This window comes from Scyliorhinus torazame, chromosome 17 (assembly GCF_047496885.1).
Source record: "Scyliorhinus torazame isolate Kashiwa2021f chromosome 17, sScyTor2.1, whole genome shotgun sequence".
Classification (NCBI taxonomy): domain Eukaryota; kingdom Metazoa; phylum Chordata; class Chondrichthyes; order Carcharhiniformes; family Scyliorhinidae; genus Scyliorhinus; species Scyliorhinus torazame.
Genome location: NC_092723.1, coordinates 2355893 through 2426842, shown reverse-complemented (window position 1 = coordinate 2426842; position 70950 = coordinate 2355893).

Genomic DNA, 70950 nt, shown 5'->3' with positions numbered 1-70950 from the left:
TCCGCTCTCTCTCTTTCTCACGTTCTTATATCTCCCGATCCGCTCTCTCCCTTTGTCACGTTCTTATATCTCCCGACTCCGCTCGCCCCCATTCTCACGTTCTTATATCTCCCGACTCCGCTCTCTCTCTTTCTCACGTTCTTTCTCTCCCGCTCCGCTCTCTCTCTTTCTCACTTTCTTATATCTCCCGACTCTGCTCTCTCTCTTTCTCACGTTCTTTCTCTCCCGACTCTGCTCTCTCTCTTTCTGACGTTCTTATATCTGCCGCTCCGCTCTCTCTCTTTCTCACGTTCTTATATCTCCCGCTCTGCTCTCTCTCTTTCTCACGTTCTTTCTCTCCCGACTCTGCTCTCTCTCTTTCTGACGTTCTTTTATCTCCCGCTCCGCTCTCTCTCTTTCTCACGTTCATATATCTCCCGACTCTGCTCTCTCTCTTTCTTATGTTCTTATATCTCCCGACTCCGCTCTCTCCCTTTCTCATGTTCTTATATCTCCCGCTGCGCTCTCTCTTTTTCTCACGTTCTTATATCTCCCGCTCCGCTCTCTCTCTTTCTCACGTTCTTATATCTCCCGACTCCGCTCTCTCTCTTTCTCACGTTCTTATATCTCCCGCTCCGCTCTGTCTCTTTCTCACGTTCTTATAACTCCCGCTCCGCTCTCTATCTTTCTCACGTTCTTATATCTCCCGCTCCGCTCTCTGTCTTTCTCACGTTCTTATATCTCCCGGTTCCGCTCTCTCTCTTTCTCACATTCTTATATCTCCCGCTCCGCTCTCTCTCTTTCCGACATTCTTATATCTCCCGACTCCGCTCTCTCTCTTTCTCATGTTCTTCTATCTCCCGCTCCGCTCTCTCTCTTTCTCACGTTCTTTCTCTCCCGACTCTGCTCTCTCTCTTTCTGACCTTCTTATATCTCCCGCTCCGCTCTCTCTCTTTCTCACGTTCATAAATCTCCCGACTCTGCTCTCTCTCTTTCTTATGTTCTTATATCTCCTGCTCCGCTCTCTCTCTTTCTCACGTTCTTATATCTCCCGCTCCGCTCTCTCTCTTTCTTACGTTCTTATATCTCCCGCTCTGCTCTCTCTCTTTCTCACATTCTTATATCTCCTGCTCCGCTCTCTCTCTTACACACGTTCTTATATCTCCCGCTCTGCTCTCTCTCTTTCTCACATTCTTATATCTCCCGACTCTGCTCTCTCACTTCCTCACGTTCTTATATTTGCCGCTCCGCTCTCTCTCTTTCTCACGTACTTATATCTTCCGCTCCGCTCTCTCTCTTTCTCACGTTCTTATATCTCCCGTTCCGCTCTCTCTCTTTCTCACATTCTTATATCTCCCGACTCCGCTCTCTCCCTTTCTCATGTTCTTGTATCTCCCGCTGCGCTCTCTCTTTTTCTCACGTTCTTATATCTCCCGATCCGCTCTCTCCCTTTCTCAAGTTCTTATATCTTCCGCTCCGCTCTCTCTCTTTCTCACGTTCTTATATCTCCCGACTCCGCTCTCTCTCTTTCTCACGTTCTTATATCTCCCGCTCCGCTCTCTCTCTTTCCGACGTTCTTATATCTCCCGCTCCGCTCTCTCTCTTTCTCACGTTCTTATATCTCCCGCTCTGCTCTCTCTCTTTCTCACGTTCTTATATCTCCCGATCCGCTCTCTCCCTTTGTCACGTTCTTATATCTCCCGACTCCGCTCTCCCCCATTCTCACGTTCTTATATCTCCCGACTCCGCTCTCTCTCTCTCTCACGTTCTTTCTCTCCCGCTCCGCTCTCTCTCTTTCTCACTTTCTTATATCTCCCGACTCTGCTCTCTCTCTTTCTCACGTTCTTTCTCTCCCGACTCTGCTCTCTCTCTTTCTGACGTTCTTATATCTGCCGCTCCGCTCTCTCTCTTTCTCACGTTCTTATATCTCCCGCTCTGCTCTCTCTCTTTCTCACGTTCTTTCTCTCCCGACTCTGCTCTCTCTCTTTCTGACGTTCTTTTATCTCCCGCTCCGCTCTCCCTCTTTCTCACGTTCATATATCTCCCGACTCTGCTCTCTCTCTTTCTTATGTTCTTATATCTCCCGCTCCGCTCTCTCTCTTTCTCACGTTCTTATAACTCCTGCTCCGCTCTCTATCTTTCTCACGTTCTTATATCTCCCGCTCCGCTCTCTGTCTTTCTCACGTTCTTATATCTCCCGGTTCCGCTCTCTCTCTTTCACACGTTCTTATATCTCCCGCTCTGCTCTCTCTCTTTCTCCCATTCTTATATCTCCCGACTCTGCTCTCTCTCTTCCTCACGTTCTTATTTCTCCCGATCCGCTCTCTCCCTTTCTCAAGTTCTTATATCTACCGCTCCGCTCTCTCTCTTTCTCACGTTCTTATATCTCCCGACTCCGCTCTCTCTCTTTCTCACGTTCTTATATCTCCCGCTCCGCTCTCTCTCTTTCCGACGTTCTTATATCTCCCGCTCGGCTCTCTCTCTTTCTCACTTTCTTATATCTCCCGCTCCGCTCTCTCTCTTTCTCACGTTCTTATATCTCCCGATCCGCTCTCTCCCTTTGTCACGTTCTTATATCTCCCGACTCCGCTCTCCCCCATTCTCACGTTCTTATATCTCCCGACTCCGCTCTCTCTCTTTCTCACGTTCTTTCTCTCCCGCTCCGCTCTCTCTCTTTCTCACTTTCTTATATCTCCCGACTCTGCTTTCTCTCTTTCTCACGTTCTTTCTCTCCCGACACTGCTCTCTCTCTTTCTGACGTTCTTATATCTGCCGCTCCGCTCTCTCTCTTTCTCACGTTCTTTCTCTCCCGACTCTGCTCTCTCTCTTTCTGACCTTCTTATATCTCCCGCTCCGCTCTCTCTCTTTCTCACGTTCATAAATCTCCCGACTCTGCTCTCTCTCTTTCTTATGTTTTTATATCTCCCGCTCCGCTCTCTCTCTTTCTCACGTTCTTATAACTCCCGCTCCGCTCTCTATCTTTCTTACGTTCTTATATCTCCCGCTCCGCTCTCTGTCTTTCTCACGTTCTTACATCTCCCGCTTCGCTCTCTCTCTTTCTCACATTCTTATATCTCCCAACTCTGCTTTCTCTCTTTCTGACGTTCTTATATCTCCAGCTCCGCTCTCTCTCTTTCTCACGTTCTTATATCTCCCGCTCTGCTCGCTCTCTTTCTCACGTTCTTATATCTCCCACTCCGCTCTCTCTCTTTCTCACGTTCCTTTTTCTCCCGCTCCGCTCTCTCCCTTTCTGACGTTCTTATGTCTCCCGCTCCGCTCTCTCCTTTCTCATGTTCTTATATCTCCCGCTCCGCTCTCTCCCTTTCTCACATTCTTATATCTCCCGACTCCGCTCTCTCCCTTTCTGTCGTTCTTAAATCTCCCGCTCCGCTCTCTCTCTTTCTCACGTTCCTTTTTCTCCCGCTCTGCTCTCTCTCTTTCTCACTTTCTTATATCTCCCGCACGACTCTCTCTATTTCTCACATTCTTATATCTCCCGCTCCGCTCTCTTTCTTTCTCAGGTTCTTATATCTCCTGACACCGCTCTCTCGCTTTCTCACGTTCTTATATCTCCCGCTCCGCTCTCTGTCATCCTCACGTTCTTATATCTCCTGGCTCCGCTCTCTCGCTTTCTCACGTTCTTATATCTCCCGCTCCGCTCTCTCTCTTACTCAGGTTCTTATATCTCCTGACACCGCTCTCTCTCTTTCTCACGTTCTTATATCTCCCGCTCCGCTCTCTGTCTTCCTCACGTTCTTATATCTCCTGGCTCCGCTCTCTCGCTTTCTCACGTTCTTATATCTCCCGCTCCGCTCTCTCCTTTCTCAGGTTCTTATATCTCCCGCTCTGCTCTCTCTCTTTCTCACGTTCTTATATCTCCCGCTCCACTCTCTCTCTTTCTCACGTTCTTATATCTCCCTCTCCGCGCTCTCTCTTTCTCACGTTCTTCTATCTCCCGGCTCTGCTCTCTCTCTTTCTCACGTTCTTACATCTCCCTCTCCGCTCTCTCTCTTTCTCACGTTCTTATATCTCCCGGCTCTGCTCTCTTTCTGTCTCACATTCTTATATCTCCCGCTCCGCTCTCTGTCTTCCTCACTTCCTTATATCTCCTGGCTCCGCTCTCTCTCTTTCTCACTTTCTTATAACTCCCGCTCCGCTCTCTCTCTTTCCGACGTTCTTATATCTCCCGACTCAGCTCTCTCTCGTTCTCACTTGCTTATATCTCCCACTCTGCTCTCTCTCTTTCTCACGTTCCTATATCTCCCACTCCGCTCTCTCTCTTTCTCACGTTCTTATATCTCCCGCTCCTCTCTCTCTCTTTCCGACGTTCTTATATCTCCCGCTCCGCTCTCTCTCTTTCTCACGTTCTTATATCTCCCGGCTCAGCTCTCTTTCGTTCTTAGGTTCTTATGTCTCCCAACTCCGCTCTCTCTCTTTCTCACGTTCTTATATCTCCCGATTCCGCTCTCTCGCTTTCTCACGTTCTTATATCTCCCGCTCCGCTCTATCTCTTTCTCATGTTCTTACATCTCTCGACTCCGCTCTCTCTCTTTCTCACGTTCTTATATCCACCGGCTCCGCTCTCTCTCTTTCTCACGTTCTTATATCTCCCGGCTCCGTTCTCTCTCTTTCTCAAGTTATTATATCTCCCGACTCCGCTCTCTCCCTTTCTCATGTTCTTGTATCTCCCGCTGCGCTCTCTCTTTTTCTCACGTTCTTATATCTCCCGATCCGCTCTCTCCCTTTCTCAAGTTCTTATATCTTCCGCTCCGCTCTCTCTCTTTCTCACGTTCTTATATCTCCCGACTCCGCTCTCTCTCTTTCTCACGTTCTTATATCTCCCGCTCCGCTCTCTCTCTTTCCGACGTTCTTATATCTCCCGCTCCGCTCTCTCGCTTTCTCACGTTCTTATATCTCCCGCTCCGCTCTCTCTCTTTCTCACGTTCTTATATCTCCCGATCCGCTCTCTCCCTTTGTCACGTTCTTATATCCCCCGACTCCGCTCTCTCCCATTCTCACGTTCTTATATCTCCCGACTCCGCTCTCTCTCTTTCTCACGTTCTTTCTCTCCCGACTCTGCTCTCTCTCTTTCTGACGTTCTTATATCTGCCGCTCCGCTCTCTCTCTTTCTCACGTTCTTATATCTCCCGCTCTGCTCTCTCTCTTTCTCACGTTCTTTCTCTCCCGACTCTGCTCTCTCTCTTTCTGACGTTCTTTTATCTCCCGCTCCGCTCTCTCTCTTTCTCACGTTCATATATCTCCCGACTCTGCTCTCTCTCTTTCTCACGTTCTTATATCTCCCGCTCCGCTCTCTCTCTTTCTCACGTTCTTATATCTCCCGCTCCACTCTCTCCTTTCTCATGTTCTTATATCTCCCGCTCTGCTCTCTCTCTTTCTCATGTTCTTATATCTCCTGGCTCCGCTCTCTCTCTTTCTCACTTTCTTATATCTCCCGCTCCGCTCTCTCTCTTTCTCACGTTGTTATATCTCCCGCTCCGCTCTCTCTCTTTCTCACGTTCTTATATCTCCCGCTCCGCTCTCTCTCTTTCTCACGTTCTTATATCTCCCCCTCCGCTCTCTCTCTTTCTCACGTTCTGCAATCTCCCGCACCGGTCTCTCCCTTTCTCACGTTCATATATCTCCCGACTCTGCTCTCTCTCTTTCTTATGTTCTTATATCTCCCGACTCCGCTCTCTCCCTTTCTGTCGTTCTTAAATCTCCCGCTCCGCTCTCTCCTGTCTCATGTTCTTATATCCCCCGCTCTGCTCTCTCTCTTTCTCACGTTCTTATATCTCCCGCACCGCTCTCTCTATTTCTCACATTCTTATATCTCCCGCTCCGCTCTCTTTCTTTCTCAGGTTCTTATATCTCCTGACACCGCTCTCTCGCTTTCTCACGTTCTTATATCTCCCGCTCCGCTCTCTGTCTTCCTCACGTTCTTATATCTCTAGAGAGTGAGAGCTCTCAGAGTGACACCACTCAAAGTGACAGCTCTCAGAGTAACAGCTCTCAGTATGACAGCTCTCAGAGTGACAGCTCTCAGAGTAACAGCTCTCAGAGTCACAGCTCTCAGAGTGACAGAACTCAGAGTGACAGCACTCAGAGTGACAGCACTCAGAGTGACAGCTCTCAGAGTGACAGCTCTCAGAGTGACAGCTCTCAGAATGACAGAACTCAGAGTGACAGCACTCAGAGTGACAGCCCTCAGAGTGACAGCTCTCATAGTGACAGCTCTCAGAGGGACAGCTCTCTGAGTGACAGCTCTCAGAGTGACAGCACTCAGAGTGACAGCACTCAGAGTGACAGCTCTCAGAGTAACAGCTCTCAGAGTCACAGCTCTCATAGTGACAGAACTCAGAGTGACAGCACTCAGAGTGACAGCACTCATAGTGACAGCTCTCAGAGTGACAGCTCTCAGAGTAACAGCTCTCAGAGTGACAGAACTCAGAGTGACAGCTCTCAGAGTGACAGCTCTCGGAGTGACAGCTCTCAGAGTGACAGCACTCAGAGTGACAGCACTCAGAGTGACAGCTCTCAGAGTGACAGCTCTCGGAGTGACAGCTCTCAGAGTGACAGCTCTCAGAGTAACAGCTCTCAGAGTAACAGCTCTCAGAGTCACAGCACTCAGAGTGACAGCACTCAGAGTGACAGCACTCAGAGTGACAGCTCTCAGAGTGACAGCACTCAGAGTGACAGCTCTCAGAGTGACAGCTCTCGGAGTGACAGCACTCAGAGTGACAGCTCTCAGAGTAACAGCTCTCAGAGTCACAGCTCTCAGAGTGACAGAACTCAGAGTGACAGCACTCAGAGTGACAGCACTCATAGTGACAGCTCACAGAGTGACAGAACTCAGAGTCACAGCTCTCAGAGTGACACCGCTCAGAGTGACAGCTCACAGAGTGACAGGACTCAGAGTCACAGCTCTCAGAGTCACAGCTCTCAGAGTGAAAGCTCTCAGAGTGACAGCTCTCGGAGTGGCTGCACCCAGGGTGACAGCTCTCATAGTGACAGCTCTCAGAGTGACAGCTCTCATAGTGACAGCTCTCAGAGTGACAGCACTCAGAGTGGCACCACTCAGAGTGAAAGCTCTCAGAGTGACAACTCTCAGAGTGACTGCACCCAGAGTGACAGCTCTCAGCGTGACAGCACTCAGAGTGACAGCTCTCAGAGTGACAGCTCTCAGAGTGACAGCACTCAGAGTGACAGCTCTCAGAGTGACAGCACTCAGAGTGACAGCTCTCAGAGTGACAGCAATCAGAGTGACAGCTCTCAGAGTGACAGCACTCAGAGTGACAGCTCCCATAGTGACAGCTCTCAGAGTGACAGCACTCAGAGTGGCACCACTCAGAGTGAAAGCTCTCAGAGTGACAACTCTCAGAGTGACTGCACCCAGAGTGTCAGCTCTCAGAGTGACTGTTCTCAGAGTGACAGCACTCAGAGTGACAGCTCTCAGAGTGACAGCTCTCAGAGTGACAGCTCTCAGAGTGACAGCTCCCAGAGTGACAGCTCTCAGAGTGACAGCTCTCAGAGTGAAAGCTCTCAGAGTCACAGCTCTCAGACTGACAGCTCTCAGAGTGACAGCACTCAGAGTGACAGCTCTCAGAGTGACAGCTCTCAGAGTGACAGCACTCAGAGTGACAGCTCTCAGAGTGACAGCACTCAGAGTGACAGCTCTCAGAGTGACAGCACTCAGAGTGACAGCTCTCAGAGTGACAGCACTCAGAGTGGCACCACTCAGAGTGAAAGCTCTCAGAGTGACAACTCTCAGAGTGACTGCACCCAGAGTGACAGCTCTCAGAGTGACAGCACTCAGAGTGACAGCTCTCAGAGTGACAGCTCTCAGAGTGACAGCACTCAGAGTGACAGCTCTCAGAGTGACAGCACTCAGAGTGACAGCTCTCAGAGTGACAGCACTCAGAGTGACAGCTCCCATAGTGACAACTCTCAGAGTGACAGCTCTCAGAGTGACAGCACTCAGAGTGACAGCTCTCAGAGTGACAGCACTCAGAGTGACAGCTCCCATAGTGACAGCTCTCAGAGTGACAGCTCTCAGAGTGACAGCTCTCAGAGTGACAGCACTCAGAGTGACAGCTCTCAGAGTGACAGCACTCAGAGTGACAGCTCTCAGAGTGACAGCACTCAGAGTGACAGCTCCCATAGTGACAGCTCTCAGAGTGGCACCACTCAGAGTGAAAGCTCTCAGAGTGACAACTCTCAGAGTGACTGCACCCAGAGTGACAGCTCTCAGAGTGACTGTTCTCAGAGTGACAGCACTCAGAGTGACAGCTCTCAGAGTGACAGCTCTCAGAGTGACAGCTCTCAGAGTGACAGCTCCCAGAGTGACAGCTCTCAGAGTGACAGCTCTCAGAGTGAAAGCTCTCAGAGTGACAGCTCTCAGACTGACAGCTCTCAGAGTGACAGCACTCAGAGTGACAGCTCTCAGAGTGACAGCTCTCAGAGTGACAGCACTCAGAGTGACAGCTCTCAGAGTGACAGCACTCCGAGTGACAGCTCTCAGAGTGACAACTCCCAGAGTGACAGCTCTCAGAGTGACTGCACTCAGAGTGACAGCTCTCAGAGAGACAGCACTCAGAGTGACAGCTCTCAGAGTGACAGCTCCCAGAGTGACAGCTCTCAGAGTGACAGCACTCAGAGCGGCACCACTCAGAGTGAAAGCTCTCAGAGTGACAACTCTCAGAGTGACTGTTCTCAGAGTGACAGCTCTCAGAGTGACAGCTCTCAGAGTGACAGCTCTCAGAGTGACAGCACTCAGAGTGACAGCGCTCAGAGTGACAGCTCTCAGAGTGACAGCACTCAGACTGACAGCACTCAGAGTGACAGCTCTCAGAGTGACAGCTCTCAGAGTGACAGCTCTCAGAGTGACAGCTCTCAGAGTGGCACCTCTCAGAGTGACAGCTCTCGGAGTGACAGCTCTCAGAGTGACAGCTCTCAGAGTGACAGCACTCAGAGTGACAGCTCTCAGAGTGAGAGCTCTCAGAGTGAAAGCTCTCAGAGTCACAGCTCTCAGACTGACAGCTCTCAGAGTGACAGAACTCAGAGTGACAGCACTCATAGTGAAAGCTCTCAGAGTGACTGCACCCAGGGTGACAGCTCTGAGAGTGACTGCACCCAGAGTGACAGCTCATCTGAGTGACTGTTCTCAGAGTGACAGCACTCAGAGTGACAGCACTCAGAGTGACTGCACCCAGAGTGACAACTCTCAGAGTGACAGCTCTCAGAGTGACAGCTCTCTGAGTGACAGCTCTCAGAGTGACTGCACCCAGAGTGACAGCTCATCTGAGTGACTGTTCTCAGAGTGACACCACTCAGAGTGACAGCACTCAGAGTGACTGCACCCAGAGTGACAACTCTCAGAGTGACAGCACTCAGAGTGACAGCACTCAGAGTGACAGCTCTCAGAGTGACACCGCTCAGAGTGACAGCTCACAGACTGACAGAACTCAGAGTCACTGCTCTCAGAGTCACAGCTCTCAGAGTGAAAGCTCTCAGAGTGACAGCTCTCAGAGTGGCTGCACCCAGGGTGACAGCTCTGAGAGTGACAGCTCTCAGAGTGACAGCACTCAGAGTGACAGCTCTCATAGTGACAGCTCTCAGAGTGACAGCTCTCAGAGTGACTGCACCCAGAGTGGCACCACTCAGAGTGAAAGCTCTCAGAGTGACAACTCTCAGAGTGACTGCACCCAGAGTGACAGCTCTCAGAGTGACTGTTCTCAGAGTGACAGCTCTCAGAGTGACAGCTCTCAGAGTGACAGCACTCAGAGTGACAGCTCTCAGAGTGACAGTACTCAGAGTGACAGCTCTCAGAGTGACAGCACTCAGAGTGACAGCTCTCAGAGTGACAGCACTCAGAGTGACAGCTCTCATAGTGACAGCTCTCAGAGTGACAGCTCTCAGAGTGACAGCACTCAGAGTGACAGCTCTCATAGTGACAGCTCTCAGAGTGACAGCTCTCAGAGTGAAAGCTCTCAGAGTGACAACTCTCAGAGTGACTGCACCCAGAGTGACAGCACTCAGAGTGACAGCTCTCATAGTGACAGCTCTCAGAGTGACTGTTCTCAGAGTGACAGCTCTCAGAGTGACAGCTCTCAGAGTGACAGCTCTCAGAGTGACAGCACTCAGAGTGACAGCTCTCAGAGTGACAGCTCTCAGAGTGACAGCACTCAGACTGACAGCACTCAGAGTGACAGCTCTCAGAGTGACAGCTCTCAGAGTGACAGCTCTCAGAGTGACAGCTCTCAGAGTGGCACCTCTCAGAGTGACAGCTCTCGGAGTGACAGCTCTCAGAGTGACAGCTCTCAGAGTGACAGCACTCAGAGTGACAGCTCTCAGAGTGAGAGCTCTCAGAGTGAAAGCTCTCAGAGTCACAGCTCTCAGACTGACAGCTCTCAGAGTGACAGAACTCAGAGTGACAGCACTCATAGTGAAAGCTCTCAGAGTGACTGCACCCAGGGTGACAGCTCTGAGAGTGACTGCACCCAGAGTGACAGCTCATCTGAGTGACTGTTCTCAGAGTGACAGCACTCAGAGTGACAGCACTCAGAGTGACTGCACCCAGAGTGACAACTCTCAGAGTGACAGCTCTCAGAGTGACAGCTCTCTGAGTGACAGCTCTCAGAGTGACTGCACCCAGAGTGACAGCTCATCTGAGTGACTGTTCTCAGAGTGACACCACTCAGAGTGACAGCACTCAGAGTGACTGCACCCAGAGTGACAACTCTCAGAGTGACAGCACTCAGAGTGACAGCACTCAGAGTGACAGCTCTCAGAGTGACACCGCTCAGAGTGACAGCTCACAGACTGACAGAACTCAGAGTCACTGCTCTCAGAGTCACAGCTCTCAGAGTGAAAGCTCTCAGAGTGACAGCTCTCAGAGTGGCTGCACCCAGGGTGACAGCTCTGAGAGTGACAGCTCTCAGAGTGACAGCACTCAGAGTGACAGCTCTCATCGTGACAGCTCTCAGAGTGACAGCTCTCAGAGTGACTGCACCCAGAGTGGCACCACTCAGAGTGAAAGCTCTCAGAGTGACAACTCTCAGAGTGACTGCACCCAGAGTGACAGCTCTCAGAGTGACTGTTCTCAGAGTGACAGCTCTCAGAGTGACAGCTCTCAGAGTGACAGCACTCAGAGTGACAGCTCTCAGAGTGACAGTACTCAGAGTGACAGCTCTCAGAGTGACAGCACTCAGAGTGACAGCTCTCAGAGTGACAGCACTCAGAGTGACAGCTCTCATAGTGACAGCTCTCAGAGTGACAGCTCTCAGAGTGACAGCACTCAGAGTGACAGCTCTCATAGTGACAGCTCTCAGAGTGACAGCTCTCAGAGTGAAAGCTCTCAGAGTGACAACTCTCAGAGTGACTGCACCCAGAGTGACAGCACTCAGAGTGACAGCTCTCATAGTGACAGCTCTCAGAGTGACAGCTCTCAGAGTGACAGCACTCAGAGTGACAGCACTCAGAATGACAGCTCTCAGAGTGACAGCTCTCAGAGTGACAGCACTCAGAGTGACAGCTCTCAGAGTGACAGCACTCAGAGTGACAGCTCTCAGAGTGACAGCACTCAGAGTGACAGCTCTCAGAGTGACAGCACTCAGAGTGACAGCTCTCATAGTGACAGCTCTCAGAGTGACAGCTCTCAGAGTGACAGCACTCAGAGTGACAGCTCTCATAGTGACAGCTCTCAGAGTGACAGCACTCAGAGTGGCACCACTCAGAGTGAAAGCTCTCAGAGTGACAACTCTCAGAGTGACTGCACCCAGAGTGACAGCTCTCAGAGTGACTGTTCTCAGAGTGACAGCACTCAGACTGACAGCTCTCAGAGTGACAGCTCTCAGAGTGACAGCTCTCAGAGTGACAGCTCTCAGAGTGACAGCACTCAGAGTGACAGCTCTCAGAGTGAAAGCTCTCAGAGTCACAGCTCTCAGACTGACAGCTCTCAGAGTGACAGAACTCAGAGTGACAGCACTCATAGTGACAGCTCTCAGAGTGACAGCTCTCAGAGTGACAGCACTCAGAGTGACAGCTCTCAGAGTGACAGCACTCAGAGTGACAGCTCTCAGAGTGACAGCACTCAGAGTGACAGCTCTCAGAGTGACAGCACTCAGAGTGACAGCTCTCATAGTGACAGCTCTCAGAGTGACAGCACTCAGAGTGGCACCACTCAGAGTGAAAGCTCTCAGAGTGACAACTCTCAGAGTGACTGTTCTCAGAGTGACAGCACTCAGAGTGACAGCGCTCAGACTGACAGCTCTCAGAGTGACAGCTCTCAGAGTTACAGCTCTCAGAGTGACAGCACTCAGAGTGACAGCTCTCAGAGTTACAGCTCTCGGAGTGACAGCTCTCAGAGTGACAGCTCTCAGAGTGACAGCACTCAGAGTGACAGCTCTCAGAGTGACAGCTCTCAGAGTGAAAGCTCTCAGAGTCACAGCTCTCAGACTGACAGCTCTCAGAGTGACAGAACTCAGAGTGACAGCACTCATAGTGAAAGCTCTCAGAGTGACTGCACCCAGGGTGACAGCTCTGAGAGTGACAGCACTCAGAGTCACAGCTCTCAGAGTGAAAGCTCTCAGAGTGACTGCACCCAGGGTGACAGCTCTGAGAGTGACAGCACTCAGAGTGACTGCACCCAGAGTGACAGCTCATCTGAGTGACTGTTCTCAGAGTGACACCACACAGAGTGACAGCACTCAGAGTGACTGCACCCAGAGTGACAACTCTCAGAGTGACAGCTCTCAGAGTGACAGCTCCCAGAGTGACAGCTCTCAGAGTGACAGCTCTCTGAGTGACAGCTCTCAGAGTGACAGCTCTCAGAGTGACAGCTCTCAGAGTGACAGCACTCAGAGTGACAGCTCTCATAGTGACAGCTCTCAGAGTGACAGCTCTCAGAGTGACTGCACCCAGAGTGGCACCACTCAGAGTGAAAGCTCTCAGAGTGACAACTCTCAGAGTGACTGCACCCAGAGTGACAGCTCTCAGAGTGACTGTTCTCAGAGTGACAGCTCTCAGAGTGACAGCTCTCAGAGTGACAGCACTCAGAGTGACAGCTCTCAGAGTGACAGCTCCCAGAGTGACAGCTCTCAGAGTGACAGCTCTCTGAGTGACAGCTCTCAGAGTGACTGCACCCAGAGTGACAGATCATCTGAGTGACTGTTCTCAGAGTGACACCACTCAGAGTGACAGCACTCAGAGTGACTGCACCCAGAGTGACAACTCTCAGAGTGACACCGCTCAGAGTGACAGCTCACAGACTGACAGAACTCAGAGTCACTGCTCTCAGAGTCACAGCTCTCAGAGTGAAAGCTCTCAGAGTGACAGCTCTCAGAGTGGCTGCACCCAGGGTGACAGCACTCATAGTGACAGCTCACAGAGTGACAGAACTCAGAGTCACTGCTCTCAGAGTCACAGCTCTCAGAGTGAAAGCTCTCAGAGTGACAGCTCTGAGAGTGGCTGCACCCAGGGTGACAGCTCTGAGAGTGACAGCTCTCAGAGTGACAGCACTCAGAGTGACAGCTCTCATAGTGACAGCTCTCAGAGTGACAGCTCTCAGAGTGACTGCACCCAGAGTGGCACCACTCAGAGTGAAAGCTCTCAGAGTGACAACTCTCAGAGTGACTGCACCCAGAGTGACAGCTCTCAGAGTGACTGTTCTCAGAGTGACAGCTCTCAGAGTGACAGCTCTCAGAGTGACAGCACTCAGAGTGACAGCTCTCAGAGTGACAGTACTCAGAGTGACAGCTCTCAGAGTGACAGCACTCAGAGTGACAGCTCTCAGAGTGACAGCACTCAGAGTGACAGCTCTCATAGTGACAGCTCTCAGAGTGACAGCTCTCAGAGTGACAGCACTCAGAGTGACAGCTCTCATAGTGACAGCTCTCAGAGTGACAGCACTCAGAGTGGCACCACTCAGAGTGAAAGCTCTCAGAGTGACAACTCTCAGAGTGACTGCACCCAGAGTGACAGCACTCAGAGTGACAGCTCTCATAGTGACAGCTCTCAGAGTGACAGCTCTCAGAGTGACAGCACTCAGAGTGACAGCACTCAGAATGACAGCTCTCAGAGTGACAGCTCTCAGAGTGACAGCACTCAGAGTGACAGCTCTCAGAGTGACAGCACTCAGAGTGACAGCTCTCAGAGTGACAGCACTCAGAGTGACAGCTCTCAGAGTGACAGCACTCAGAGTGACAGCTCTCATAGTGACAGCTCTCAGAGTGACAGCTCTCAGAGTGACAGCATTCAGAGTGACAGCTCTCATAGTGACAGCTCTCAGAGTGACAGCACTCAGAGTGGCACCACTCAGAGTGAAAGCTCTCAGAGTGACAACTCTCAGAGTGACTGCACCCAGAGTGACAGCTCTCAGAGTGACTGTTCTCAGAGTGACAGCACTCAGACTGACAGCTCTCAGAGTGACAGCTCTCAGAGTGACAGCTCTCAGAGTGACAGCTCTCAGAGTGACAGCACTCAGAGTGACAGCTCTCAGAGTGAAAGCTCTCAGAGTCACAGCTCTCAGACTGACAGCTCTCAGAGTGACAGAACTCAGAGTGACAGCACTCATAGTGACAGCTCTCAGAGTGACAGCTCTCAGAGTGACAGCACTCAGAGTGACAGCTCTCAGAGTGACAGCACTCAGCGTGACAGCTCTCAGAGTGACAGCACTCAGAGTGACAGCTCTCAGAGTGACAGCACTCAGAGTGACAGCTCTCATAGTGACAGCTCTCAGAGTGACAGCACTCAGAGTGGCACCACTCAGAGTGAAAGCTCTCAGAGTGACAACTCTCAGAGTGACTGTTCTCAGAGTGACAGCACTCAGAGTGACAGCGCTCAGACTGACAGCTCTCAGAGTGACAGCTCTCAGAGTGACAGCTCTCAGAGTGACAGCACTCAGAGTGACAGCTCTCAGAGTTACAGCTCTCGGCGTGACAGCTCTCAGAGTGACAGCTCTCAGAGTGACAGCACTCAGAGTGACAGCTCTCAGAGTGACAGCTCTCAGAGTGAAAGCTCTCAGAGTCACAGCTCTCAGACTGACAGCTCTCAGAGTGACAGAACTCAGAGTGACAGCACTCATAGTGAAAGCTCTCAGAGTGACTGCACCCAGGGTGACAGCTCTGAGAGTGACAGCACTCAGAGTCACAGCTCTCAGAGTGAAAGCTCTCAGAGTGACTGCACCCAGGGTGACAGCTCTGAGAGTGACAGCACTCAGAGTGACTGCACCCAGAGTGACAGCTCATCTGAGTGACTGTTCTCAGAGTGACACCACACAGAGTGACAGCACTCAGAGTGACTGCACCCAGAGTGACAACTCTCAGAGTGACAGCTCTCAGAGTGACAGCTCCCAGAGTGACAGCTCTCAGAGTGACAGCTCTCTGAGTGACAGCTCTCAGAGTGACAGCTCTCAGAGTGACAGCTCCCAGAGTGACAGCTCTCAGAGTGACAGCTCTCTGAGTGACAGCTCTCAGAGTGACTGCACCCAGAGTGACAGATCATCTGAGTGACTGTTCTCAGAGTGACACCACTCAGAGTGACAGCACTCAGAGTGACTGCACCCAGAGTGACAACTCTCAGAGTGACAGCACTCAGAGTGACAGCTCTCAGAGTGACAGCTCTCGGAGTGACAGCACTCAGAGTGACAGCTCTCAGAGTAACAGCTCTCAGAGTCACAGCTCTCAGAGTGACAGCACTCAGAGTGGCACCACTCAGAGTGAAAGCTCTCAGAGTGACAACTCTCAGAGTGACTGTTCTCAGAGTGACAGCACTCAGAGTGACAGCGCTCAGACTGACAGCTCTCAGAGTGACAGCTCTCAGAGTGACAGCTCTCAGAGTGACAGCACTCAGAGTGACAGCTCTCAGAGTTACAGCTCTCGGCGTGACAGCTCTCAGAGTGACAGCTCTCAGAGTGACAGCACTCAGAGTGACAGCTCTCAGAGTGACAGCTCTCAGAGTGAAAGCTCTCAGAGTCACAGCTCTCAGACTGACAGCTCTCAGAGTGACAGAACTCAGAGTGACAGCACTCATAGTGAAAGCTCTCAGAGTGACTGCACCCAGGGTGACAGCTCTGAGAGTGACAGCACTCAGAGTCACAGCTCTCAGAGTGAAAGCTCTCAGAGTGACTGCACCCAGGGTGACAGCTCTGAGAGTGACAGCACTCAGAGTGACTGCACCCAGAGTGACAGCTCATCTGAGTGACTGTTCTCAGAGTGACACCACACAGAGTGACAGCACTCAGAGTGACTGCACCCAGAGTGACAACTCTCAGAGTGACAGCTCTCAGAGTGACAGCTCCCAGAGTGACAGCTCTCAGAGTGACAGCTCTCTGAGTGACAGCTCTCAGAGTGACAGCTCTCAGAGTGACAGCTCCCAGAGTGACAGCTCTCAGAGTGACAGCTCTCTGAGTGACAGCTCTCAGAGTGACTGCACCCAGAGTGACAGATCATCTGAGTGACTGTTCTCAGAGTGACACCACTCAGAGTGACAGCACTCAGAGTGACTGCACCCAGAGTGACAACTCTCAGAGTGACAGCACTCAGAGTGACAGCTCTCAGAGTGACAGCTCTCGGAGTGACAGCACTCAGAGTGACAGCTCTCAGAGTAACAGCTCTCAGAGTCACAGCTCTCAGAGTGACAGAACTCAGAGTGACAGCACTCAGAGTGACAGCACTCATAGTGACAGCTCTCAGAGTGACAGAACTCAGAGTCACAGCTGTCAGAGTGACAGCACTCAGAGTGACAGCTCTCAGAGTGACAGCTCTCAGAGTGACTGCACCCAGAGTGACAGATCATCTGAGTGACTGTTCTCAGAGTGACACCACTCAGAGTGACAGCACTCAGAGTGACTGCACCCAGAGTGACAACTCTCAGAGTGACAGCACTCAGAGTGACAGCTCTCAGAGTGACAGCTCTCGGAGTGACAGCACTCAGAGTGACAGCTCTCAGAGTAACAGCTCTCAGAGTCACAGCTCTCAGAGTGACAGAACTCAGAGTGACAGCACTCAGAGTGACAGCACTCATAGTGACAGCTCTCAGAGTGACAGAACTCAGAGTCACAGCTGTCAGAGTGACAGCACTCAGAGTGACAGCTCACAGAGTGACAGAACTCAGAGTCACTGCTCTCAGAGTCACAGCTCTCAGAGTGAAAGCTCTCAGAGTGACAGCTCTCAGAGTGGCTGCACCCAGGGTGACAGCTCTGAGAGTGACAGCTCTCAGAGTGACAGCACTCAGAGTGACAGCTCTCATAGTGACAGCTCTCAGAGTGACAGCTCTCAGAGTGACTGCACCCAGAGTGGCACCACTCAGAGTGAAAGCTCTCAGAGTGACAACTCTCAGAGTGACTGCAGCCAGAGTGACAGCTCTCAGAGTGACTGTTCTCAGAGTGACAGCTCTCAGAGTGACAGCTCTCAGAGTGACAGCACTCAGAGTGACAGCTCTCAGAGTGACAGCACTCAGAGTGACAGCTCTCAGAGTGACAGCACTCAGAGTGACAGCTCTCAGAGTGACAGCACTCAGAGTGACAGCTCTCATAGTGACAGCTCTCAGAGTGACAGCACTCAGAGTGGCACCACTCAGAGTGAAAGCTCTCAGAGTGACAACTCTCAGAGTGACTGCACCCAGAGTGACAGCTCTCAGAGTGACTGCACCCAGGGTGACAGCTCTGAGAGTGACTGCACCCAGAGTGACAGCTCATCTGAGTGACAGTTCTCAGAGTGACACCACTCAGAGTGACAGCACTCAGAGTGACTGCACCCAGAGTGACAACTCTCAGAGTGACAGCTCACAGAGTGACAGCACTCAGAGTGACAGCTCTCAGAGTGACAGCACTCAGAGTGACAGCTCTCATAGTGACAGCTCTCAGAGTGACAGCTCTCAGAGTGACAGCACTCAGAGTGACAGCTCTCATAGTGACAGCTCTCAGAGTGACAGCACTCAGAGTGGCACCACTCAGAGTGAAAGCTCTCAGAGTGACAACTCTCAGAGTGACTGCACCCAGAGTGACAGCTCTCAGAGTGACTGTTCTCAGAGTGACAGCACTCAGAGTGACAGCGCTCAGACTGACAGCTCTCAGAGTGACAGCTCTCAGAGTGACAGCTCTCAGAGTGACAGCTCTCAGAGAGACAGCTCTCAGAGTGACAGCTCTCAGAGTTACAGCTCTCAGAGTGACAACTCTCAGAGGGACAGCACTCAGAGTGACAGCTCTCAGACTGACAGCTCTCAGAGTGACAGAACTCAGAGTGACAGCACTCATAGTGACAGCTCACAGAGTGGCAGCACTCAGAGTGACAGAACTCAGAGTGACAGCTCTCAGAGTGACAGCTCTCAGAGTGACAGCTCTCAGAGTGAAAGCTCTCAGAGTCACAGCTCTCAGACTGACAGCTCTCAGAGTGACAGAACTCAGAGTGACAGCACTCATAGTGAAAGCTCTCAGAGTGACTGCACCCAGGGTGACAGCTCTGAGAGTGACAGCACTCAGAGTCACAGCTCTCAGAGTGAAAGCTCTCAGAGTGACTGCACCCAGGGTGACAGCTCTGAGAGTGACAGCACTCAGAGTGACTGCACCCAGAGTGACAGCTCATCTGAGTGACTGTTCTCAGAGTGACACCACACAGAGTGACAGCACTCAGAGTGACTGCACCCAGAGTGACAACTCTCAGAGTGACAGCTCTCAGAGTGACAGCTCCCAGAGTGACAGCTCTCAGAGTGACAGCTCTCTGAGTGACAGCTCTCAGAGTGACAGCTCTCAGAGTGACAGCTCCCAGAGTGACAGCTCTCAGAGTGACAGCTCTCTGAGTGACAGCTCTCAGAGTGACTGCACCCAGAGTGACAGATCATCTGAGTGACTGTTCTCAGAGTGACACCACTCAGAGTGACAGCACTCAGAGTGACTGCACCCAGAGTGACAACTCTCAGAGTGACAGCACTCAGAGTGACAGCTCTCAGAGTGACAGCTCTCGGAGTGACAGCACTCAGAGTGACAGCTCTCAGAGTGACAGAACTCAGAGTGACAGCACTCAGAGTGACAGAACTCAGAGTGACAGCACTCAGAGTGACAGCACTCATAGTGACAGCTCACAGAGTGACAGAACTCAGAGTCACTGCTCTCAGAGTCACAGCTCTCAGAGTGAAAGCTCTCAGAGTGACAGCTCTCAGAGTGGCTGCACCCAGGGTGACAGCTCTGAGAGTGACAGCTCTCAGAGTGACAGCACTCAGAGTGACAGCTCTCATAGTGACAGCTCTCAGAGTGACAGCTCTCAGAGTGACTGCACCCAGAGTGGCACCACTCAGAGTGAAAGCTCTCAGAGTGACAGCTCTCAGAGTGACAGCACTCAGAGTGACAGCTCTCAGAGTGACAGCACTCAGAGTGACAGCTCTCAGAGTGACAGCACTCAGAGTGACAGCACTCAGAGTGACAGCTCTCATAGTGACAGCTCTCAGAGTGACAGCACTCAGAGTGGCACCACTCAGAGTGAAAGCTCTCAGAGTGACAACTCTCAGAGTGACTGCACCCAGAGTGACAGCTCTCAGAGTGACTGTTCTCAGAGTGACAGCACTCAGAGTGACAGCGCTCAGACTGACAGCTCTCAGAGTGACAGCTCTCAGAGTGACAGCTCTCAGAGTGACAGCTCTCAGAGTGAAAGCTCTCAGAGTCACAGCTCTCAGACTGGCAGCTCTCAGAGTGACAGAACTCAGAGTCACAGCTCTCAGAGTGAAAGCTCTCAGAGTGACAGCTCTCAGAGTGACTGCACCCAGGGTGACAGCTCTGAGAGTGACAGCACTCAGAGTCACTGCACTCAGAGTGACAGCTCTCAGAGTGACTGCACCCAGAGTGACAGCTCATCTGAGTGACTGTTCTCAGAGTGACACCACTCAGAGTGACAGCACTCAGAGTGACTGCACCCAGAGTGACAACTCTCAGAGTGACAGCTCTCTGAGTGACAGCTCTCAGAGTGACAGCTCTCAGAGTGACAGCTCCCAGAGTGACAGCTCTCAGAGTGACAGCTCTCAGAGTGACAGCTCCCAGAGTGACAGCTCTCAGAGTGACAGCTCTCAGAGTGACAGCTCTCAGAGTGACAGCTCTCAGAGTAACAGCTCTCAGAGTCACAGCTCTCAGAGTGACAGAACTCAGTGACAGAACTCAGAGTGACAGCTCTCAGAGTGACACCACTCAGAGTGACTGCACCCAGAGTGACAGCTCTCAGAGTGACTGTTCTCAGAGTGACAGCTCTCAGAGTGACAGCTCTCAGAGTGACAGCACTCAGAGTGACAGCTCTCAGAGTGACAGTACTCAGAGTGACAGCTCTCAGAGTGACAGCACTCAGAGTGACAGCTCTCAGAGTGACAGCACTCAGAGTGACAGCTCTCATAGTGACAGCTCTCAGAGTGACAGCTCTCAGAGTGACAGCACTCAGAGTGACAGCTCTCATAGTGACAGCTCTCAGAGTGACAGCACTCAGAGTGGCACCACTCAGAGTGAAAGCTCTCAGAGTGACAACTCTCAGAGTGACTGCACCCAGAGTGACAGCACTCAGAGTGACAGCTCTCATAGTGACAGCTCTCAGAGTGACAGCTCTCAGAGTGACAGCACTCAGAGTGACAGCACTCAGAATGACAGCTCTCAGAGTGACAGCTCTCAGAGTGACAGCACTCAGAGTGACAGCTCTCAGAGTGACAGCACTCAGAGTGACAGCTCTCAGAGTGACAGCACTCAGAGTGACAGCTCTCAGAGTGACAGCACTCAGAGTGACAGCTCTCATAGTGACAGCTCTCAGAGTGACAGCTCTCAGAGTGACAGCACTCAGAGTGACAGCTCTCATAGTGACAGCTCTCAGAGTGACAGCACTCAGAGTGGCACCACTCAGAGTGAAAGCTCTCAGAGTGACAACTCTCAGAGTGACTGCACCCAGAGTGACAGCTCTCAGAGTGACTGTTCTCAGAGTGACAGCACTCAGACTGACAGCTCTCAGAGTGACAGCTCTCAGAGTGACAGCTCTCAGAGTGACAGCTCTCAGAGTGACAGCACTCAGAGTGACAGCTCTCAGAGTGAAAGCTCTCAGAGTCACAGCTCTCAGACTGACAGCTCTCAGAGTGACAGAACTCAGAGTGACAGCACTCATAGTGACAGCTCTCAGAGTGACAGCTCTCAGAGTGACAGCACTCAGAGTGACAGCTCTCAGAGTGACAGCACTCAGAGTGACAGCTCTCAGAGTGACAGCACTCAGAGTGACAGCTCTCAGAGTGACAGCACTCAGAGTGACAGCTCTCATAGTGACAGCTCTCAGAGTGACAGCACTCAGAGTGGCACCACTCAGAGTGAAAGCTCTCAGAGTGACAACTCTCAGAGTGACTGTTCTCAGAGTGACAGCACTCAGAGTGACAGCGCTCAGACTGACAGCTCTCAGAGTGACAGCTCTCAGAGTGACAGCTCTCAGAGTGACAGCACTCAGAGTGACAGCTCTCAGAGTTACAGCGCTCGGAGTGACAGCTCTCAGAGTGACAGCTCTCAGAGTGACAGCACTCAGAGTGACAGCTCTCAGAGTGACAGCTCTCAGAGTGAAAGCTCTCAGAGTCACAGCTCTCAGACTGACAGCTCTCAGAGTGACAGAACTCAGAGTGACAGCACTCATAGTGAAAGCTCTCAGAGTGACTGCACCCAGGGTGACAGCTCTGAGAGTGACAGCACTCAGAGTCACAGCTCTCAGAGTGAAAGCTCTCAGAGTGACTGCACCCAGGGTGACAGCTCTGAGAGTGACAGCACTCAGAGTGACTGCACCCAGAGTGACAGCTCATCTGAGTGACTGTTCTCAGAGTGACACCACACAGAGTGACAGCACTCAGAGTGACTGCACCCAGAGTGACAACTCTCAGAGTGACAGCTCTCAGAGTGACAGCTCCCAGAGTGACAGCTCTCAGAGTGACAGCTCTCTGAGTGACAGCTCTCAGAGTGACAGCTCTCAGAGTGACAGCTCCCAGAGTGACAGCTCTCAGAGTGACAGCTCTCTGAGTGACAGCTCTCAGAGTGACTGCACCCAGAGTGACAGATCATCTGAGTGACTGTTCTCAGAGTGACACCACTCAGAGTGACAGCACTCAGAGTGACTGCACCCAGAGTGACAACTCTCAGAGTGACAGCACTCAGAGTGACAGCTCTCAGAGTGACAGCTCTCGGAGTGACAGCACTCAGAGTGACAGCTCTCAGAGTAACAGCTCTCAGAGTCACAGCTCTCAGAGTGACAGAACTCAGAGTGACAGCACTCAGAGTGACAGCACTCATAGTGACAGCTCTCAGAGTGACAGAACTCAGAGTCACAGCTGTCAGAGTGACAGCACTCAGAGTGACAGCTCACAGAGTGACAGAACTCAGAGTCACTGCTCTCAGAGTCACAGCTCTCAGAGTGAAAGCTCTCAGAGTGACAGCTCTCAGAGTGGCTGCACCCAGGGTGACAGCTCTGAGAGTGACAGCTCTCAGAGTGACAGCACTCAGAGTGACAGCTCTCATAGTGACAGCTCTCAGAGTGACAGCTCTCAGAGTGACTGCACCCAGAGTGGCACCACTCAGAGTGAAAGCTCTCAGAGTGACAACTCTCAGAGTGACTGCAGCCAGAGTGACAGCTCTCAGAGTGACTGTTCTCAGAGTGACAGCTCTCAGAGTGACAGCTCTCAGAGTGACAGCACTCAGAGTGACAGCTCTCAGAGTGACAGCACTCAGAGTGACAGCTCTCAGAGTGACAGCACTCAGAGTGACAGCTCTCAGAGTGACAGCACTCAGAGTGACAGCTCTCATAGTGACAGCTCTCAGAGTGACAGCACTCAGAGTGGCACCACTCAGAGTGAAAGCTCTCAGAGTGACAACTCTCAGAGTGACTGCACCCAGAGTGACAGCTCTCAGAGTGACTGCACCCAGGGTGACAGCTCTGAGAGTGACTGCACCCAGAGTGACAGCTCATCTGAGTGACAGTTCTCAGAGTGACACCACTCAGAGTGACAGCACTCAGAGTGACTGCACCCAGAGTGACAACTCTCAGAGTGACAGCTCTCAGAGTGACAGCTCTCTGAGTGACAGCTCTCAGAGTGACTGCACCCAGAGTGACAGCTCATCTGAGTGACTGTTCTCAGAGTGACACCACTCAGAGTGACAGCACTCAGAGTGACTGCACCCAGAGTGACAACTCTCAGAGTGACAGCTCACAGAGTGACAGCACTCAGAGTGACAGCTCTCAGAGTGACAGCACTCAGAGTGACAGCTCTCATAGTGACAGCTCTCAGAGTGACAGCTCTCAGAGTGACAGCACTCAGAGTGACAGCTCTCATAGTGACAGCTCTCAGAGTGACAGCACTCAGAGTGGCACCACTCAGAGTGAAAGCTCTCAGAGTGACAACTCTCAGAGTGACTGCACCCAGAGTGACAGCTCTCAGAGTGACTGTTCTCAGAGTGACAGCACTCAGAGTGACAGCGCTCAGACTGACAGCTCTCAGAGTGACAGCTCTCAGAGTGACAGCTCTCAGAGTGACAGCTCTCAGAGTGACAGCTCTCAGAGTTACAGCTCTCAGAGTGACAACTCTCAGAGGGACAGCACTCAGAGTGACAGCTCTCAGACTGACAGCTCTCAGAGTGACAGAACTCAGAGTGACAGCACTCATAGTGACAGCTCACAGAGTGGCAGCACTCAGAGTGACAGAACTCAGAGTGACAGCTCTCAGAGTGACAGCTCTCAGAGTGACAGCTCTCAGAGTGAAAGCTCTCAGAGTCACAGCTCTCAGACTGACAGCTCTCAGAGTGACAGAACTCAGAGTGACAGCACTCATAGTGAAAGCTCTCAGAGTGACTGCACCCAGGGTGACAGCTCTGAGAGTGACAGCACTCAGAGTCACAGCTCTCAGAGTGAAAGCTCTCAGAGTGACTGCACCCAGGGTGACAGCTCTGAGAGTGACAGCACTCAGAGTGACTGCACCCAGAGTGACAGCTCATCTGAGTGACTGTTCTCAGAGTGACACCACACAGAGTGACAGCACTCAGAGTGACTGCACCCAGAGTGACAACTCTCAGAGTGACAGCTCTCAGAGTGACAGCTCCCAGAGTGACAGCTCTCAGAGTGACAGCTCTCTGAGTGACAGCTCTCAGAGTGACAGCTCTCAGAGTGACAGCTCCCAGAGTGACAGCTCTCAGAGTGACAGCTCTCTGAGTGACAGCTCTCAGAGTGACTGCACCCAGAGTGACAGATCATCTGAGTGACTGTTCTCAGAGTGACACCACTCAGAGTGACAGCACTCAGAGTGACTGCACCCAGAGTGACAACTCTCAGAGTGACAGCACTCAGAGTGACAGCTCTCAGAGTGACAGCTCTCGGAGTGACAGCACTCAGAGTGACAGCTCTCAGAGTAACAGCTCTCAGAGTCACAGCTCTCAGAGTGACAGAACTCAGAGTGACAGCACTCAGAGTGACAGCACTCATAGTGACAGCTCACAGAGTGACAGAACTCAGAGTCACTGCTCTCAGAGTCACAGCTCTCAGAGTGAAAGCTCTCAGAGTGACAGCTCTCAGAGTGGCTGCACCCAGGGTGACAGCTCTGAGAGTGACAGCTCTCAGAGTGACAGCACTCAGAGTGACAGCTCTCATAGTGACAGCTCTCAGAGTGACAGCTCTCAGAGTGACTGCACCCAGAGTGGCACCACTCAGAGTGAAAGCTCTCAGAGTGACAACTCTCAGAGTGACTGCACCCAGAGTGACAGCTCTCAGAGTGACTGTTCTCAGAGTGACAGCTCTCAGAGTGACAGCTCTCAGAGTGACAGCACTCAGAGTGACAGCTCTCAGAGTGACAGCACTCAGAGTGACAGCTCTCAGAGTGACAGCACTCAGAGTGACAGCACTCAGAGTGACAGCTCTCATAGTGACAGCTCTCAGAGTGACAGCACTCAGAGTGGCACCACTCAGAGTGAAAGCTCTCAGAGTGACAACTCTCAGAGTGACTGCACCCAGAGTGACAGCTCTCAGAGTGACTGTTCTCAGAGTGACAGCTCTCAGAGTGACAGCTCTCAGAGTGACAGCTCTCAGAGTGACAGCTCTCAGAGTGAAAGCTCTCAGAGTCACAGCTCTCAGACTGGCAGCTCTCAGAGTGACAGAACTCAGAGTCACAGCTCTCAGAGTGAAAGCTCTCAGAGTGACAGCTCTCAGAGTGACTGCACCCAGGGTGACAGCTCTGAGAGTGACAGCACTCAGAGTCACTGCACTCAGAGTGACAGCTCTCAGAGTGACTGCACCCAGAGTGACAGCTCATCTGAGTGACTGTTCTCAGAGTGACACCACTCAGAGTGACAGCACTCAGAGTGACTGCACCCAGAGTGACAACTCTCAGAGTGACAGCTCTCTGAGTGACAGCTCTCAGAGTGACAGCTCTCAGAGTGACAGCTCCCAGAGTGACAGCTCTCAGAGTGACAGCTCTCAGAGTGACAGCTCCCAGAGTGACAGCTCTCAGAGTGACAGCTCTCAGAGTGACAGCTCTCAGAGTGACAGCTCTCAGAGTAACAGCTCTCAGAGTCACAGCTCTCAGAGTGACAGAACTCAGTGACAGAACTCAGAGTGACAGCTCTCAGAGTGACACCACTCAGAGTGGCACCTCTCAGAGTGACAGCTCTCATAGTGACAGCTCTCAGAGTGACAGCTCTCTGAGTGACAGCTCTCAGAGTGACAGCTCTCAGAGTGACAGCTCCCAGAGTGACAGCTCCCAGAGTGACAGCTCTCAGAGTGACAGCTCTCAGAGTGACAGCTCTCAGAGTAACAGCTCTCAGAGAGACAGCACTCAGAGTGACAGCTCTCAGAGTGACAGCTCTCAGAGTGACAGCTCTCAGAGTGACAGCTCTCAGAGTGACAGCTCTCAGAGTAACAGCTCTCAGAGTAACAGCTCTCAGAGTGACAGCTCTCAGAGTCACAGCTCCCAGAGTGACAGCTCTCAGAGTGACAGCTCTCAGAGTGACAGCACTCAGAATGACAGCTCTCTGAGTGACAGCTCTCAGAGTGACAGCTCTCAGAGTGACAGCTCCCAGAGTGACAGCTCTCAGAGTGACAGCTCCCAGAGTGACAGCTCTCAGAGTAACAGCTCTGAGAGTCACAGCTCTCAGAGTGACAGAACTCAGAGTGACAGAACTCAGAGTGACAGCACTCAGAGTGACAGCTCCCAGACTGACAGCTCTCAGAGTCACAGCTCAGAGTGATAGCTCAGAGTGACAGCTCTCAGACTGACAGCTCTCAGAGTGACAGCTCAGAGTGACAGCTCAGAGTGACAGCTCCCAGAGTGACAGCTCCCAGACTGACAGCTCTCAGAGTCACAGCTCAGAGTGACAGCACTCAGAGTGTCAGCTCTCAGGCTGACAGCTCTCAGAGTGACAGCACTCAGGGTGACAGCACTCAGAGTGACAGCTCTCAGAGTGACAGCTCCCAGAGTGACAGCTCTCTGAGTGACAGCTCTCAGAGTCACAGCTCTCAGAGTGACAGCTCGCAGACTGACAGCTCTCAGAGTGACAGCACTCAGAGTGACAGCACTCAGAGTGACAGCTCTCAGAGTGACAGCTCTCAGAGTGACAGCTCTCAGAGTGACAGCTCTCAGAGTGACAGCTCCCAGAGTGACAGCTCTCAGAGTGACAGCTCCCAGAGTGACAGCTCTCAGAGTGACAGCTCTCAGAGTAACAGCACTCAGAGTGACAGCTCTCATAGTGACAGCTCTCAGAGTGACAGCACTCAGAGTGGCACCACTCTGAGTGAAAGCTCTCAGAGTGACAACTCTCAGAGTGACTGCACCCAGAGTGACAGCTCTCAGAGTGACTGTTCTCAGAGTGACAGCACTCAGAGTGACAGCGCTCAGACTGACAGCTCTCAGAGTGACAGCTCTCAGAGTGACAGCTCTCAGAGTGACAGCTCTCAGAGTGACAGCACTCAGAGTGACAGCTCTCAGAGTGAAAGCTCTCAGAGTCACAGCTCTCAGAGTGACTGCACCCAGGGTGACAGCTCTGAGAGTGACAGCACTCAGAGTCACTGCACTCAGAGTGACAGCTCTCAGAGTGACTGCACCCAGAGTGACAGCTCATCTGAGTGACTGTTCTCAGAGTGACACCACTCAGAGTGACAGCACTCAGAGTGACTGCACCCAGAGTGACAACTCTCAGAGTGACAGCTCTCTGAGTGACAGCTCTCAGAGTGACAGCTCTCAGAGTGACAGCTCCCAGAGTGACAGCTCTCAGAGTGACAGCTCTCAGAGTGACAGCTCCCAGAGTGACAGCTCTCAGAGTGACAGCTCTCAGAGTGACAGCTCTCAGAGTGACAGCTCTCAGAGTAACAGCTCTCAGAGTCACAGCTCTCAGAGTGACAGAACTCAGTGACAGAACTCAGAGTGACAGCTCTCAGAGTGACACCACTCAGAGTGGCACCTCTCAGAGTGACAGCTCTCATAGTGACAGCTCTCAGAGTGACAGCTCTCTGAGTGACAGCTCTCAGAGTGACAGCTCTCAGAGTGAAAGCTCCCAGAGTGACAGCTCCCAGAGTGACAGCTCTCCGAGTGACAGCTCTCAGAGTGACAGCTCTCAGAGTGACAGCTCTCAGAGAGACAGCACTCAGAGTGACAGCTCTCAGAGTGACAGCTCTCAGAGTGACAGCTCTCAGAGTGACAGCTCTCAGAGTAACAGCTCTCAGAGTAACAGCTCTCAGAGTGACAGCTCTCAGAGTCACAGCTCCCAGAGTGACAGCTCTCAGAGTGACAGCTCTCAGAGTGACAGCACTCAGAATGACAGCTCTCTGAGTGACAGCTCTCAGAGTGACAGCTCTCAGAGTGACAGCTCCCAGAGTGACAGCTCTCAGAGTGATAGCTCTCAGAGTGACAGCTCTCAGAGTAACAGCTCTCAGAGTCACAGCTCTCAGAGTGAAAGAACTCAGAGTGACAGAACTCAGAGTGACTGCACTCAGAGTGACAGCTCCCAGACTGACAGCTCTCAGAGTCACAGCTCAGAGTGATAGCTCAGAGTGACAGCTCTCAGACTGACAGCTCTCAGAGTGACAGCTCAGAGTGACAGCTCAGAGTGACAGCTCCCAGAGTGACAGCTCCCAGACTGACAGCTCTCAGAGTCACAGCTCAGAGTGATATCTCAGAGTGACAGCTCTCAGACTGACAGCTCTCAGTGTGACAGCTCAGAGTGACAGCACTCAGAGTGTCAGCTCTCAGGCTGACAGCTCTCAGAGTGACAGCACTCAGGGTGACAGCACTCAGAGTGACAGCTCTCAGAGTGACAGCTCACAGAGTGACAGCTCTCTGAGTGACAGCTCTCAGAGTGACAGCTCTCAGAGTGACAGCTCGCAGACTGACAGCTCTCAGAGTGACAGCACTCAGAGTGACAGCTCTCAGAGTGACAGCTCTCAGAGTGACAGCTCTCAGAGTGACAGCTCCCAGAGTGACAGCTCTCAGAGTGACAGCTCCCAGAGTGACAGCTCTCAGAGTGACAGCTCTCAGAGTAACAGCACTCAGAGTGACAGCTCCCAGAGTGACAGCTCTCAGAGTGACAGCTCCCAGAGTGACAGCTCTCAGAGTGACAGCTCTCAGAGTAACAGCACTCAGAGTGACAGCTCCCAGAGTGACAGCTCTCAGAGTGACAGCTCCCAGAGTGACAGCTCTCAGAGTGACAGCTCTCAGAGTAACAGCACTCAGACTGACAGCTCCCAGAGTGACAGCTCTCAGAGTGACAGCTCCCAGAGTGACAGCTCTCAGAGTGACAGCTCTCAGAGTAACAGCTCTCAGAGTGACAGCTCCCAGAGTGACAGCTCTCAGAGTGACAGCTCTCAGAGTAACAGCACTCAGAGTGACAGCTCCCAGAGTGACAGCTCTCAGAGTGACAGCTCTCAGAGTGACAGCTCTCAGAGTGACAGCTCTCAGAGTGACAGCTCCCAGAGTGACAGCTCTCAGAGTGACAGCTCTCAGAGTGACAGCTCTCAGAGTGACAGCTCTCAGAGTATCAGCACTCAGAGTGACAGCTCCCAGAGTGACAGCTCTCAGAGTGACAGCTCTCAGAGTGATAGCTCTCAGAGTGACAGCTCTCAGAGTGACAGCTCCCAGAGTGACAGCTCTCAGAGTGACAGCTCTCAGAGTGACAGCTCTCAGAGTGACAGCTCTCAGAGTGATAGCTCTCAGAGTGACAGCTCTCAGAGTAACAGCTCTCAGAGTCACAGCTCTCAGAGTGACAGCTCTCAGAGTGACAGCTCTCAGAGTGACAGCTCTCAGAGTAACAGCTCTCAGAGTAACAGCTCTCAGAGTCACAGCTCTCAGAATGACAGCTCTCTGAGTGACAGCTCTCAGAGTGACAGCTCTCAGAGTGACAGCTCCCAGAGTGACAGCTCTCAGAGTGACAGCTCTCAGAGTGACAGCTCTCAGAGTAACAGCTCTTAGAGTAACAGCTCTCTGAGTGACAGCTCTCAGAGTGACAGCTCTCAGAGTGACAGCTCTCAGAGTCACAGCTCTCAGAGTGACAGAACTCAGAGTGACAGAACTCAGAGTGACAGCTCTCAGAGTGACACCACTCAGAGTGACAGCACTCAGAGTGGCACCTCTCAGAGTGACAGCTCTCAGAGTGACAGCTCCCAGACTGACAGCTCTCAGAGTCACAGCTCAGAGTGATAGCTCAGAGTGACAGCTCTCAGACTGACAGCTCCCAGACTGACAGCTCTCAGAGTCACAGCTCAGAGTGATAGCTCAGAGTGACAGCTCTCAGACTGACAGCTCTCAGAGTGACAGCTCAGAGTGACAGCACTCAGAGTGTCAGCTCTCAGGCTGACAGCTCTCAGAGTGACAGCACTCAGGGTGACAGCACTCAGAGTGACAGCTCTCAGAGTGACAGCTCCCAGAGTGACAGCTCTCAGAGTGACAGCTCTCAGAGTCACAGCTCTCAGAGTGACAGCTCGCAGACTGACAGCTCTCAGAGTGACAGCACTCAGAGTGACAGCACTCAGAGTGACAGCTCTCAGAGTGACAGCTCTCAGAGTGACAGCTCTCAGAGTGACAGCTCCCAGAGTGACAGCTCTCAGAGTGACAGCTCCCAGAGTGACAGCTCTCAGAGTGACAGCTCTCAGAGTAACAGCACTCAGAGTGACAGCTCCCAGAGTGACAGCTCTCAGAGTGACAGCTCCCAGAGTGACAGCTCTCAGAGTGACAGCTCTCAGAGTAACAGCACTCAGAGTGACAGCTCCCAGAGTGACAGCTCTCAGAGTGACAGCTCCCAGAGTGACAGCTCTCAGAGTGACAGCTCTCAGAGTAACAGCACTCAGAGTGACAGCATCCAGAGTGACAGCTCTCAGAGTGACAGCTCCCAGAGTGACAGCTCTCAGAGTGACAGCTCTCAGAGTAACAGCTCTCAGAGTGACAGCTCCCAGAGTGACAGCTCTCAGAGTGACAGCTCTCAGAGTAACAGCACTCAGAGTGACAGCTCCCAGAGTGACAGCTCTCAGAGTGACAGCTCTCAGAGTGACAGCTCTCAGAGTGACAGCTCCCAGAGTGACAGCTCTCAGAGTGACAGCTCTCAGAGTGACAGCTCTCAGAGTGACAGCTCTCAGAGTAACAGCACTCAGAGTGACAGCTCCCAGAGTGACAGCTCTCAGAGTGACAGCTCTCAGAGTGATAGCTCTCAGAGTGACAGCTCTCAGAGTGACAGCTCCCAGAGTGACAGCACTCAGAGTGGCACCACTCAGAGTGAAAGCTCTCAGAGTGACAACTCTCAGAGTGACTGTTCTCAGAGTGACAGCACTCAGAGTGACAGCGCTCAGACTGACAGCTCTCAGAGTGACAGCTCTCAGAGTGACAGCTCTCAGAGTGACAGCACTCAGAGTGACAGCTCTCAGAGTGACAGCTCTCGGAGTGACAGCTCTCAGAGTGACAGCTCTCAGAGTGACAGCACTCAGAGTGACAGCTCTCAGAGTGACAGCTCTCAGAGTGAAAGCTCTCAGAGTCACAGCTCTCAGACTGACAGCTCTCAGAGTGACAGAACTCAGAGTGACAGCACTCATAGTGAAAGCTCTCAGAGTGACTGCACCCAGGGTGACAGCTCTGAGAGTGACAGCACTCAGAGTCACAGCTCTCAGAGTGAAAGCTCTCAGAGTGACTGCACCCAGGGTGACAGCTCTGAGAGTGACAGCACTCAGAGTGACTGCACTCAGAGTGACAGCTCTCAGAGTGACTGCACCCAGAGTGACAGCTCATCTGAGTGACTGTTCTCAGAGTGACACCACTCAGAGTGACAGCACTCAGAGTGACTGCACCCAGAGTGACATCTCTCAGAGTGACAGCTCTCAGAGTGACAGCTCCCAGAGTGACAGCTCTCAGAGTGACAGCTCTCTGAGTTACAGCTCTCAGAGTGACAGCTCTCAGAGTGACAGCTCCCAGAGTGACAGCTCTCAGAGTGACAGCTCTCTGAGTGACAGCTCTCAGAGTGACTGCAGCCAGAGTGACAGCTCATCTGAGTGACTGTTCTCAGAGTGACACCACTCAGAGTGACAGCACTCAGAGTGACTGCACCCAGAGTGACAACTCTCAGAGTGACAGCACTCAAAGTGACAGCTCTCAGAGTGACAGCTCTCGGAGTGACAGCACTCAGAGTGACAGCTCTCAGAGTAACAGCTCTCAGAGTCACAGCTCTCAGAGTGACAGAACTCAGAGTGACAGCACTCAGAGTGACAGCACTCATAGTGACAGCTCACAGAGTGACAGAACTCAGAGTCACAGCTCTCAGAGTGACACCGCTCAGAGTGACAGCTCACAGAGTGACAGAACTCAGAGTCACTGCTCTCAGAGTCACAGCTCTCAGAGTGAAAGCTCTCAGAGTGACAGCTCTCAGAGTGGCTACACCCAGGGTGACAGCTCTGAGAGTGACAGTTCTCAGAGTGACAGCACTCAGAGTGACAGCTCTCATAGTGACAGCTCTCAGAGTGACAGCTCTCAGAGTGACTGCACCCAGAGTGGCACCACTCAGAGTGAAAGCTCTCAGAGTGACAACTCTCAGAGTGACTGCACCCAGAGTGACAGCTCTCAGAGTGACTTTTCTCAGAGTGACAGCTCTCAGAGTGACAGCTCTCAGAGTGACAGCACTCAGAGTGACAGCTCTCAGAGTGACAGCACTCAGAGTGACAGCTCCCAGAGTGACAGCACTCAGAGTGACAGCTCTCAGAGTGACAGCACTCAGAGTGGCAGCTCTCATAGTGACAGCTCTCAGAGTGACAGCACTCAGAGTGGCACCACTCAGAGTGACAGCTCTCAGAGTGACAACTCTCAGAGTGACAGCACTCAGAGTGACAGCGCTCAGACTGACAGCTCTCAGAGTGACAGCTCTCAGAGTGACAGCTCTGAGAGTGACAGCTCTCAGAGTGACAGCTCTCAGAGTGAAAGCTCTCAGAGTCACAGCTCTCAGACTGACAGCTCTCAGAGTGACAGAACTCAGAGTCACAGCTCTCAGAGTGAAAGCTCTCAGAGTGACAGCTCTCAGAGTGACTGCACCCAGGGTGACAGCTCTGAGAGTGACAGCACTCAGAGTGACTGCACTCAGAGTGACAGCTCTCAGAGTGACTGCACCCAGAGTGACAGCTCATCTGAGTGACTGTTCTCAGAGTGACACCACTCAGAGTGACAGCACTCAGAGTGACTGCACCCAGAGTCACAACTCTCAGAGTGACAGCTCTCTGAGTGACAGCTCTCAGAGTGACAGCTCTCAGAGTGACAGCTCCCAGAGTGACAGCTCTCAGAGTGACAGCTCTCAGAGTGACAGCTCCCAGAGTGACAGCTCTCAGAGTGACAGCTCTCAGAGTGACAGCTCTCAGAGTGACAGCTCTCAGAGTCATAGCTCTCAGAGTGACAGAACACAGTGACAGAACTCAGAGTGACAGCTCTCAGAGTGACACCACTCAGAGTGGCACCTCTCAGAGTGACAGCTCTCATAGTGACAGCTCTCAGAGTGACAGCTCTCTGAGTGACAGCTCTCAGAGTGACAGCTCTCAGAGTGACAGCTCCCAGAGTGACAGCTCCCAGAGTGACAGCTCTCAGAGTGACAGCTCTCAGAGTGACAGCTCTCAGAGTAACAGCTCTCAGAGTAACAGCTCTCAGAGTGACAGCTCTCAGAGTGACAGCTCTCAGAGTAACAGCTCTCAGAGTAACAGCTCTCAGAGTGACAGCTCTCAGAGTCACAGCTCCCAGAGTGACAGCTCTCAGAGTGACAGCTCTCAGAGTGACAGCACTCAGAATGACAGCTCTCTGAGTGACAGCTCTCAGAGTGACAGCTCTCAGAGTGACAGCTCCCAGAGTGACAGCTCTCAGAGTGACAGCTCTCAGAGTGACAGCTCTCAGAGTGACAGCTCTCAGAGTGACTGCACCCAGAGTGGCACCACTCAGAGTGAAAGCTCTCAGAGTGACAACTCTCAGAGTGACAGCTCTCAGAGTGACAGCACTCAGAGTGACAGCTCTCAGAGTGACAGCACTCAGAGTGACAGCGCTCAGACTGACAGCTCTCAGAGTGACTGCTCTCAGAGTGACAGCTCTCAGAGTGACAGCACTCAGAGTGACAGCTCTCAGAGTGACAGCTCTCGGAGTGACAGCTCTCAGAGTGACAGCTCTCAGAGTGACAGCACTCAGAGTGACAGCTCTCAGAGTGACAGCTCTCAGAGTGAAAGCTCTCAGAGTGAAAGCTCTCAGAGTCACAGCTCTCAGACTGACAGCACTCAGAGTGACAGAACTCAGAGTGACAGCACTCATAGTGAAAGCTCTCAGAGTGACTGCACCCAGGGTGACAGCTCTGAGAGTGACAGCACTCAGAGTCACAGCTCTCAGAGTGAAAGCTCTCAGAGTGACTGCACCCAGGGTGACAGCTCTGAGAGTGACAGCACTCAGAGTGACTGCACTCAGAGTGACAGCTCTCAGAGTGACTGCACCCAGAGTGACAGCTCATCTGAGTGACTGTTCTCAGAGTGACACCACTCAGAGTGACAGCACTCAGAGTGACTGCACCCAGAGTGACAACTCTCAGAGTGACAGCTCTCAGAGTGACAGCTCCCAGAGTGATAGCTCTCAGAGTGACAGCTCTCTGAGTGACAGCTCTCAGAGTGACAGCTCTCAGAGTGACAGCTCCCAGAGTGACAGCTCTCAGAGTGACAGCTCTCTGAGTGACATCTCTCAGAGTGACTGCACCCAGAGTGACAGCTCATCTGAGTGACTGTTCTCAGAGTGACACCACTCAGAGTGACAGCACTCAGAGTGACTGCACCCAGAGTGACAACTCTCAGAGTGACAGCACTCAGAGTGACAGCTCTCAGAGTGACAGCTCTCGGAGTGACAGCACTCAGAGTGACAGCTCTCAGAGTAACAGCTCTCAGAGTCACAGCTCTCAGAGTGACAGAACTCAGAGTGACAGCACTCAGAGTGACAGCACTCATAGTGACAGCTCACAGAGTGACAGAACTCAGAGTCACAGCTCTCAGAGTGACACCGCTCAGAGTGACAGCTCACAGAGTGACAGAACTCAGAGTGAAAGCTCTCAGAGTGACAGCTCTCAGAGTGGCTGCACCCAGGGTGACAGCTCTGAGAGTGACAGCTCTCAGAGTGACAGCACTCAGAGTGACAGCTCTCATAGTGACAGCTCTCAGAGTGACAGCTCTCAGAGTGACTGCACCCAGAGTGGCACCACTCAGAGTGAAAGCTCTCAGAGTGACAACTCTCAGAGTGACTGCACCCAGAGTGACAGCTCTCAGAGTGACTGTTCTCAGAGTGACAGCTCTCAGAGTGACAGCACTCAGAGTGACAGCTCTCAGAGTGACAGCACTCAGAGTGACAGCTCTCAGAGTGACAGCACTCAGAGTGACAGCTCTCAGAGTGACAGCACTCAGAGTGGCAGCTCTCATAGTGACAGCTCTCAGAGTGACAGTACTCAGAGTGGCACCACTCAGAGTGACAGCTCTCAGAGTGACAACTCTCAGAGTGACTGCACCCAGAGTGACAGCTCTCAGAGTGACTGTTCTCCGAGTGACAGCACTCAGAGTGACAGCGCTCAGACTGACAGCTCTCAGAGTGACAGCTCTCAGAGTGACAGCTCTCAGAGTGACAGCTCTCAGAGTGACAGCACTCAGAGTGACAGCTCTCAGAGTGAAAGCTCTCAGAGTCACAGCTCTCAGACTGACAGCTCTCAGAGTGACAGAACTCAGAGTCACAGCTCTCAGAGCGAAAGCTCTCAGAGTGACAGCTCTCAGAGTGACTGCACCCAGGGTGACAGCTCTGAGAGTGACAGCACTCAGAGTGACTGCGCTCAGAGTGACAGCTCTCAGAGTGACTGCACCCAGAGTGACAGCTCATCTGAGTGACTGTTCTCAGAGTGACACCACTCAGAGTGACAGCACTCAGAGTGACTGCACCCAGAGTGACAACTCTCAGAGTGACAGCTCTCTGAGTGACAGCTCTCAGAGTGACAGCTCCCAGAGTGACAGCTCTCAGAGTGACATCTCTCAGAGTGACAGCTCCCAGAGTGACAGCTCTCAGAGTGACAGCTCTCAGAGTGATAGCTCTCAGAGTGACAGCTCTCAGAGTAACAGCTCTCAGAGTCACAGCTCTCAGAGTGACAGAACTCAGTGACAGAACTCAGAGTGACAGCTCTCAGAGTGACACCACTCAGAGTGGCACCTCTCAGAGTGACAGCTCTCATAGTGACAGCTCTCAGAGTGACAGCTCTCTGAGTGACAGCTCTCAGAGTGACAGCTCTCAGAGTGACAGCTCCCAGAGTGACAGCTCCCAGAGTGACAGCTCTCAGAGTGACAGCTCTCAGAGTGACAGCTCTCAGAGTAACAGCTCTCAGAGTCACAGCACTCAGAGTGACAGCTCTCAGAGTGACAGCTCTCAGAGTGACAGCTCTCAGAGTGACAGCTCTCAGAGTAACAGCTCTCAGAGTAACAGCTCTCAGAGTGACAGCTCTCAGAGTCACAGCTCCCAGAGTGACAGCTCTCAGAGTGACAGCTCTCAGAGTGACAGCACTCAGAATGACAGCTCTCTGAGTGACAGCTCTCAGAGTGACAGCTCTCAGAGTGACAGCTCCCAGAGTGACAGCTCTCAGAGTGACAGCTCTCAGAGTGACAGCTCTCAGAGTGACAGCTCTCAGAGTGACTGCACCCAGAGTGGCACCACTCAGAGTGAAAGCTCTCAGAGTGACAACTCTCAGAGTGACTGCACACAGAGTGACAGCTCTCAGAGTGACTGTTCTCAGAGTGACAGCTCTCAGAGTGACAGCTCTCAGAGTGACAGCACTCAGAGTGACAGCTCTCAGAGTGACAGCACTCAGAGTGACAGCTCTCAGAGTGACAGCACTCAGAGTGACAGCTCTCAGAGTGACAGCACTCAGAGTGGCAGCTCTCATAGTGACAGCTCTCAGAGTGACAGCTCTCAGAGTGACTGCACTCAGAGTGACAGCTCTCAGAGTGACTGTTCTCAAAGTGACAGCACTCAGAGTGACAGCTCTCAGAGTGACAGCACTCAGAGTGACAGCTCACAGAGTGACAGCTCTCAGAGTGAAAGCTCTCAGAGTCACAGCTCTCAGACTGACAGCTCTCAGAGTGACAGAACTCAGAGTGACAGCTCTCAGAGTGACTGCACCCAGGGTGACAGCTCTGAGAGTGACAGCACTCAGAGTGACTGCACTCAGAGTGACAGCTCTCAGAGTGACTGCACCCAGAGTGACAGCTCATCTGAGTGACAGCTCTCAGAGTGACAGCACTCAGAGTGACTGCACCCAGAGTGACAACTCTCAGAGTGACAGCTCTCTGAGTGACAGCTCTCAGAGTGACAGCTCTCAGAGTGACAGCTCCCAGAGTGACAGCTCTCAGAGTGACAGCTCTCAGAGTGACAGCTCCCAGAGTGACAGCTCTCAGAGTGACAGCTCTCAGAGTGACAGCTCTCAGAGTGACAGCTCTCAGAGTAACAGCTCTCAGAGTGACAGAACTCAGTGACAGAACTCAGAGTGACAGCTCTCAGAGTGACACCACTCAGAGTGGCACCTGTCATAGTGACAGCTCTCATAGTGACAGTTCTCAGAGTGCCAGCTCTCTGAGTGACAGCTCTCAGAGTGACAGCTCTCAGAGTGACAGCTCCCAGAGTGACAGCTCCCAGAGTGACAGCTCTCAGAGTGACAGCTCTCAGAGTAACAGCTCTGAGTAACAGCTCTCAGAGTCACAGCACTCAGAGTGACAGCTCTCAGAGTGACAGCTCTCAGAGTGACAGCTCTCAGAGTGACAGCTCTCAGAGTAACAGCTCTCAGAGTAACAGCTCTCAGAGTGACAGCTCTCAGAGTCACAGCTCCCAGAGTGACAGCTCTCAGAGTGACAGCTCTCTGAGTGACAGCACTCAGAAGGACAGCTCTCTGAGTGACAGCTCTCAGAGTGACAGCTCTCAGAGTGACAGCTCCCAGAGTGACAGCTCTCAGAGTGACAGCTCTCAGAGTGACAGCTCTCAGAGTAACAGCTCTCAGAGTCACAGCTCTCAGAGTGACAGAACTCAGAGTGACAGAACTCAGAGTGACAGCTCTCAGAGTGACACCACTCAGAGTGACAGCACTCAGAGTGACAGCTCCCAGACTGACAGCTCTCAGAGTCACAGCTCAGAGTGATAGCTCAGAGTGACAGCTCTCAGACTGACAGCTCTCAGAGTGACAGCTCAGAGTGACAGCTCAGAGTGACAGCTCCCAGAGTGACAGCTCCCAGACTGACAGCTCTCAGAGTCACAGCTCAGAGTGATAGCTCAGAGTGACAGCTCTCAGACTGACAGCTCTCAGAGTGACAGCTCAGAGTGACAGCTCTCAGAGTGACTGCACCCAGGGTGACAGCTCTGAGAGTGACAGCACTCAGAGTGACTGCGCTCAGAGTGACAGCTCTCAGAGTGACTGCACCCAGAGTGACAGCTCATCTGAGTGACTGTTCTCAGAGTGACACCACTCAGAGTGACAGCACTCAGAGTGACTGCACCCAGAGTGACAACTCTCTGAGTGACAGCTCTCAGAGTGACAGCTCTCAGAGTGACAGCTCCCAGAGTGACAGCTCTCAGAGTGACAGCTCTCAGAGTGACAGCTCTCAGAGTGACAGCTCCCAGAGTGACAGCTCTCAGAGTGACAGCTCCCAGAGTGACAGCTCTCAGAGTGACAGCTCTCAGAGTAACAGCACTCAGAGTGACAGCTCCCAGAGTGACAGCTCTCAGAGTGACAGCTCCCAGAGTGACAGCTCTCAGAGTGACAGCTCTCAGAGTAACAGCACTCAGAGTGACAGCTCCCAGAGTGACAGCTCTCAGAGTGACAGCTCCCAGAGTGACAGCTCTCAGAGTGACAGCTCTCAGAGTAACAGCACTCAGAGTGACAGCATCCAGAGTGACAGCTCTCAGAGTGACAGCTCCCAGAGTGACAGCTCTCAGAGTGACAGCTCTCAGAGTATCAGCTCTCAGAGTGACAGCTCCCAGAGTGACAGCTCTCAGAGTGACAGCTCTCAGAGTAACAGCACTCAGAGTGACAGCTCCCAGAGTGACAGCTCTCAGAGTGACAGCTCTCAGAGTGACAGCTCTCAGAGTGACAGCTCCCAGAGTGACAGCTCTCAGAGTGACAGCTCTCAGAGTGACAGCTCTCAGAGTGACAGCTCTCAGAGTAACAGCACTCAGAGTGACAGCTCCCAGAGTGACAGCTCTCAGAGTGACAGCTCTCAGAGTGATAGCTCTCAGAGTGACAGCTCTCAGAGTGACAGCTCCCAGAGTGACAGCACTCAGAGTGGCACCACTCAGAGTGAAAGCTCTCAGAGTGACAACTCTCGGAGTGACTGTTCTCAGAGTGACAGCACTCAGAGTGACAGCGCTCAGACTGACAGCTCTCAGAGTGACAGCTCTCAGAGTGACAGCTCTCAGAGTGACAGCACTCAGAGTGACAGCTCTCAGAGTGACAGCTCTCGGAGTGACAGCTCTCAGAGTGACAGCTCTCAGAGTGACAGCACTCAGAGTGACAGCTCTCAGAGTGACAGCTCTCAGAGTGAAAGCTCTCAGAGTCACAGCTCTCAGACTGACAGCTCTCAGAGTGACAGAACTCAGAGTGACAGCACTCATAGTGAAAGCTCTCAGAGTAACTGCACCCAGGGTGACAGCTCTGAGAGTGACAGCACTCAGAGTCACAGCTCTCAGAGTGAAAGCTCTCAGAGTGACTGCACCCAGGGTGACAGCTCTGAGAGTGACAGCACTCAGAGTGACTGCACTCAGAGTGACAGCTCTCAGAGTGACTGCACCCAGAGTGACAGCTCATCTGAGTAACTGTTCTCAGAGTGACACCACTCAGAGTGACAGCACTCAGAGTGACTGCACCCAGAGTGACATCTCTCAGAGTGACAGCTCTCAGAGTAACAGCTCTCAGAGTCACAGCACTCAGAGTGACAGCTCTCAGAGTGACAGCTCTCAGAGTGACAGCTCTCAGAGTGACAGCTCTCAGAGTAACAGCTCTCAGAGTAACAGCTCTCAGAGTGACAGCTCTCAGAGTCACAGCTCCCAGAGTGACAGCTCTCAGAGTGACAGCTCTCAGAGTGACAGCACTCAGAATGACAGCTCTCTGAGTGACAGCTCTCAGAGTGACAGCTCTCAGAGTGACAGCTCCCAGAGTGACAGCTCTCAGAGTGACAGCTCTCAGAGTGACAGCTCTCAGAGTGACAGCTCTCAGAGTGACTGCACCCAGAGTGGCACCACTCAGAGTGAAAGCTCTCAGAGTGACAACTCTCAGAGTGACTGCACCCAGAGTGACAGCTCTCAGAGTGACTGTTCTCAGAGTGACAGCTCTCAGAGTGACAGCTCTCAGAGTGACAGCACTCAGAGTGACAGCTCTCAGAGTGACAGCACTCAGAGTGACAGCTCTCAGAGTGACAGCACTCAGAGTGACAGCTCTCAGAGTGACAGCACTCAGAGTGGCAGCTCTCATAGTGACAGCTCTCAGAGTGACAGCTCTCAGAGTGACTGCACTCAGAGTGACAGCTCTCAGAGTGACTGTTCTAAAAGTGACAGCACTCAGAGTGACAGCTCTCAGAGTGACAGCACTCAGAGTGACAGCTCACAGAGTGAAAGCTCTCAGAGTGACAGCTCTCAGAGTGACAGCTCTCAGAGTGAAAGCTCTCAGAGTCACAGCTCTCAGACTGACAGCTCTCAGAGTGACAGAACTCAGAGTCACAGCTCTCAGAGTGAAAGCTCTCAGAGTCACAGCTCTCAGACTGACAGCTCTCAGAGTGACAGAACTCAGAGTGACAGCTCTCAGAGTGACTGCACCCAGGGTGACAGCTCTGAGAGTGACAGCACTCAGAGTGACTGCACTCAGAGTGACAGCTCTCAGAGTGACTGCACCCAGAGTGACAGCTCATGTGAGTGACTGTTCTCAGAGTGACACCACTCAGAGTGACAGCACTCAGAGTGACTGCACCCAGAGTGACAACTCTCAGAGTGACAGCTCTCTGAGTGACAGCTCTCAGAGTGACAGCTCTCAGAGTGACAGCTCCCAGAGTGACAGCTCTCAGAGTGACAGCTCTCAGAGTGACAGCTCTCAGAGTGACAGCTCTCAGAGTGACAGCTCCCAGAGTGACAGCTCTCAGAGTGACAGCTCTCAGAGTGACAGCTCTCAGAGTGACAGCTCTCAGAGTCATAGCTCTCAGAGTGACAGAACACAGTGACAGAACTCAGAGTGACAGCTCTCAGAGTGACACCACTCAGAGTGGCACCTCTCAGAGTGACAGCTCTCATAGTGACAGCTCTCAGAGTGACAGCTCTCTGAGTGACAGCTCTCAGAGTGACAGCTCTCAGAGTGACAGCTCCCAGAGTGACAGCTCCCAGAGTGACAGCTCTCAGAGTGACAGCTCTCAGAGTGACAGCTCTCAGAGTAACAGCTCTCAGAGTAACAGCTCTCAGAGTGACAGCTCTCAGAGTGACAGCTCTCAGAGTAACAGCTCTCAGAGTAACAGCTCTCAGAGTGACAGCTCTCAGAGTCACAGCTCCCAGAGTGACAGCTCTCAGAGTGACAGCTCTCAGAGTGACAGCACTCAGAATGACAGCTCTCTGAGTGACAGCTCTCAGAGTGACAGCTCTCAGAGTGACAGCTCCCAGAGTGACAGCTCTCAGAGTGACAGCTCTCAGAGTGACAGCTCTCAGAGTGACAGCTCTCAGAGTGACTGCACCCAGAGTGGCACCACTCAGAGTGAAAGCTCTCAGAGTGACAACTCTCAGAGTGACAGCTCTCAGAGTGACAGCACTCAGAGTGACAGCTCTCAGAGTGACAGCACTCAGAGTGACAGCGCTCAGACTGACAGCTCTCAGAGTGACTGCTCTCAGAGTGACAGCTCTCAGAGTGACAGCACTCAGAGTGACAGCTCTCAGAGTGACAGCTCTCGGAGTGACAGCTCTCAGAGTGACAGCTCTCAGAGTGACAGCACTCAGAGTGACAGCTCTCAGAGTGACAGCTCTCAGAGTGAAAGCTCTCAGAGTGAAAGCTCTCAGAGTCACAGCTCTCAGACTGACAGCTCTCAGAGTGACAGAACTCAGAGTGACAGCACTCATAGTGAAAGCTCTCAGAGTGACTGCACCCAGGGTGACAGCTCTGAGAGTGACAGCACTCAGAGTCACAGCTCTCAGAGTGAAAGCTCTCAGAGTGACTGCACCCAGGGTGACAGCTCTGAGAGTGACAGCACTCAGAGTGACTGCACTCAGAGTGACAGCTCTCAGAGTGACTGCACCCAGAGTGACAGCTCATCTGAGTGACTGTTCTCAGAGTGACACCACTCAGAGTGACAGCACTCAGAGTGACTGCACCCAGAGTGACAACTCTCAGAGTGACAGCTCTCAGAGTGACAGCTCCCAGAGTGATAGCTCTCAGAGTGACAGCTCTCTGAGTGACAGCTCTCAGAGTGACAGCTCTCAGAGTGACAGCTCCCAGAGTGACAGCTCTCAGAGTGACAGCTCTCTGAGTGACATCTCTCAGAGTGACTGCACCCAGAGTGACAGCTCATCTGAGTGACTGTTCTCAGAGTGACACCACTCAGAGTGACAGCACTCAGAGTGACTGCACCCAGAGTGACAACTCTCAGAGTGACAGCACTCAGAGTGACAGCTCTCAGAGTGACAGCTCTCGGAGTGACAGCACTCAGAGTGACAGCTCTCAGAGTAACAGCTCTCAGAGTCACAGCTCTCAGAGTGACAGAACTCAGAGTGACAGCACTCAGAGTGACAGCACTCATAGTGACAGCTCACAGAGTGACAGAACTCAGAGTCACAGCTCTCAGAGTGACACCGCTCAGAGTGACAGCTCACAGAGTGACAGAACTCAGAGTGAAAGCTCTCAGAGTGACAGCTCTCAGAGTGGCTGCACCCAGGGTGACAGCTCTGAGAGTGACAGCTCTCAGAGTGACAGCACTCAGAGTGACAGCTCTCATAGTGACAGCTCTCAGAGTGACAGCTCTCAGAGTGACTGCACCCAGAGTGGCACCACTCAGAGTGAAAGCTCTCAGAGTGACAACTCTCAGAGTGACTGCACCCAGAGTGACAGCTCTCAGAGTGACTGTTCTCAGAGTGACAGCTCTCAGAGTGACAGCACTCAGAGTGACAGCTCTCAGAGTGACAGCACTCAGAGTGACAGCTCTCAGAGTGACAGCACTCAGAGTGACAGCTCTCAGAGTGACAGCACTCAGAGTGGCAGCTCTCATAGTGACAGCTCTCAGAGTGACAGTACTCAGAGTGGCACCACTCAGAGTGACAGCTCTCAGAGTGACAACTCTCAGAGTGACTGCACCCAGAGTGACAGCTCTCAGAGTGACTGTTCTCCGAGTGACAGCACTCAGAGTGACAGCGCTCAGACTGACAGCTCTCAGAGTGACAGCTCTCAGAGTGACAGCTCTCAGAGTGACAGCTCTCAGAGTGACAGCACTCAGAGTGACAGCTCTCAGAGTGAAAGCTCTCAGAGTCACAGCTCTCAGACTGACAGCTCTCAGAGTGACAGAACTCAGAGTCACAGCTCTCAGAGCGAAAGCTCTCAGAGTGACAGCTCTCAGAGTGACTGCACCCAGGGTGACAGCTCTGAGAGTGACAGCACTCAGAGTGACTGCGCTCAGAGTGACAGCTCTCAGAGTGACTGCACCCAGAGTGACAGCTCATCTGAGTGACTGTTCTCAGAGTGACACCACTCAGAGTGACAGCACTCAGAGTGACTGCACCCAGAGTGACAACTCTCAGAGTGACAGCTCTCTGAGTGACAGCTCTCAGAGTGACAGCTCCCAGAGTGACAGCTCTCAGAGTGACATCTCTCAGAGTGACAGCTCCCAGAGTGACAGCTCTCAGAGTGACAGCTCTCAGAGTGATAGCTCTCAGAGTGACAGCTCTCAGAGTAACAGCTCTCAGAGTCACAGCTCTCAGAGTGACAGAACTCAGTGACAGAACTCAGAGTGACAGCTCTCAGAGTGACACCACTCAGAGTGGCACCTCTCAGAGTGACAGCTCTCATAGTGACAGCTCTCAGAGTGACAGCTCTCTGAGTGACAGCTCTCAGAGTGACAGCTCTCAGAGTGACAGCTCCCAGAGTGACAGCTCCCAGAGTGACAGCTCTCAGAGTGACAGCTCTCAGAGTGACAGCTCTCAGAGTAACAGCTCTCAGAGTCACAGCACTCAGAGTGACAGCTCTCAGAGTGACAGCTCTCAGAGTGACAGCTCTCAGAGTGACAGCTCTCAGAGTAACAGCTCTCAGAGTAACAGCTCTCAGAGTGACAGCTCTCAGAGTCACAGCTCCCAGAGTGACAGCTCTCAGAGTGACAGCTCTCAGAGTGACAGCACTCAGAATGACAGCTCTCTGAGTGACAGCTCTCAGAGTGACAGCTCTCAGAGTGACAGCTCCCAGAGTGACAGCTCTCAGAGTGACAGCTCTCAGAGTGACAGCTCTCAGAGTGACAGCTCTCAGAGTGACTGCACCCAGAGTGGCACCACTCAGAGTGAAAGCTCTCAGAGTGACAACTCTCAGAGTGACTGCACACAGAGTGACAGCTCTCAGAGTGACTGTTCTCAGAGTGACAGCTCTCAGAGTGACAGCTCTCAGAGTGACAGCACTCAGAGTGACAGCTCTCAGAGTGACAGCACTCAGAGTGACAGCTCTCAGAGTGACAGCACTCAGAGTGACAGCTCTCAGAGTGACAGCACTCAGAGTGGCAGCTCTCATAGTGACAGCTCTCAGAGTGACAGCTCTCAGAGTGACTGCACTCAGAGTGACAGCTCTCAGAGTGACTGTTCTCAAAGTGACAGCACTCAGAGTGACAGCTCTCAGAGTGACAGCACTCAGAGTGACAGCTCACAGAGTGACAGCTCTCAGAGTGAAAGCTCTCAGAGTCACAGCTCTCAGACTGACAGCTCTCAGAGTGACAGAACTCAGAGTGACAGCTCTCAGAGTGACTGCACCCAGGGTGACAGCTCTGAGAGTGACAGCACTCAGAGTGACTGCACTCAGAGTGACAGCTCTCAGAGTGACTGCACCCAGAGTGACAGCTCATCTGAGTGACAGCTCTCAGAGTGACAGCACTCAGAGTGACTGCACCCAGAGTGACAACTCTCAGAGTGACAGCTCTCTGAGTGACAGCTCTCAGAGTGACAGCTCTCAGAGTGACAGCTCCCAGAGTGACAGCTCTCAGAGTGACAGCTCTCAGAGTGACAGCTCCCAGAGTGACAGCTCTCAGAGTGACAGCTCTCAGAGTGACAGCTCTCAGAGTGACAGCTCTCAGAGTAACAGCTCTCAGAGTGACAGAACTCAGTGACAGAACTCAGAGTGACAGCTCTCAGAGTGACACCACTCAGAGTGGCACCTGTCATAGTGACAGCTCTCATAGTGACAGTTCTCAGAGTGCCAGCTCTCTGAGTGACAGCTCTCAGAGTGACAGCTCTCAGAGTGACAGCTCCCAGAGTGACAGCTCCCAGAGTGACAGCTCTCAGAGTGACAGCTCTCAGAGTAACAGCTCTGAGTAACAGCTCTCAGAGTCACAGCACTCAGAGTGACAGCTCTCAGAGTGACAGCTCTCAGAGTGACAGCTCTCAGAGTGACAGCTCTCAGAGTAACAGCTCTCAGAGTAACAGCTCTCAGAGTGACAGCTCTCAGAGTCACAGCTCCCAGAGTGACAGCTCTCAGAGTGACAGCTCTCTGAGTGACAGCACTCAGAAGGACAGCTCTCTGAGTGACAGCTCTCAGAGTGACAGCTCTCAGAGTGACAGCTCCCAGAGTGACAGCTCTCAGAGTGACAGCTCTCAGAGTGACAGCTCTCAGAGTAACAGCTCTCAGAGTCACAGCTCTCAGAGTGACAGAACTCAGAGTGACAGAACTCAGAGTGACAGCTCTCAGAGTGACACCACTCAGAGTGACAGCACTCAGAGTGACAGCTCCCAGACTGACAGCTCTCAGAGTCACAGCTCAGAGTGATAGCTCAGAGTGACAGCTCTCAGACTGACAGCTCTCAGAGTGACAGCTCAGAGTGACAGCTCAGAGTGACAGCTCCCAGAGTGACAGCTCCCAGACTGACAGCTCTCAGAGTCACAGCTCAGAGTGATAGCTCAGAGTGACAGCTCTCAGACTGACAGCTCTCAGAGTGACAGCTCAGAGTGACAGCTCTCAGAGTGACTGCACCCAGGGTGACAGCTCTGAGAGTGACAGCACTCAGAGTGACTGCGCTCAGAGTGACAGCTCTCAGAGTGACTGCACCCAGAGTGACAGCTCATCTGAGTGACTGTTCTCAGAGTGACACCACTCAGAGTGACAGCACTCAGAGTGACTGCACCCAGAGTGACAACTCTCTGAGTGACAGCTCTCAGAGTGACAGCTCTCAGAGTGACAGCTCCCAGAGTGACAGCTCTCAGAGTGACAGCTCTCAGAGTGACAGCTCTCAGAGTGACAGCTCCCAGAGTGACAGCTCTCAGAGTGACAGCTCCCAGAGTGACAGCTCTCAGAGTGACAGCTCTCAGAGTAACAGCACTCAGAGTGACAGCTCCCAGAGTGACAGCTCTCAGAGTGACAGCTCCCAGAGTGACAGCTCTCAGAGTGACAGCTCTCAGAGTAACAGCACTCAGAGTGACAGCTCCCAGAGTGACAGCTCTCAGAGTGACAGCTCCCAGAGTGACAGCTCTCAGAGTGACAGCTCTCAGAGTAACAGCACTCAGAGTGACAGCATCCAGAGTGACAGCTCTCAGAGTGACAGCTCCCAGAGTGACAGCTCTCAGAGTGACAGCTCTCAGAGTATCAGCTCTCAGAGTGACAGCTCCCAGAGTGACAGCTCTCAGAGTGACAGCTCTCAGAGTAACAGCACTCAGAGTGACAGCTCCCAGAGTGACAGCTCTCAGAGTGACAGCTCTCAGAGTGACAGCTCTCAGAGTGACAGCTCCCAGAGTGACAGCTCTCAGAGTGACAGCTCTCAGAGTGACAGCTCTCAGAGTGACAGCTCTCAGAGTAACAGCACTCAGAGTGACAGCTCCCAGAGTGACAGCTCTCAGAGTGACAGCTCTCAGAGTGATAGCTCTCAGAGTGACAGCTCTCAGAGTGACAGCTCCCAGAGTGACAGCACTCAGAGTGGCACCACTCAGAGTGAAAGCTCTCAGAGTGACAACTCTCGGAGTGACTGTTCTCAGAGTGACAGCACTCAGAGTGACAGCGCTCAGACTGACAGCTCTCAGAGTGACAGCTCTCAGAGTGACAGCTCTCAGAGTGACAGCACTCAGAGTGACAGCTCTCAGAGTGACAGCTCTCGGAGTGACAGCTCTCAGAGTGACAGCTCTCAGAGTGACAGCACTCAGAGTGACAGCTCTCAGAGTGACAGCTCTCAGAGTGAAAGCTCTCAGAGTCACAGCTCTCAGACTGACAGCTCTCAGAGTGACAGAACTCAGAGTGACAGCACTCATAGTGAAAGCTCTCAGAGTAACTGCACCCAGGGTGACAGCTCTGAGAGTGACAGCACTCAGAGTCACAGCTCTCAGAGTGAAAGCTCTCAGAGTGACTGCACCCAGGGTGACAGCTCTGAGAGTGACAGCACTCAGAGTGACTGCACTCAGAGTGACAGCTCTCAGAGTGACTGCACCCAGAGTGACAGCTCATCTGAGTAACTGTTCTCAGAGTGACACCACTCAGAGTGACAGCACTCAGAGTGACTGCACCCAGAGTGACATCTCTCAGAGTGACAGCTCTCAGAGTAACAGCTCTCAGAGTCACAGCACTCAGAGTGACAGCTCTCAGAGTGACAGCTCTCAGAGTGACAGCTCTCAGAGTGACAGCTCTCAGAGTAACAGCTCTCAGAGTAACAGCTCTCAGAGTGACAGCTCTCAGAGTCACAGCTCCCAGAGTGACAGCTCTCAGAGTGACAGCTCTCAGAGTGACAGCACTCAGAATGACAGCTCTCTGAGTGACAGCTCTCAGAGTGACAGCTCTCAGAGTGACAGCTCCCAGAGTGACAGCTCTCAGAGTGACAGCTCTCAGAGTGACAGCTCTCAGAGTGACAGCTCTCAGAGTGACTGCACCCAGAGTGGCACCACTCAGAGTGAAAGCTCTCAGAGTGACAACTCTCAGAGTGACTGCACCCAGAGTGACAGCTCTCAGAGTGACTGTTCTCAGAGTGACAGCTCTCAGAGTGACAGCTCTCAGAGTGACAGCACTCAGAGTGACAGCTCTCAGAGTGACAGCACTCAGAGTGACAGCTCTCAGAGTGACAGCACTCAGAGTGACAGCTCTCAGAGTGACAGCACTCAGAGTGGCAGCTCTCATAGTGACAGCTCTCAGAGTGACAGCTCTCAGAGTGACTGCACTCAGAGTGACAGCTCTCAGAGTGACTGTTCTAAAAGTGACAGCACTCAGAGTGACAGCTCTCAGAGTGACAGCACTCAGAGTGACAGCTCACAGAGTGAAAGCTCTCAGAGTGACAGCTCTCAGAGTGACAGCTCTCAGAGTGAAAGCTCTCAGAGTCACAGCTCTCAGACTGACAGCTCTCAGAGTGACAGAACTCAGAGTCACAGCTCTCAGAGTGAAAGCTCTCAGAGTCACAGCTCTCAGACTGACAGCTCTCAGAGTGACAGAACTCAGAGTGACAGCTCTCAGAGTGACTGCACCCAGGGTGACAGCTCTGAGAGTGACAGCACTCAGAGTGACTGCACTCAGAGTGACAGCTCTCAGAGTGACTGCACCCAGAGTGACAGCTCATGTGAGTGACTGTTCTCAGAGTGACACCACTCAGAGTGACAGCACTCAGAGTGACTGCACCCAGAGTGACAACTCTCAGAGTGACAGCTCTCTGAGTGACAGCTCTCAGAGTGACAGCTCTCAGAGTGACAGCTCCCAGAGTGACAGCTCTCAGAGTGACAGCTCTCAGAGTGACAGCTCTCAGAGTGACAGCTCTCAGAGTGACAGCTCTCAGAGTGACAGCTCTCAGAGTAACAGCTCTCAGAGTCACAGCTCTCAGAGTGACAGAACTCAGTGACAGAACTCAGAGTGACAGCTCTCAGAGTGACACCACTCAGAGTGGCACCTGTCATAGTGACAGCTCTCATAGTGACAGCTCTCAGAGTGCCAGCTCTCTGAGTGACAGCTCTCAGAGTGACAGCTCCCAGAGTGACAGCTCCCAGAGTGACAGCTCTCAGAGTGACAGCTCTCAGAGTAACAGCTCTGAGTAACAGCTCTCAGAGTCACAGCACTCAGAGTGACAGCTCTCAGAGTGACAGCTCTCAGAGTGACAGCTCTCAGAGTGACAGCTCTCAGAGTAACAGCTCTCAGAGTAACAGCTCTCAGAGTGACAGCTCTCAGAGTCACAGCTCCCAGAGTGACAGCTCTCAGAGTGACAGCTCTCTGAGTGACAGCACTCAGAAGGACAGCTCTCTGAGTGACAGCTCTCAGAGTGACAGCTCTCAGAGTGACAGCTCCCAGAGTGACAGCTCTCAGAGTGACAGCTCTCAGAGTGACAGCTCTCAGAGTAACAGCTCTCAGAGTCACAGCTCTCAGAGTGACAGAACTCAGAGTGACAGAACTCAGAGTGACAGCTCTCAGAGTGACACCACTCAGAGTGACAGCACTCAGAGTGACAGCTCCCAGACTGACAGCTCTCAGAGTCACAGCTCAGAGTGATAGCTCAGAGTGACAGCTCTCAGACTGACAGCTCTCAGAGTGACAGCTCAGAGTGACAGCTCAGAGTGACAGCTCCCAGAGTGACAGCTCCCAGACTGACAGCTCTCAGAGTCACAGCTCAGAGTGATAGCTCAGAGTGACAGCTCTCAGACTGACAGCTCTCAGAGTGACAGCTCAGAGTGACAGCTCTCAGAGTGACTGCACCCAGGGTGACAGCTCTGAGAGTGACAGCACTCAGAGTGACTGCGCTCAGAGTGACAGCTCTCAGAGTGACTGCACCCAGAGTGACAGCTCATCTGAGTGACTGTTCTCAGAGTGACACCACTCAGAGTGACAGCACTCAGAGTGACTGCACCCAGAGTGACAACTCTCAGAGTGACAGCTCTCTGAGTGACAGCTCTCAGAGTGACAGCTCTCAGAGTGACAGCTCCCAGAGTGACAGCTCTCAGAGTGACAGCTCTCAGAGTGACAGCTCTCAGAGTGACAGCTCCCAGAGTGACAGCTCTCAGAGTGACAGCTCCCAGAGTGACAGCTCTCAGAGTGACAGCTCTCAGAGTAACAGCACTCAGAGTGACAGCTCCCAGAGTGACAGCTCTCAGAGTGACAGCTCCCAGAGTGACAGCTCTCAGAGTGACAGCTCTCAGAGTAACAGCACTCAGAGTGACAGCTCCCAGAGTGACAGCTCTCAGAGTGACAGCTCCCAGAGTGACAGCTCTCAGAGTGACAGCTCTCAGAGTAACAGCACTCAGAGTGACAGCATCCAGAGTGACAGCTCTCAGAGTGACAGCTCACAGAGTGACAGCTCTCAGAGTGACAGCTCTCAGAGTAACAGCTCTCAGAGTGACAGCTCCCAGAGTGACAGCTCTCAGAGTGACAGCTCTCAGAGTAACAGCACTCAGAGTGACAGCTCCCAGAGTGACAGCTCTCAGAGTGACAGCTCTCAGAGTGACAGCTCTCAGAGTGACAGCTCCCAGAGTGACAGCTCTCAGAGTGACAGCTCTCAGAGTGACAGCTCTCAGAGTGACAGCTCTCAGAGTAACAGCACTCAGAGTGACAGCTCCCAGAGTGACAGCTCTCAGAGTGACAGCTCTCAGAGTGATAGCTCTCAGAGTGACAGCTCTCAGAGTGACAGCTCCCAGAGTGACAGCACTCAGAGTGTCACCACTCAGAGTGAAAGCTCTCAGAGTGACAACTCTCGGAGTGACTGTTCTCAGAGTGACAGCACTCAGAGTGACAGCGCTCAGACTGACAGCTCTCAGAGTGACAGCTCTCAGAGTGACAGCTCTCAGAGTGACAGCACTCAGAGTGACAGCTCTCAGAGTGACAGCTCTCGGAGTGACAGCTCTCAGAGTGACAGCTCTCAGAGTGACAGCACTCAGAGTGACAGCTCTCAGAGTGACAGCTCTCAGAGTGAAAGCTCTCAGAGTCACAGCTCTCAGACTGACAGCTCTCAGAGTGACAGAACTAAGAGTGACAGCACTCATAGTGAAAGCTCTCAGAGTGACTGCACCCAGGGTGACAGCTCTGAGAGTGACAGCACTCAGAGTCACAGCTCTCAGAGTGAAAGCTCTCAGAGTGACTGCACCCAGGGTGACAGCTCTGAGAGTGACAGCACTCAGAGTGACTGCACTCAGAGTGACAGCTCTCAGAGTGACTGCACCCAGAGTGACAGCTCATCTGAGTGACTGTTCTCAGAGTGACACCACTCAGAGTGACAGCACTCAGAGTGACTGCACCCAGAGTGACATCTCTCAGAGTGACAGCTCTCAGAGTAACAGCTCTCAGAGTCACAGCACTCAGAGTGACAGCTCTCAGAGTGACAGCTCTCAGAGTGACAGCTCTCAGAGTGACAGCTCTCAGAGTAACAGCTCTCAGAGTAACAGCTCTCAGAGTGACAGCTCTCAGAGTCACAGCTCCCAGAGTGACAGCTCTCAGAGTGACAGCTCTCAGAGTGACAGCACTCAGAATGACAGCTCTCTGAGTGACAGCTCTCAGAGTGACAGCTCTCAGAGTGACAGCTCCCAGAGTGACAGCTCTCAGAGTGACAGCTCTCAGAGTGACAGCTCTCAGAGTGACTGCACCCAGAGTGGCACCACTCAGAGTGAAAGCTCTCAGAGTGACAACTCTCAGAGTGACTGCCCCCAGAGTGACAGCTCTCAGAGTGACTGTTCTCAGAGTGACAGCTCTCAGAGTGACAGCTCTCAGAGTGACAGCACTCAGAGTGACAGCTCTCAGAGTGACAGCACTCAGAGTGACAGCTCTCAGAGTGACAGCACTCAGAGTGACAGCTCTCAGAGTGACAGCACTCAGAGTGGCAGCTCTCATAGTGACAGCTCTCAGAGTGACAGCTCTCAGAGTGACTGCACTCAGAGTGACAGCTCTCAGAGTGACTGTTCTCAAAGTGACAGCACTCAGAGTGACAGCTCTCAGAGTGACAGCACTCAGAGTGACAGCTCACAGAGTGAAAGCTCTCAGAGTGACAGCTCTCAGAGTGACAGCTCTCAGAGTGAAAGCTCTCAGAGTCACAGCTCTCAGACTGACAGCTCTCAGAGTGACAGAACTCAGAGTCACAGCTCTCAGAGTGAAAGCTCTCAGAGTCACAGCTCTCAGACTGACAGCTCTCAGAGTGACAGAACTCAGAGTGACAGCTCTCAGAGTGACTGCACCCAGGGTGACAGCTCTGAGAGTGACAGCACTCAGAGTGACTGCACTCAGAGTGACAGCTCTCAGAGTGACTGCACCCAGAGTGACAGCTCATCTGAGTGACTGTTCTCAGAGTGACACCACTCAGAGTGACAGCACTCAGAGTGACTGCACCCAGAGTGACAACTCTCAGAGTGACAGCTCTCTGAGTGACAGCTCTCAGAGTGACAGCTCTCAGAGTGACAGCTCTCAGAGTGACAGCTCTCAGAGTGACAGCTCTCAGAGTGACAGCTCTCAGAGTGACAGCTCTCAGAGTGACAGCTCTCAGAGTAACAGCTCTCAGAGTCACAGCTCTCAGAGTGACAGAACTCAGTGACAGAACTCAGAGTGACAGCTCTCAGAGTGACACCACTCAGAGTGGCACCTGTCATAGTGACAGCTCTCATAGTGACAGCTCTCAGAGTGCCAGCTCTCTGAGTGACAGCTCTCAGAGTGACAGCTCTCAGAGTGACAGCTCCCAGAGTGACAGCTCCCAGAGTGACAGCTCTCAGAGTGACAGCTCTCAGAGTGACAGCTCTCAGAGTAACAGCTCTGAGTAACAGCTCTCAGAGTCACAGCACTCAGAGTGACAGCTCTCAGAGTGACAGCTCTCAGAGTGACAGCTCTCAGAGTGACAGCTCTCAGAGTAACAGCTCTCAGAGTAACAGCTCTCAGAGTGACAGCTCTCAGAGTCACAGCTCCCAGAGTGACAGCTCTCAGAGTGACAGCTCTCTGAGTGACAGCACTCAGAAGGACAGCTCTCTGAGTGACAGCTCTCAGAGTGACAGCTCTCAGAGTGACAGCTCCCAGAGTGACAGCTCTCAGAGTGACAGCTCTCAGAGTGACAGCTCTCAGAGTAACAGCTCTCAGAGTCACAGCTCTCAGAGTGACAGAACTCAGAGTGACAGAACTCAGAGTGACAGCTCTCAGAGTGACACCACTCAGAGTGACAGCACTCAGAGTGACAGCTCCCAGACTGACAGCTCTCAGAGTCACAGCTCAGAGTGATAGCTCAGAGTGAAAGCTCTCAGACTGACAGCTCTCAGAGTGACAGCTCAGAGTGACAGCTCCCAGAGTGACAGCTCCCAGAGTGACAGCTCCCAGACTGACAGCTCTCTGAGTCACAGCTCAGAGTGATAGCTCAGAGTGACAGCTCTCAGACTGACAGCTCTCAGAGTGACAGCTCAGAGTGACAGCACTCAGAGTGTCAGCTCTCAGGCTGACAGCTCTCAGAGTGACAGCACTCAGGGTGACAGCACTCAGAGTGACAGCTCTCAGAGTGACAGCTCCCAGAGTGACAGCTCTCAGAGTGACAGCTCTCAGAGTCACAGCTCTCAGAGTGACAGCTCGCAGACTGACAGCTCTCAGAGTGACAGCAATCAGAGTGACAGCACTCAGAGTGACAGCTCTCAGAGTGACAGCTCTCAGAGTGACAGCTCTCAGAGTGACAGCTCTCAGAGTGACAGCTCCCAGAGTAACAGCACTCAGAGTGACAGCTCCCAGAGTGACCCCTCTCAGAGTGACAGCTCCCAGAGTGACAGCTCTCAGAGTGACAGCTCTCAGAGTAACAGCACTCAGAGTGACAGCTCCCAGAGTGACAGCTCTCAGAGTGACAGCTCCCAGAGTGACAGCTCTCAGAGTGACAGCTCTCAGAGTAACAGCTCTCAGAGTGACAGCTCCCAGAGTGACAGCTCTCAGAGTGACAGCTCTCAGAGTAACAGCACTCAGAGTGACAGCTCCCAGACTGACAGCTCTCTGAGTCACAGCTCAGAGTGATAGCTCAGAGTGACAGCTCTCAGACTGACAGCTCTCAGAGTGACAGCTCAGAGTGACAGCACTCAGAGTGTCAGCTCTCAGGCTGACAGCTCTCAGAGTGACAGCACTCAGGGTGACAGCACTCAGAGTGACAGCTCTCAGAGTGACAGCTCCCAGAGTGACAGCTCTCAGAGTGACAGCTCTCAGAGTCACAGCTCTCAGAGTGACAGCTCGCAGACTGACAGCTCTCAGAGTGACAGCAATCAGAGTGACAGCACTCAGAGTGACAGCTCTCAGAGTGACAGCTCTCAGAGTGACAGCTCTCAGAGTGACAGCTCTCAGAGTGACAGCTCCCAGAGTAACAGCACTCAGAGTGACAGCTCCCAGAGTGACCCCTCTCAGAGTGACAGCTCCCAGAGTGACAGCTCTCAGAGTGACAGCTCTCAGAGTAACAGCACTCAGAGTGACAGCTCCCAGAGTGACAGCTCTCAGAGTGACAGCTCCCAGAGTGACAGCTCTCAGAGTGACAGCTCTCAGAGTAACAGCTCTCAGAGTGACAGCTCCCAGAGTGACAGCTCTCAGAGTGACAGCTCTCAGAGTAACAGCACTCAGAGTGACAGCTCCCAGAGTGACAGCTCTCAGAGTGACAGCTCTCAGAGTGACAGCTCTCACAGTGACAGCTCTCAGAGTGACAGCTCCCAGAGTGACAGCTCTCAGAGTGACAGCTCTCAGAGTGACAGCTCTCAGAGTGACAGCTCTCAGAGTGACAGCACTCAGAGTGGCAGCTCTCATAGTGACAGCTCCCAGAGTGACAGAAGTCAGAGTGACAGCACTCAGAGTGACAGCTCTCAGAGTGACCGCTCTCAGTATGACAGCTCCCAGAGTGACAGCACTCAGAGTGACAGTACTCAGACTGACAGCTCTCAGAGTGACAGCACTCAGAATGACAGCACTGAGAGTGACAGCTCTCAGAGTGACAGCACTCAGAGTGACAGTAGTCAGACTGACAGCTCTCAGAGTGACAGCTCCCAGAGTGACAGCACTCAGAGTGACAGCTCTCAGAGTGACAGTACTCAGACTGACAGCTCTCAGAGTGACAGCTCCCAGACTGACAGCTCTCAGAGTGACAGCACTCAGAATGACAGCACTGAGAATGACAGCTCTCAGAGTGACAGCTCTCAGAGTGACAGCTCTCAGAGTCACAGCTCTCAGACTGACAGCTCTCAGAGTGACAGCTCTCAGAGTCACAGCTCTCAGACTGACAGCTCTCAGAGTGGCAGAACTCAGAGTGACTGCTCTCAGAGTGAGAGCTCTCGGAGTGACAGCTCTCAGAGTGACAGCTCTCATAGTGATAGCACTCAGAGTGACAGCTCTCAGTGTGACAGCACTCAGAGTGACTGCTCTCAGAGTGACAGCTCTCAGAGTGACAGCTCTCAGAGTGACAGCTCTCAGAGTGACAGCTCTCAGAGTGGCAGCTCTCAGGGGGACAGCTCTCAGAGTGACAGCTCTCAGAGTGACAGCTCTCAGAGTGACTGCTCTCAGAGTGACAGCTCTCAGAGTGACAGCTCTCAGAGTGACAGCTCTCAGAGGGACAGTTCACATAGTGACAGCTCTCAGAGTGACAGCTCTCAGTGTGACAGCTCTCAGAGTGTCAGCACTCAGCATTACAGCACTCAGAGTGACAGCACTCAGAGTGACAGCACTCAGAATTACAGCTCTCAGAGTGACAGCACTCAGAGTGACAGCACACAGAGTGACAGCTCTCAGAGTGACAGCACTCAGAATGGCAGCTCTCAGAGTGACAGCTCTCAGAGTGACAGCTCTCAGAGTGACAGCACTCAGAATGACAGCTCTCAGAGTGACAGCTCTCAGAGTGACAGCTCTCAGAGTGACAGCTCTCAGAGTGACAGCTCCCAGAGTGACAGCTCTCAGAGTGACAGCTCTCAGAGTGACAGCTCTCAGAGTAACAGCTCTCAGACTGACAGAAGTCAGAGTGACAGCACTCAGAGTGACAGAAGTCAGAGTGACAGCACTCAGAGTGACAGCACTCAGAGTGACAGAAGTCAGAGTGACAGCACTCAGAGTGACAGCACTCAGAGTGACAGCTCCCAGAGTGACAGAAGTCAGAGTGACAGCTCTCAGAGTGACAGCACTCAGAATGGCAGCTCTCAGAGTGACAGCTCTCAGAGTGACATCACTCAGACTGACAGCTCTCAGAGTGACAGCTCTCAGACTGACAGCTCTCAGAGTGACAGCACTCAGAGTGACAGCTCTCAGAGTGACAGCACTCAGAGTGACAGCTCTCAGAGTGACAGCTCTCAGAGTGACAGAACTCAGAGTGACTGCTCTCAGAGTGAGAGCTCTCAGAGTGACAGCTCTCAGAGTGACAGCTCTCAAAGTGACAGCTCTCAGGGGGACAGCTCACAGAGTGACAGCTCTCATAGTGACAGCACTCAGAGTGACAGCTCTCAGTGTGACAGCTCTCAGAGTGACTGCTCTCAGAGTGACAGCTCTCAGAGTGACAGCTCTCAGAGTGACAGCTCTCAGAGTGACTGCTCTCAGAGTGACAGCTCTCAGAGTGACAGCTCTCAGAGTGGCAGCTCTCAGAGTGAAAGCTCTCAGAGTGACAGCTCTCAGAGTGCCTGTTCTCAGAGTGACAGCTCTCAGAGTGACAGCTCTCAGAGTGACAGCTCTCAGAGTGACAGCTCCCAGAGTGACAGCTCCCAGAGTGACAGCTCTCAGAATGACAGCTCTCTGAGTGACAGCTGTCAGAGTGACAGCTCTCAGAGTGACAGCACTCAGAATTACAGCTCTCAGACTGACAGCTCTCAGAGTGACAGCTCTCAGAGTGACAGCACTCAGAATGACAGCTCTCAGAGTGACAGCTCCCAGAGTGACAGAAGTCAGAGTGACAGCTCTCAGAGTGACAGCTCCCAGACTGACAGCTCTCAGAGTGACAGCACTCAGAGTGACAGTACTCAGACTGACAGCTCTCAGAGTGACAGCATTCAGAGTGACTGCTCTGAGAGTGACAGCATTCAGAGTGACAGCACTCAGAGGGACAGTTCACAGAGTGACAGCTCTGAGAGTGAAAGCTCTCAGAGTGACAGCTCTCAGAGTGACTGCACCCAGAGTGACAGCTCTCAGAGTGACAGCACTCAGACTGACAGCTCTCAGAGTGACAGCTCTCAGAGGGACAGCTCTCAGAGTGACAGCTCTCAGAGTGACAGACGTCAGAGTGACAGCACTCAGAGTGACAGCACTCAGAGTGACAGCTCTCAGAGTGACAGCACTCAGAGTGACAGCACTCAGAGTGACAGCTCCCAGAGTGACAGAAGTCAGAGTGACAGCACTCAGAGTGACAGCACTCAGACTGACAGCTCTCAGAGTGACAGCTCTCAGAGGGACCGCTCTCAGAGTGACAGCTCTCAGAGTGACAGCACCCAGAGTGACAGCTCTCAGACTGACAGCACTCAGAGTGACAGCTCTCAGAGTGACAGCTCTCAGAGGGACAGCTCTCAGTGTGACAGCACTCAGAGTGACAGCTCTCAGAGTGATAACGTTTAGAGTGACAGCACTCAGAATGACAGCACTCAGAGTGACAGCTCAGAGTGACAGCTCTCTGAGTGACAGCTCTCAGAGTGACAGCTCTCAGAGTCACAGCTTTTTGCTTCAGAATGACAGCTCTCAGAGTGACTGCTCTCAGAGTGACAGCTCTCAGAGTGACAGCTCTCAGTGTGAAACCACTCAGAGTCACAGCTCTCAGAGAGACAGCTCTCAGAGTGACAGCACTCAGAGGGACAGCTCACAGAGTGACAGCGCTCAGAGTAACAGCGCTCAGAGTGACAGCACTCAGAGTGACAGCTCTCAGAGTGACAGCTCTCAGAGTGATAGCTCTCAGAGTGACAGCGTTCCGAGAGATAGCTCAGAGTGACAGCTCAGAGTGATAGCTCTCAGTATGACAGCTCAGAGTGACAGCTCTCAGAGTGACAGCGTTCCGAGAGATAGCTCAGAGTGACAGCTCAGAGTGATAGCTCAGAGTTACAGCACTCAGAGTGACAGCTCTCAGAGTGACAGCGTTCAGAGTGATAGCTCAGAGTGACAGCACTCAGAGTGACAGCTCTCAGAGTGACAGCTCAGAGTGATAGCTCAGAGTGACAGCACTCAGAGTGACAGCACTCAGAGTGACAGCACTCAGAGTGACAGCTCTCAGAGTGACAGCTCTCAGAGTGACTGCACCCAGAGTGACAGCTCTCAGAGTGACAGCTCTCAGAGTGACAGCTCTCAGAGTGACTGCAGCCAGAGTGACAGCACTCAGAGTGACAGCTCTCAGAGTGACAGCTCTCAATGTGACAGCTCAGAGTGACAGCTATCAGAGTGACTGCACCCAGAGTGACAGCTCTCAGAGTGACAGCTCTCAGAGTGACAGCTATCAGAGTGACTGCACCCAGAGTGACAGCTCTCAGAGTGACAGCTCTCAGAGTGACAGCTCTCAGAGTGACTGCACCCAGAGTGACAGCACTCAGAGTGACAGCTCTCAGAGTGACAGCTCTCAATGTGACAGCTCAGAGTGACAGCTATCAGAGTGACTGCACCCAGAGTGACAGCTCTCAGAGTGACAGCTCTCAGAGTGACAGCTCTCAGAGTGACTGCACCCAGAGTGACAGCTCTCAGATTGACAGCTCTCAGAGTGACAGCTCAGAGTGACAGCTCAGAGTGACAGCTCACAGAGTGACAGCTCAGAGTGACAGCTCAGAGTGATAGCTCAGAGTGACAGCTCTCAGAGTGACAGCTCTCCGAGTGACTGTTCTCAAAGTGACAGCACTCAGAGTGACAGCTCTCAGAGTGACAGCACTCAGAGTGACAGCTCACAGAGTGAAAGCTCTCAGAGTGACAGCTCTCAGAGTGACAGCTCTCAGAGTGAAAGCTCTCAGAGTCACAGCTCTCAGACTGACAGCTCTCAGAGTGACAGAACTCAGAGTCACAGCTCTCAGAGTGAAAGCTCTCAGAGTCACAGCTCTCAGACTGACAGCTCTCAGAGTGACAGAACTCAGAGTGACAGCTCTCAGAGTGACTGCACCCAGGGTGACAGCTCTGAGAGTGACAGCACTCAGAGTGACTGCACTCAGAGTGACAGCTCTCAGAGTGACTGCACCCAGAGTGACAGCTCATCTGAGTGACTGTTCTCAGAGTGACACCACTCAGAGTGACAGCACTCAGAGTGACTGCACCCAGAGTGACAACTCTCAGAGTGACAGCTCTCTGAGTGACAGCTCTCAGAGTGACAGCTCTCAGAGTGACAGCTCCCAGAGTGACAGCTCTCAGAGTGACAGCTCTCAGAGTGATAGCTCTCAGAGTGACAGCTCTCAGAGTGACAGCTCTCAGAGTGACAGCTCTCAGAGTGACAGCTCTCAGAGTAACAGCTCTCAGAGTCACAGCTCTCAGAGTGACAGAACTCAGTGACAGAACTCAGAGTGACAGCTCTCAGAGTGACACCACTCAGAGTGGCACCTGTCATAGTGACAGCTCTCATAGTGACAGCTCTCAGAGTGCCAGCTCTCTGAGTGACAGCTCTCAGAGTGACAGCTCTCAGAGTGACAGCTCCCAGAGTGACAGCTCCCAGAGTGACAGCTCTCAGAGTGACAGCTCTCAGAGTAACAGCTCTGAGTAACAGCTCTCAGAGTCACAGCACTCAGAGTGACAGCTCTCAGAGTGACAGCTCTCAGAGTGACAGCTCTCAGAGTGACAGCTCTCAGAGTAACAGCTCTCAGAGTAACAGCTCTCAGAGTGACAGCTCTCAGAGTCACAGCTCCCAGAGTGACAGCTCTCAGAGTGACAGCTCTCTGAGTGACAGCACTCAGAAGGACAGCTCTCTGAGTGACAGCTCTCAGAGTGACAGCTCTCAGAGTGACAGCTCCCAGAGTGACAGCTCTCAGAGTGACAGCTCTCAGAGTGACAGCTCTCAGAGTAACAGCTCTCAGAGTCACAGCTCTCAGAGTGACAGAACTCAGAGTGACAGAACTCAGAGTGACAGCTCTCAGAGTGACACCACTCAGAGTGACAGCACTCAGAGTGACAGCTCCCAGACTGACAGCTCTCAGAGTCACAGCTCAGAGTGATAGCTCAGAGTGAAAGCTCTCAGACTGACAGCTCTCAGAGTGACAGCTCAGAGTGACAGCTCCCAGAGTGACAGCTCCCAGAGTGACAGCTCCCAGACTGACAGCTCTCTGAGTCACAGCTCAGAGTGATAGCTCAGAGTGACAGCTCTCAGACTGACAGCTCTCAGAGTGACAGCTCAGAGTGACAGCACTCAGAGTGTCAGCTCTCAGGCTGACAGCTCTCAGAGTGACAGCACTCAGGGTGACAGCACTCAGAGTGACAGCTCTCAGAGTGACAGCTCCCAGAGTGACAGCTCTCAGAGTGACAGCTCTCAGAGTCACAGCTCTCAGAGTGACAGCTCGCAGACTGACAGCTCTCAGAGTGACAGCAATCAGAGTGACAGCACTCAGAGTGACAGCTCTCAGAGTGACAGCTCTCAGAGTGACAGCTCTCAGAGTGACAGCTCTCAGAGTGACAGCTCCCAGAGTAACAGCACTCAGAGTGACAGCTCCCAGAGTGACAGCTCTCAGAGTGACAGCTCCCAGAGTGACAGCTCTCAGAGTGACAGCTCTCAGAGTAACAGCACTCAGAGTGACAGCTCCCAGAGTGACAGCTCTCAGAGTGACAGCTCCCAGAGTGACAGCTCTCAGAGTGACAGCTCTCAGAGTGACAGCTCTCAGAGTGACAGCACTCAGAATGACAGCTCTCAGAGTGACAGCTCCCAGAGTGACAGAAGTCAGAGTGACAGCTCTCAGAGTGACAGCTCCCAGACTGACAGCTCTCAGAGTGACAGCACTCAGAGTGACAGTACTCAGACTGACAGCTCTCAGAGTGACAGCATTCAGAGTGACTGCTCTGAGAGTGACAGCATTCAGAGTGACAGCACTCAGAGGGACAGTTCACAGAGTGACAGCTCTGAGAGTGAAAGCTCTCAGAGTGACAGCTCTCAGAGTGACTGCACCCAGAGTGACAGCTCTCAGAGTGACAGCACTCAGACTGACAGCTCTCAGAGTGACAGCTCTCAGAGGGACAGCTCTCAGAGTGACAGCTCTCAGAGTGACAGACGTCAGAGTGACAGCACTCAGAGTGACAGCACTCAGAGTGACAGCTCTCAGAGTGACAGCACTCAGAGTGACAGCACTCAGAGTGACAGCTCCCAGAGTGACAGAAGTCAGAGTGACAGCACTCAGAGTGACAGCACTCAGACTGACAGCTCTCAGAGTGACAGCTCTCAGAGGGACCGCTCTCAGAGTGACAGCTCTCAGAGTGACAGCACCCAGAGTGACAGCTCTCAGACTGACAGCACTCAGAGTGACAGCTCTCAGAGTGACAGCTCTCAGAGGGACAGCTCTCAGTGTGACAGCACTCAGAGTGACAGCTCTCAGAGTGATAACGTTTAGAGTGACAGCACTCAGAATGACAGCACTCAGAGTGACAGCTCAGAGTGACAGCTCTCTGAGTGACAGCTCTCAGAGTGACAGCTCTCAGAGTCACAGCTTTTTGCTTCAGAATGACAGCTCTCAGAGTGACTGCTCTCAGAGTGACAGCTCTCAGAGTGACAGCTCTCAGTGTGACACCACTCAGAGTCACAGCTCTCAGAGAGACAGCTCTCAGAGTGACAGCACTCAGAGGGACAGCTCACAGAGTGACAGCGCTCAGAGTAACAGCGCTCAGAGTGACAGCACTCAGAGTGACAGCTCTCAGAGTGACAGCTCTCAGAGTGATAGCTCTCAGAGTGACAGCGTTCCGAGAGATAGCTCAGAGTGACAGCTCAGAGTGATAGCTCTCAGTATGACAGCTCAGAGTGACAGCTCTCAGAGTGACAGCGTTCCGAGAGATAGCTCAGAGTGACAGCTCAGAGTGATAGCTCAGAGTTACAGCACTCAGAGTGACAGCTCTCAGAGTGACAGCGTTCAGAGTGATAGCTCAGAGTGACAGCACTCAGAGTGACAGCTCTCAGAGTGACAGCTCAGAGTGATAGCTCAGAGTGACAGCACTCAGAGTGACAGCACTCAGAGTGACAGCACTCAGAGTGACAGCTCTCAGAGTGACAGCTCTCAATGTGACAGCTCAGAGTGACAGCTATCAGAGTGACTGCACCCAGAGTGACAGCTCTCAGAGTGACAGCTCTCAGAGTGACAGCTCTCAGAGTGACAGCTCTCAGAGTGACAGCTCTCAGAGTGACTGCACCCAGAGTGACAGCTCTCAGAGTGACAGCTCTCAGAGTGACAGCTCTCAGAGTGACTGCACCCAGAGTGACAGCACTCAGAGTGACAGCTCTCAGAGTGACAGCTCTCAATGTGACAGCTCAGAGTGACAGCTATCAGAGTGACTGCACCCAGAGTGACAGCTCTCAGAGTGACAGCTCTCAGAGTGACAGCTCTCAGAGTGACTGCACCCAGAGTGACAGCTCTCAGATTGACAGCTCTCAGAGTGACAGCTCAGAGTGACAGCTCAGAGTGACAGCTCACAGAGTGACAGCTCAGAGTGACAGCTCAGAGTGATAGCTCAGAGTGACAGCTCTCAGAGTGACAGCTCTCAGAGTGACTGTTCTCAAAGTGACAGCACTCAGAGTGACAGCTCTCAGAGTGACAGCACTCAGAGTGACAGCTCACAGAGTGAAAGCTCTCAGAGTGACAGCTCTCAGAGTGACAGCTCTCAGAGTGAAAGCTCTCAGAGTCACAGCTCTCAGACTGACAGCTCTCAGAGTGACAGAACTCAGAGTCACAGCTCTCAGAGTGAAAGCTCTCAGAGTCACAGCTCTCAGACTGACAGCTCTCAGAGTGACAGAACTCAGAGTGACAGCTCTCAGAGTGACTGCACCCAGGGTGACAGCTCTGAGAGTGACAGCACTCAGAGTGACTGCACTCAGAGTGACAGCTCTCAGAGTGACTGCACCCAGAGTGACAGCTCATCTGAGTGACTGTTCTCAGAGTGACACCACTCAGAGTGACAGCACTCAGAGTGACTGCACCCAGAGTGACAACTCTCAGAGTGACAGCTCTCTGAGTGACAGCTCTCAGAGTGACAGCTCTCAGAGTGACAGCTCCCAGAGTGACAGCTCTCAGAGTGACAGCTCTCAGAGTGATAGCTCTCAGAGTGACAGCTCTCAGAGTGACAGCTCTCAGAGTGACAGCTCTCAGAGTGACAGCTCTCAGAGTAACAGCTCTCAGAGTCACAGCTCTCAGAGTGACAGAACTCAGTGACAGAACTCAGAGTGACAGCTCTCAGAGTGACACCACTCAGAGTGGCACCTGTCATAGTGACAGCTCTCATAGTGACAGCTCTCAGAGTGCCAGCTCTCTGAGTGACAGCTCTCAGAGTGACAGCTCTCAGAGTGACAGCTCCCAGAGTGACAGCTCCCAGAGTGACAGCTCTCAGAGTGACAGCTCTCAGAGTGACAGCTCTCAGAGTAACAGCTCTGAGTAACAGCTCTCAGAGTCACAGCACTCAGAGTGACAGCTCTCAGAGTGACAGCTCTCAGAGTGACAGCTCTCAGAGTGACAGCTCTCAGAGTAACAGCTCTCAGAGTAACAGCTCTCAGAGTGACAGCTCTCAGAGTCACAGCTCCCAGAGTGACAGCTCTCAGAGTGACAGCTCTCTGAGTGACAGCACTCAGAAGGACAGCTCTCTGAGTGACAGCTCTCAGAGTGACAGCTCTCAGAGTGACAGCTCCCAGAGTGACAGCTCTCAGAGTGACAGCTCTCAGAGTGACAGCTCTCAGAGTAACAGCTCTCAGAGTCACAGCTCTCAGAGTGACAGAACTCAGAGTGACAGAACTCAGAGTGACAGCTCTCAGAGTGACACCACTCAGAGTGACAGCACTCAGAGTGACAGCTCCCAGACTGACAGCTCTCAGAGTCACAGCTCAGAGTGATAGCTCAGAGTGAAAGCTCTCAGACTGACAGCTCTCAGAGTGACAGCTCAGAGTGACAGCTCCCAGAGTGACAGCTCCCAGAGTGACAGCTCCCAGACTGACAGCTCTCTGAGTCACAGCTCAGAGTGATAGCTCAGAGTGACAGCTCTCAGACTGACAGCTCTCAGAGTGACAGCTCAGAGTGACAGCACTCAGAGTGTCAGCTCTCAGGCTGACAGCTCTCAGAGTGACAGCACTCAGGGTGACAGCACTCAGAGTGACAGCTCTCAGAGTGACAGCTCCCAGAGTGACAGCTCTCAGAGTGACAGCTCTCAGAGTCACAGCTCTCAGAGTGACAGCTCGCAGACTGACAGCTCTCAGAGTGACAGCAATCAGAGTGACAGCACTCAGAGTGACAGCTCTCAGAGTGACAGCTCTCAGAGTGACAGCTCTCAGAGTGACAGCTCTCAGAGTGACAGCTCCCAGAGTAACAGCACTCAGAGTGACAGCTCCCAGAGTGACAGCTCTCAGAGTGACAGCTCCCAGAGTGACAGCTCTCAGAGTGACAGCTCTCAGAGTAACAGCACTCAGAGTGACAGCTCCCAGAGTGACAGCTCTCAGAGTGACAGCTCCCAGAGTGACAGCTCTCAGAGTGACAGCTCTCAGAGTAACAGCTCTCAGAGTGACAGCTCCCAGAGTGACAGCTCTCAGAGTGACAGCTCTCAGAGTAACAGCACTCAGAGTGACAGCTCCCAGAGTGACAGCTCTCAGAGTGACAGCTCTCAGAGTGACAGCTCTCAGAGTGACAGCTCTCAGAGTGACAGCTCCCAGAGTGACAGCTCTCAGAGTGACAGCTCTCAGAGTGACAGCTCTCAGAGTGACAGCACTCAGAGTGGCAGCTCTCATAGTGACAGCTCCCAGAGTGACAGAAGTCAGAGTGACAGCACTCAGAGTGACAGCTCTCAGAGTGACCGCTCTCAGTATGACAGCTCCCAGAGTGACAGCACTCAGAGTGACAGTACTCAGACTGACAGCTCTCAGAGTGACAGCACTCAGAATGACAGCACTGAGAGTGACAGCTCTCAGAGTGACAGCACTCAGAGTGACAGTAGTCAGACTGACAGCTCTCAGAGTGACAGCTCCCAGAGTGACAGCACTCAGAGTGACAGCTCTCAGAGTGACAGTACTCAGACTGACAGCTCTCAGAGTGACAGCTCCCAGACTGACAGCTCTCAGAGTGACAGCACTCAGAATGACAGCACTGAGAGTGACAGCTCTCAGAGTGACAGCTCTCAGAGTGACAGCTCTCAGAGTCACAGCTCTCAGACTGACAGCTCTCAGAGTGACAGCTCTCAGAGTCACAGCTCTCAGACTGACAGCTCTCAGAGTGACAGAACTCAGAGTGACTGCTCTCAGAGTGAGAGCTCTCGGAGTGACAGCTCTCAGAGTGACAGCTCTCATAGTGATAGCACTCAGAGTGACAGCTCTCAGTGTGACAGCACTCAGAGTGACTGCTCTCAGAGTGACAGCTCTCAGAGTGACAGCTCTCAGAGTGATAGCTCTCAGAGTGACTGCTCTCAGAGTGACAGCTCTCAGAGTGACAGCTCTCAGAGTGGCAGCTCTCAGGGGGACAGCTCACAGAGAGACAGCTCTCAGAGTGACAGCTCTCAGAGTGATAGCTCTCAGAGTGACTGCTCTCAGAGTGACAGCTCTCAGAGTGACAGCTCTCAGAGTGACAGCTCTCAGAGGGACAGTTCACATAGTGACAGCTCTCAGAGTGACAGCTCTCAGTGTGACAGCTCTCAGAGTGTCAGCACTCAGCATTACAGCACTCAGAGTGACAGCACTCAGAGTGACAGCACTCAGAATTACAGCTCTCAGAGTGACAGCACTCAGAGTGACAGCACACAGAGTGACAGCTCTCAGAGTGACAGCACTCAGAATGGCAGCTCTCAGAGTGACAGCTCTCAGAGTGACAGCTCTCAGAGTGACAGCACTCAGAATGACAGCTCTCAGAGTGACAGCTCTCAGAGTGACAGCTCCCAGAGTGACAGCTCTCAGAGTGACAGCTCTCAGAGTGACAGCTCTCAGAGTAACAGCTCTCAGACTGACAGAAGTCAGAGTGACAGCACTCAGAGTGACAGAAGTCAGAGTGACAGCACTCAGAGTGACAGCACTCAGAGTGACAGAAGTCAGAGTGACAGCACTCAGAGTGACAGCACTCAGAGTGACAGCTCCCAGAGTGACAGAAGTCAGAGTGACAGCTCTCAGAGTGACAGCACTCAGAATGGCAGCTCTCAGAGTGACAGCTCTCAGAGTGACATCACTCAGACTGACAGCTCTCAGAGTGACAGCTCTCAGACTGACAGCTCTCAGAGTGACAGCACTCAGAGTGACAGCTCTCAGAGTGACAGCACTCAGAGTGACAGCTCTCAGAGTGACAGCTCTCAGAGTGACAGAACTCAGAGTGACTGCTCTCAGAGTGAGAGCTCTCAGAGTGACAGCTCTCAGAGTGACAGCTCTCAAAGTGACAGCTCTCAGGGGGACAGCTCACAGAGTGACAGCTCTCATAGTGACAGCACTCAGAGTGACAGCTCTCAGTGTGACAGCTCTCAGAGTGACAGCTCTCAGAGTGACAGCTCTCAGAGTGACAGCTCTCAGAGTGACTGCTCTCAGAGTGACAGCTCTCAGAGTGACAGCTCTCAGAGTGGCAGCTCTCAGAGTGAAAGCTCTCAGAGTGACAGCTCTCAGAGTGCCTGTTCTCAGAGTGACAGCTCTCAGAGTGACAGCTCTCAGAGTGACAGCTCTCAGAGTGACAGCTCCCAGAGTGACAGCTCCCAGAGTGACAGCTCTCAGAATGACAGCTCTCTGAGTGACAGCTGTCAGAGTGACAGCTCTCAGAGTGACAGCACTCAGAATTACAGCTCTCAGAGTGACAGCACTCAGAGTGACAGCACACAGAGTGACAGCTCTCAGAGTGACAGCTCTCAGACTGACAGCTCTCAGAGTGACAGCTCTCAGAATGACAGCTCTCTGAGTGACAGCTGTCAGAGTGACAGCACTCAGAGTGACAGCACTCAGAATGACAGCTCTCAGACTGACAGCTCTCAGAGTGACAGCTCTCAGAGTGACAGCACTCAGAATGACAGCTCTCAGAGTGACAGCTCCCAGAGTGACAGAAGTCAGAGTGACAGCTCTCAGAGTGACAGCTCCCAGACTGACAGCTCTCAGAGTGACAGCACTCAGAGTGACAGTACTCAGACTGACAGCTCTCAGAGTGACAGCATTCAGAGTGACTGCTCTGAGAGTGACAGCATTCAGAGTGACAGCACTCAGAGGGACAGTTCACAGAGTGACAGCTCTGAGAGTGAAAGCTCTCAGAGTGACAGCTCTCAGAGTGACTGCACCCAGAGTGACAGCTCTCAGAGTGACAGCACTCAGACTGACAGCTCTCAGAGTGACAGCTCTCAGAGGGACAGCTCTCAGAGTGACAGCTCTCAGAGTGACAGACGTCAGAGTGACAGCACTCAGAGTGACAGCACTCAGAGTGACAGCTCCCAGAGTGACAGAAGTCAGAGTGACAGCACTCAGAGTGACAGCACTCAGACTGACAGCTCTCAGAGTGACAGCTCTCAGAGGGACAGCTCTCAGAGTGACAGCTCTCAGAGTGACAGCACCCAGAGTGACAGCTCTCAGAGTGACAGCACTCAGAGTGACAGCTCTCAGAGTGACAGCTCTCAGAGGGACAGCTCTCAGTGTGACAGCACTCAGAGTGACAGCTCTCAGAGTGATAACGTTTAGAGTGACAGCACTCAGAATGACAGCACTCAGAGTGACAGCTCAGAGTGACAGCTCTCTGAGTGACAGCTCTCAGAGTGACAGCTCTCAGAGTCACAGCTTTTTGCTTCAGAATGACAGCTCTCAGAGTGACTGCTCTCAGAGTGACAGCTCTCAGAGTGACAGCTCTCAGTGTGACACCACTCAGAGTCACAGCTCTCAGAGAGACAGCTCTCAGAGTGACAGCACTCAGAGGGACAGCTCACAGAGTGACAGCGCTCAGAGTAACAGCGCTCAGAGTGACAGCACTCAGAGTGACAGCTCTCAGAGTGACAGCTCTCAGAGTGATAGCTCTCAGAGTGACAGCGTTCCGAGAGATAGCTCAGAGTGACAGCTCAGAGTGATAGCTCTCAGTATGACAGCTCAGAGTGACAGCTCTCAGAGTGACAGCGTTCCGAGAGATAGCTCAGAGTGACAGCTCAGAGTGATAGCTCAGAGTTACAGCACTCAGAGTGACAGCTCTCAGAGTGACAGCGTTCAGAGTGATAGCTCAGAGTGACAGCACTCAGAGTGACAGCTCTCAGAGTGACAGCTCAGAGTGATAGCTCAGAGTGACAGCACTCAGAGTGACAGCACTCAGAGTGACAGCACTCAGAGTGACAGCTCTCAGAGTGACAGCTCTCAATGTGACAGCTCAGAGTGACAGCTATCAGAGTGACTGCACCCAGAGTGACAGCTCTCAGAGTGACAGCTCTCAGAGTGACAGCTATCAGAGTGACTGCACCCAGAGTGACAGCTCTCAGAGTGACAGCTCTCAGAGTGACAGCTCTCAGAGTGACTGCACCCAGAGTGACAGCACTCAGAGTGACAGCTCTCAGAGTGACAGCTCTCAATGTGACAGCTCAGAGTGACAGCTATCAGAGTGACTGCACCCAGAGTGACAGCTCTCAGAGTGACAGCTCTCAGAGTGACAGCTCTCAGAGTGACTGCACCCAGAGTGACAGCTCTCAGATTGACAGCTCAGAGTGACAGCTCAGAGTGACAGCTCACAGAGTGACAGCTCAGAGTGACAGCTCAGAGTGATAGCTCAGAGTGACAGCTCTCAGTGTGACGGCTCTCAGAGTGAAAGCTCAGAGTGTCAGCTCAAAGTGACAGCTCAGAGTGACAGCTCTCAATGTGACAGCTCTCAGAGTCACATCTCTCAGAGTGACAGCTCCCAGAGTGACAGCTCTCAGAGTGACAGCTCTCAGAGTCACATCTCTCAGAGTGACAGCTCCCAGAGTGACAGCTCTCAGAGTGACTGCACCGAAAGTGACAGCACTCAGAGTGACTGCACCCAGAGTGACAGCTCTCAGAGTGACTGCTCTCAGAGTGCCAACTCTCAGAGTGAAAGCTCAGAGTGACAGCTCTCAGATTGACAGCTCTCAGAGTGACAGCTCAGAGTGACAGCACAGAGTGACAGCTCACAGAGTGACAGCTCAGAGTGACAGCTCAGAGTGATAGCTCAGAGTGACAGCTCTCAGTGTGACGGCTCTCAGAGTGAAAGCTCAGAGTGTCAGCTCAAAGTGACAGCTCAGAGTGACAGCACTCAGAGTGACAGCTCTCAGAGTGACAGTACTCAGAGTGACAGCTCTCAGAGTGACAGCACTCAGAGTGACAGCTCTCAGAGTCACATCTCTCAGAGTGACAGCTCCCAGAGTGACAGCTCTCAGAGTGACAGCTCTCAGAGTCACACCTCTCAGAGTGACAGCTCCCAGAGTGACAGCTCTCAGAGTGACAGCTCTCAGAGTCACATCTCTCAGAGTGACAGCTCCCAGAGTGACAGCTCCCAGAGTGACAGCTCTAAGAGTGACAGCTCTCAGAGTGACAGCGTTCAGAGTGATAGCTCAGAGTGACAGCACTCAGAGTGACAGCTCTCAGAGTGACAGCTCAGAGTGATAGCTCAGAGTGACAGCACTCAGAGTGACAGCACTCAGAGTGACAGCACTCAGAGTGACAGCTCTCAGAGTGACAGCTCTCAATGTGACAGCTCAGAGTGACAGCTATCAGAGTGACTGCACCCAGAGTGACAGCTCTCAGAGTGACAGCTCTCAGAGTGACAGCTATCAGAGTGACTGCACCCAGAGTGACAGCTCTCAGAGTGACAGCTCTCAGAGTGACAGCTCTCAGAGTGACTGCACCCAGAGTGACAGCACTCAGAGTGACAGCTCTCAGAGTGACAGCTCTCAATGTGACAGCTCAGAGTGACAGCTATCAGAGTGACTGCACCCAGAGTGACAGCTCTCAGAGTGACAGCTCTCAGAGTGACAGCTCTCAGAGTGACTGCACCCAGAGTGACAGCTCTCAGATTGACAGCTCTCAGAGTGACAGCTCAGAGTGACAGCTCAGAGTGACAGCTCACAGAGTGACAGCTCAGAGTGACAGCTCAGAGTGATAGCTCAGAGTGACAGCTCTCAGTGTGACGGCTCTCAGAGTGAAAGCTCAGAGTGTCAGCTCAAAGTGACAGCTCAGAGTGACAGCTCTCAATGTGACAGCTCTCAGAGTCACATCTCTCAGAGTGACAGCTCCCAGAGTGACAGCTCTCAGAGTGACAGCTCTCAGAGTCACATCTCTCAGAGTGACAGCTCCCAGAGTGACAGCTCTCAGAGTGACTGCACCGAAAGTGACAGCACTCAGAGTGACTGCACCCAGAGTGACAGCTCTCAGAGTGACTGCTCTCAGAGTGCCAACTCTCAGAGTGAAAGCTCAGAGTGACAGCTCTCAGATTGACAGCTCTCAGAGTGACAGCTCAGAGTGACAGCTCAGAGTGATAGCTCAGAGTGACAGCTCTCAGTGTGACGGCTCTCAGAGTGAAAGCTCAGAGTGTCAGCTCAAAGTGACAGCTCAGAGTGACAGCACTCAGAGTGACAGCTCTCAGAGTGACAGTACTCAGAGTGACAGCTCTCAGAGTGACAGCACTCAGAGTGACAGCTCTCAGAGTCACATCTCTCAGAGTGACAGCTCCCAGAGTGACAGCTCTCAGAGTGACAGCTCTCAGAGTCACATCTCTCAGAGTGACAGCTCCCAGAGTGACAGCTCTCAGAGTGACAGCTCTCAGAGTCACATCTCTCAGAGTGACAGCTCCCAGAGTGACAGCTCCCAGAGTGACAGCTCTAAGAGTGACAGCTCATAGAACATAGAACATAGAAAACATAGAACATAGAAAAATACAGCACAGAACAGGCCCTTCGGCCCACGATGTTGTGCCGAACCTTTGTCCTAGATTAATCAAAGATTATCATTGAATTTACAGTGCATAAGGAGGCCATTCGGCCCTTTGAGTCTGCACCGGCTCTTGGAAAGAGCACCCTACCCAAACTCAACACCTCCACCCAACACCAAGGGCAATTTGGACATTAAGGGCAATTTATCATTGGCCAATTCACCTAACCCGCACATCTTTGGACTGTGGGAGGAAACCGGAGCACCCGGAGGAAACCCACGCAGACACGGGGAGGACGTGCAGACTCCGCACAGACAGTGACCCAAGCCGGAATAGAACCTGGGACCCTGGAGTTGTGAAGCAATTGTGCTATCCACAATGCTACCGTGCTGCCCTTAAGAACAAATAAATCTACACTATATCATTTTACCGTAATCCATGTACCTA